The sequence below is a fragment of the Leuciscus leuciscus genome, assembly GCF_965113295.1.
Source record: "Leuciscus leuciscus genome assembly, chromosome: 1".
Classification (NCBI taxonomy): domain Eukaryota; kingdom Metazoa; phylum Chordata; class Actinopteri; order Cypriniformes; family Leuciscidae; genus Leuciscus; species Leuciscus leuciscus.
In genome coordinates, this window is record NC_138725.1 from 36,573,203 (window position 1) to 36,645,291 (window position 72,089).

Here is a 72,089-nt window from a genome sequence, read left to right on the forward strand (position 1 = left end):
GGTTCCGGAGGTAGTCCCCGTGCAGCCCGTGGTGGTTCCGGAGGTCGTCCCCGTGCAGCCCGCTGTGGTTCCGGAGGTAGTCCCCATACAGCCCGCTGTCATCCCGGAGGCCGCGTCCCCAAGCTGCTTGCCCTGACGGCACCTCCCCAGTGCTTCGCCCTGCCGGCGCCGCTCCAGCAACTTGCCCTGCCAGCACCTCTCCAGCGCCTCGCCCTGCCGGCGCTGCCCCAGCGTCTCGCCCTGCCGGCACCGCCCCAGTGCCTCGCTCTGCCAGCGCCATCCCAGTGCTTCACCCTACCGGTTCCACCGATGCAATCTACCGATCCAGAGACTGTTCAGGTCCCGTCTGCCGATCCAGAGACTGTTCAGGTCCCTTCTCCCGATCCAGAGACTGTTCAGGTCCCGTCTGCCGATCCAGAGACTGTTCACGTCACGTCTGCCGATCCAGAGACTGTTCACTTCACGTCTGCCGAGCCTGTGTCCCCGGACAAGATGGCCGCCGCCGAGCCAGTATCTCCGAACAAGATGGCCACCGACGAGCCTGTTCCTGAGCCGGTGTCTGTGTCTGTTCCTGAGCCGATGTTTGTTTCTGAGTCGGTGTTTGTGTCTGTTCCTGAGCCAGTGTCTGGGTCTGTTCCTGAGCCGGTATCTGTTCCTGTTCCTGAGCCGGTGTCTGTTCCTGTTCCTGAGCCGGTGTCTATTCCTGAGCAGCCGGTGCCTATTCCTGAGCAGCCGGTGCCTGTTCCTGAGTGGGTGCCTGTTCCGTGGTCGCCCGAGGGGTCGTCTCCACCATGGCCACCCGAGGGGTCGTCTCCACCATGGCCGCCTGAAGGGTCGTCTCCGCCCTGGCCGCCCAATGGACTGTCTGCTCCGCCCTGGCCGCCTGAGCGGAAGTCTCCGCCATGGCCGCCCGAAGGATCGTCTCCGCCCTGGCCGCCCGATGGACTGTCTGCTCCGCCCTGGCCACCTGAGGGAAAGTCTCCGCCCTGGCTGCCTGATTGTCTGTCTGCTCCTCCCTGGCCGCCCGAAGGGTCGTCTTCGCCATGGTCGCCTGAAGGGTCATCTCCGCCCTGGCCGCCCGATGGACTGTTTGCTCTGCCCTGGCCGCCTGAGGGAAGGTCTCCACTCTGGCCGCCCGATCGACTGTCTGCTCCGCCCTGGCCGCCTGAGGGAAAGCCTCCGTCCTGGCCTCCCGATGGATCGTCTGCTTCGCCCTGGCCGCCCGATGGGTCGTCTGCTGCGCCCTGGCCGCCGGCTATGCCATCACCTCCTGTTCCTGTTCCCTTTCATGGACCTGGCCCTCCATCCCTCCCCCTGATCCTCCACCGTTCCACCTCCCTCCTGGACTCTTGTTTTGGTTGTTTTTTGTGGGTCTTGGAGCGTCTGGTAGCCGCTCCGTAGAGGGGGGGTTATGTCACAGTGTCTGGTTTGTGTTTCCCCGGGTGTCCACTAGAGGTCCTTGTCCCCCACGGTGTCATTCTCTCATGCACTACATTTCCCATCATCCTGTTCTGTCTAATCATTGATCATTGCACACAGCTGTTTCCCGTCACCTTGTTAGTATCTGTGTATAAATACCCTGTCTGTTTCAGTCCATGTCACGGAGTCGTTGTTTGATGTCACCACACTTCTGAAGTTTGTTCTTGCCTGTTCTTGTTTGTGTTTCCTGTTTTTGGATTGCTAATATGGATTTTGACCCCTGCCTGGATGACTATGAATTGGATTGCCCTTTAATAAATACTGCACTTGGATCTACCCTTTTCCTGTGTGTGTTCCGTGACAGATTTCTCCTGAGTTTTCAATTGTGGATTTAATAAGGAATGTGTTTGTACTCTACTCCTTTCGTTATGCACGTTACTACTATAGCCATTGTTTGACAGAATACCTATTAGTTTGACAGAATAATTATTAGTGGAGTACGAGTATAGAGCAATGATGAATTGGAAGAGGATGTTTCCATAGGTCCAACTAGTCAAGAGGATCCCCTGCCTCCGCCTCCACTCACTGAGCCAGTCTCTCCACCTCGGCTCGTCGACCAGTCGCCTCCACCTTGGCTCCACGGGGGACAATCGCCCTTACGGCTCCACTAGGCTCCCTCGTCCCTCCGGCTTTGCCTTGGTTGGACGTCACTCTACCTGTGCCACAGAGTAACTGGCCTTCAGCTACGCTTTGTTCCTCCACCCCTTCAGCTCCATCAGGCTCATCGGGCTCCGCCTTGGTCCTTGGTCACAACGGCTCCACCTCGGACACTCGTCTCCTAAGCCATCGGTGTAATTTGTTTCCATCTCTGTCTTTCCCTTGGGTTCCACTTCCATCAGTGGCATCTCCATCATTCGTCTCCCTGGTGTCTCTACCATGGCTCCTCCCTCCCTCGAAGTCACCATGGGCCATCGTCCTGGCTGTTCTCTGGGTCCCCGCCTGGCTACTCCTCCTTCTGTCATCTTCCCTGGTTTCCTGCCCTTCGCCTGCTCTGCATCCTCCTCCAGAGCCCCTGCCCTCCCTCCTCAATTGGACTTCTTATGGAGCGAAGTCGTAATGTAGGGGCATAATGTAACGTGTATGTTCTGTTTTAATTTTTAGTTTGATAGTGTTTTGGTTCTGTTTTCCATTTGTTCTGGTTTGCCTGTGTTCCCTAGGTAGTTTCCTTTATTGTTAATTAGTTCTACACACCTGATCCATTATTTCTTGATTACTCTCCCCATGTATTTATGTCCTGAGTTTCATCAGTTAATTTGTCCGGTATCATCTACCGGTAGTTTGTTGTGTTTGCGTTTTCTCCTGAGATCACTGTGGATTTAAAAAAGACTGTGTTTGTACTCTAGGCTACTCCTTTCGTTGTGCACATTTCTACTACAGCCATGACGTGACACATATATATTATTTTATATGAATATTGTTAAAAATGTGTTAAAGATTTTGTAATCATATTGAGTACTTGAGCTTGAAGTCAATTGTTTTATTTGTGATAATAACACAATGAAATATGCCAAATTGTGCATTTATAATAAATAAATGATTTTTACAATCTTAAGTCATAGAAGAATCCACAAAGTTCCACAAAGAGAGGAGATAAAAAAAATAACTAGCCTAGTTCTTTATTTGTAAGAATCTATAAATTAAACTATGATGAGAATCTATGATGAAACATCAAGAATCTGTTTAATCTGCAAAGTTGCCTATGATAAAAGAATAGAGTCTAGGCCTACTGTATGAATCTATATGATGGAACATCAATGAATCTATGAGGAAACATCAAGAATCTGTTTCATCTCAAAAGTTCCACAAAGTAACCTAACAACCACCTGGCATCACCTTAGCAACCACCCAGAACACCCTAGCAACAGCCTGGCATCAACCCACATCACTTCTGCAGTGAGTTTTTACATAGAAAAGCACTACATCTTCACTAAATCATAAGAGTGTAGGCTAACTGAAGTTCCACCAGCAGTAACCCTACACCATTCTAGAATGGATCCCGTATGATGATGATGATGATGATGATGATACCTCAGACTGAGCGTGCTCAGTGCGTCCTGGCTGTCTCCCCAAACAATAACGCATTTGTGCCCTGAACCACCCACCCTGGCTGATTTTCCCTTCTTACTCACTGAGCTTAAAACAAATTGTGAAACCACATGTTCAAATATACAATACATATACCCTGACTAAATATTGATGAATCCGTCTCTATCGCACGTAAAGGAACAGAAGGAGACAGTCAGTCGTTTCTAGAGCCGGACCCAAACCCCCTGGTGCTGCACGTCCCACGAAATGAGAAATGGGCTTTTCCACTTTGATTTATGCCCGTTCACACTGACCTACACGATCCCATATAGACGGGCGTCTTCACATTTGAGTAATTACGAGATCAAACCGGCCCTTTTCCCCCAGTTGTTTTGTGTGAAAATGACATTGAAGAATACGCTCCAGTATTTTGTCGTGTTACGATTTTAATAAACGACCTTCGGGAGCCAAGAAACCGCCAGGCTCCAGTAAGACTAATATTGCCGTGTAAATGACCCAGAGAAATCACAGACAACCCCTGTTGAAAAGACACCAGAGATAACAGCAGCTGGTATATAACACAGGGACCCGGGCTCACACTCCTAAAAATAATAATAATAATAACAATAGGCCCGTTTCTCCCCTCTCAGGAGAATCAAGATAAATCTGCAGAGCGCGACACATTATGAAGGGTGGTTTCTTCAGAAACACGGCTTTCAACTGCAAATATTTGGCTGGATGGATTTGTGAGTTGGAGTATCTATTGTTGCTGTGTGTGTGTGTGTGTGTGTGTGTGTGTGTGTGTGTGTGTGTGTGTGTGTGTGTGTGTGTGTGTGTGTGTGTGTGTGTGTGTGTGTGTGTGTGTGTGTGTGTGGTAAAAGAAGTGTAATGTTGGTGTTAGATGGTTTAAGCTCAACCACAACTGTTCTAATACGATTGCTGTCCACTCAATCTCTCTCACAGTGATATATCATGCATTAAAAGTCAGCTAAATCAATGGATTAAAATGGCAATGAAACAAATTAAAGTTTCCTGTGTTGGCAAACTTGTAATTTTCTAGGCCAAAGTCTGAAACAGAGATTTTGCATTTATTGCATGAGCAGATTGAAATTGTATTGGAGGAACATACGTATACACACTACCGTTCAAGATTTGGTGTCAGTAAGAAAGAGGATGCATAAAAGTAATCAAAAGTGTCAGTAAAGACAACATCAAAACATCATATTAGAATGATTTCTATTTTTATATTATATTGTAAATACTTTTTCCTGGCTTTTTCCAGACTTGAGTTGAGTTTAATCAAAAAAGAACAAATAATTTGTCCTTTTTTTAAAGTGATGTTTACTTATTTAGCCTACATTGCATTGTTTTCAAGTGTCTATCTCATTCTGTTAGTCAGCCTGAGTGTGTGTGTGTGTGTGTGTGTGTGTGTGTGTGTGTGTGTGTGTGTGTGTGTGTGTGTGTGTGTGTGTGTGTGTGTGTGTGTGATATACTGGCAGTGCTGTTTAATGACCGCAATTAAATCAATTACAAATACATTACAAATTTCCAAGAAAACCCACAATTCCCATCTAAACACCTCTTGGGAATCTGTGCTAATTTTAAATGTCAAGACAAAAAATAGAAAGTGAGACATTGGAAAATGATGGCAGTGATAGTACTTACAAACAAAAACAGGCTGAAATATTTCCGTTGTTGAATGGACAGAAATATTTTCACATGATTCAATTTCAGAGTAAACTAAAACACATTACAGACATAATCTAATAGTTCACCACCAGACATACAGAACACAATAAAAATAGGTAGGAAGTTGTTATTCACTATGTGTTCTTCACTGCAGAACCCAATAGTGCAGTGAAAGAGTTATATAATTGCCATAATGAATGATACTGCTAAGGGATTGCGATTTAAATCTTAAAACATGAAGGAACATTTAAATATGCAATTATATGCATTGTATTTTATTTTTTAACACTGAATATTTATTAGTAAAAAAATAAAAGATAATATATATATATATATATATATATATATATATATATATATATAACAATTGCCAAGATGGACTGTAGTCAATCATTTTGAATGATAAACATAATTTTTTACATTATATTAAAAAAATTACATTTAAATAACATATATTATTAGATAACATATTATTTAATAACATATTACATTATAAATAAATACATTATATACACACACACAGTATATAATAAATAATAAACTACCAAATTATTTTGATGAATAATATTAATATAATTTTGTGCAGGTCTATAAAAATAGCCTATGTTTTCAAATTTTAATAAAACATTATTTTATACATTCTTTAGTTCTTTATTTTTTATATTCTATAAATTGTTTACTTTATTAATTTATATATATATATATATATATATATATATATACATTTATGAATTAATTAATTAGAATATCATGTATTTCACTAAATGACTGTAATGCTGTTTTCATCCATCAGCATTCAGAAAATATCCATGTGATAGTCCTTTTGCTAAATGATCAATCATTAAATAATAATTTACCAAAATTCTCTTCATTCCTCAGTGTGGACAGAAGGCTTCAGCTGTTTGTTTGCTTCTTTAATTATCATGCTTTGGGTCTTAATTAGCCGTCTATGCTTCTTAGTTGAGCTACAAAACGATTATTGTGAAAATCTCCATGCAGACGTTGTTTATTTGTCTGCAGATCAGTGTGTGTAAATGATCTGAGCTTGAGTGTGATGATCTGAGATGAGTTTATAACGGATCTGAAGCCGGAACCCGATCTTCACTAAGATGCTTCATAAATAAAGGCTTAAGCTGGTCCTGAGAGGCCGGTCCTCAGGGTTTATGGGTGTAATCGTGAAGCGGTTGGTGGCGGGTCACGGTGCGTCAAGGTCCGGCGGTGGGGTTTACTAGCTAACGGACGCTTTATTGAATTCCACTTCAATTCACAGACAGCTTTACTGTTGGCTCCAACCCGAGTACACTCAATAACAAACAGCCACGTAGAGCTGTTTACAGTCTGAGCTCTTACTGCCCACCCTCATACAACAAAACCCCCATTCTCACTCTCTCAGACGCCCTTCAACAGCAAAGTTCAATACATTACACTCTTACAATAAAAGCTTCAAAGGGGTTCTATATAGAACTCTGGGGTTCCTGACTCAGCTTTAAAGAACCCTTCATGTAAAAATGATTCTATATAAGGAGAAATGTCTCAAATGATTGTATAATACTTTCATGTTTAAAGGGTTAAGTCTAGTGTGACCACGGCTTTGAACCAAAAACGACTGAACAAGTTCTGAGAAACATTTGAGCTCAAATTGAGATCTCTGCCTCTTGCCTGCACACTTTTGAGACTCTAGAGAGACACGTGAGATTATTTGAGTTATTTTTTTCCTCAGGAGAAATATCTGAGAAGCATGAGACTCAAAAGCCTCCATTTAATCTCATTGTGCTCTTGGGGAAACACTTGAGACATGAATGAGATGTGAGTGATTTTCCGGTGGGAAGTGTGTGTTACAGTAGCAGACGGCTGCGGTCAGAGCTCTATAAGTAAAAGCAGTCGTCTCGTGTTTTCTCCGGCCGCAGGACTAATGATATAATGGAGGAATGGGGTCCCAGCGGGCTCCGTCCTGCAGCGTTTAAGGGACGAGCAGCAGCGACAGAGACGTTCTACTGTAATCACTTGAAATAGCTGCAATCAGACGGCGTGCCAGCTCCTATACTTTCTGCATTATGTATTTACAGAGGAGACACAGGAGAAAATGACTCAAGTGGCAAGTCTCAAATGACAGCCTCAAAAAAAAAAAAAAGAGAGAGAAAAAAACACAATGTATTCAAATACAGACACTGAGAGAGACTCTAACGCCCCCTTCTGGAGGAAGAAGATTCTCTGTAGTTCTACTTCCTCTGCCTCCTGTTTGTTACCTCAGTTCAAATTCAGAAATTGAATTAGAATTTATAGGGTTAGTTCACCCAAAAATGAAAATTCAGTAATTAATTACTCACCCTCATCTCGTTCCAAACCCGTAAGCCCTTCGTTCATCTTTGGAAATACAAATTAAGATATTTTTGATGAAATCTGAGAGCCTGACCCCCACCTACAGCATACATTACCACTTTCTTTCAAGGCCCAGAAAGGTAGTAAAGACATTGTTAAAATAGTCCATGTGACTACAGTGGCTCAACCCTAATGTTATGAAGCGACGAGAATATTTTTTGTGCGCAAAAATAAATAAATAAATAAACACTTTATTCAACCATTTCTTCTCTTCCGTGTCAGTCTCTGACGCTGTTCACTTTGTAAACAGTAGCCGCCATTACCATTCCATAACCCTTCAAATTGCGCGAATGGAAATTGCGAATTGAACATACGCCCAATGGAAACACATCAATTTCGCAAAAACTCCCATTTATCGTAAAAAAAGTTACATGTTTTTCACGTAACTCGAAAAAGAAATATTTCGCAAAACTACAATGGAAACAGTTTTTGCGCATTTACAGGTCAGCTGACGTAGATGACGCGGTATGTTTGGACAGAATATGAGACAGAGTCCTTCATTAAACTCATAAAAGACTAAATAATTACAGGAATAATGGATTCTAAACCTCAAAAAAATGACACAATCAAGACCTCGAAGCAGATATGAGGGAGAAACACAGAAACACCAGCCGCTCCAAGTATAAGGGTCTTTCCTTACCATTAATGCTTGAGTAACACACATACGTCTCCTTCAAATAATAATAATGGCCAGAGCAGTGGCTGGGATATACATAAACCTATCAACATCCGTTGCCATGATTTCTGGAATGATTATCGCAAGAGGAAAAAATGACGTTTTAGTCGCATAAAATCGGTTAATGGAAACGTCGTCTTTTCGCAATAGTTTTTTGTCGACATTTAGAAAAAAAATCGCAAAGTTTTGTGCAAATCTGTAATGGAAACATGCCTAGTGAAGCACTTCAATGGTTCTAGGTCAGCAAATTTTCTTTTTTTAACAGAAATACAATTTTTGGGTGAACTAACCCTTTAAAGGCCATTCTCAATTCAATTCTGAATGGTGATTGTTTATCATATTTGATACATCATGCTTTTATGACTCATATAGTATGATAGTGAAAATATGAAGCTCGAGGAGGAAGAAACACCTACATTTTATTCAGAGGCCCAAACTGAGCAAAAATATGAAGTTGGTGTAGTTGCTGCTGATATTTATATGGGCAAAAAGTAATATGAAATTCTGATGCTTGAAATGTAAATCAATGAGTTTGCAACTGTATAGATATTACTTACATAAAATAAAATGCATTTAAATAGCCTATAATTTTTCACTCTATAGGCCTATCGCCCAATAATATGACTTAGTAAGATAATATCTAAAGGCGTATGATCAAAGCTTATGTAGTTTTAATAATAATGCAATGCAATACAATGATGATAAACCTTCCTCAAAAGCTGAAAAGAAAAATTATTACTGTAATCAAATAAAAATGCACTACTTTAAATTTAATGTTAAAATAACTTGACATAGCCTAACTCAAATATCCAAATTGTCAGTTACATTTACATTTACATTTATGCATTTGGCAGACGCTTTTATCCAAAGCGACTTACATTGCATTATCCTATACATTTATACATAGGTATGTGCAATCCCCTGGGATCGAACCCACAACCTTGCGTTGTTAACGCAATGCTCTTACCACTGAGCTACAGGAAAGCAAATTGTCAGTTAATATATCTTCACATTTAAGCTGATTAAACTTAAAATTATAAGGCAGCATGAACGCTTACTTTTTAACTTGAAACAATACATTTTTACAGTGAATAAAGCAGGATCTTCTCTGCAGAATGATGAATGAAACGCAAACAACCTCTTTAACAGAATCCACTGATCCAAATGGAACCGAAACTCAGTTCTATCATAAACAGTTATGCTGCTGAGTTGAAGAAGAACATCTCTGTATGTTCCCCACCGAATCAGCATTTTAACCCAGAAATCTTTGCCACACATTTGTCCTGCCAAGAGCAAGTCAACTATATACAGAAATTGACTGCAGAACTTCTTTTGTGTACTTTAATATTAATAATATTTGGCTAAGCACATTGCTAACTGGTTAGTATGCTTAGCTATCTATTATACTGTATACGGTTTATTAAAAGGTCAATAAGAAAAGGTTTTTGAATAGCTCGAATAAAAATACTGCAATAGATTGCAGGCTTTTTGATCAGACAACTGGTTACTCTTTGGGACAGGATTTGAGACATCACCTTTTGACTTGAGCCAACAACATAAAATACCCTAGCAACCACTTAACAACCACCCAGAACAACCTAGGAACAATTTAACATCCACCTAGAACACCCTAGCAATATAATATCCAGCTGAAAACATCCAAGCAATCAATTAACAACCACTCAGAACAACCTTGCAGTTGCTTGACGAGCACCAAAACAACATTGAAATCACATACCCAACCCAGAAAACCCTAACAACCATTAGACCTAGCAACTGCTTAACAACACCTAGACCAGTATGAACCACTCAACAACAACAACCTAGTAACCGCTTAACCACACAGAACACCTTAGCAACCACTTAACAACCACCCAGAACATCCTAGTCGCTTGACAACCACAGAACAATCTAGAAACCACCCCAAACACACTAGCTTATTAATTGATGCTGTTTTCTGTTAATGCATTAACAAAACTTAACTTAAAACAAAGTCTTAGCTTTTCAATTCTGTCGATTTTATCACGAAATTCAAATAATAAATGTCGTTTTGGCGCTCTTTTTAGTGTGGCGCGTGACCGATCGTTGCGCCTCAGTTCAAGCGGCACGTGAAATGATCATATCTTCCTCTGTAGGCTATTAAAGCACTAAATAAACATGAGGGAACATCCAAAGGTATGTTGAAAGATACAGTATAACTTACCGAAATGTATTATGCCTCAATCAGTGTTTCAGCCGCGAACAGACGTCATCAACAAACTGTCACGTGTAACGCCAACGGTAAGCCCACACATTTCCCTCAGGAAAGCCTTTCGATGTCCACAGCTGGACAGTTTGTTAGCAAGAGAAAAAAAAAAGTATTTTTGCGAAAGATATGCACTATATTGGTTACATTTTACTTAAGCTTATAGTGATGTCTTATTTAATGCATGTTTGATTAGATCCGTCACGAAAACAAGTTTATGTTTGTAGCCTACTTTGTAGCCTACATTATGTTTACATTTAAGAATATATTTAAGAAACGAATTGGAGTGGAAACATTATCATTAAAAAGTTATTATTATAAAACGGCCTTTTGTGCTAATTCAATGTTTGTATAGGGCTACAAATCGGTTTTTATTTGAGTGTTTATTATATCTAAAAATATATAATAAGCAGTTGATAGCAATGTAATAGGCTAATGAACGTAGCTTAGTCTGATCATTTTAATATTTAATATTATAGTAATGTACAAACTGACAGGGTTCCCTGAATAGAGAGCCTAAGTCCCGCCCCTCCGCTTCCGGCTCATGGGACCTTATTTCGGAAAAAATATATGGTAGTCAATGGCGAGAGACAACTTATCTTTTTATTCTGCCTGAACTGTGCCCTGAATTACACATATGATGTTTGTCAATTTAAAAGATGATTATGAAAGTCAAGAAAGTCGCAGTTTGTCATAAAACAGAAGATTAACATTTAGTTTTATGTGAAAATCGCTCAATGAACTACATCTCTCGTATGTGTGCAGTCTGGTACAAAACACAAAAAAATGACAGATGTTAGCTTCAGTAAAGTTAGCTTCATTCATTGAGAGAAAAGGTATGACGTCACATGTGTGCCCTTTGGGTTTGTAGTCTTTGTAATTACGTATTTTGACAGTCTTATACCTCAACAGTTTTACATCAAACTGCGACTTTCTTGACTTTAAAATGTATCTTTTAAATTGACAAATATCATTATGTGTAATTCAGGCCACAGTTCAAACGAGATCAAAATATTTGTTGTCTCTCGCCATTGACTACCATACAATATTTTTCCGAAATAAGGTCCCATGGTGGTCCACCGGAAGGGGAGGGACTTAGGCTCTCTATAGTTCACAGACTGAGTTTTTTTCTTCTTTTTTTTTCTTGAGATAAATTGATGTAGCTACTTACCTGATATAGCTATCCAAATTTATGGATATCGAAACGATTGAGCGATTGTGAATCAAAATCAAATCAAATCAATCAATACCCAGCCCTACACTCTACTCAGAACACCCTAGCAACCACTTAACAACCACCCAGGCCAGAGCACCTTATCAACAGAACACCCTAGCAACCACCCTGAACACCCTAGCAACCAATTTATTAATTATATTTAAGAATGTTATTAAATTATATTAACTGCAAAATTATTAACCAAATTAAGTCCAAAGACTTCAATTCCCGTGTATTTTCTTATAAATCCCTGCACAAATCCAGACGGAGACGCAAACGAATTACCTGCAGAAACACTTTGTTTGGACTCCTATAAACTGGCACCAGAGCCTGGACTCTCCTCGACGCCAGAACGGTTAAGATTTCAACAATGCAAAGCATATGCTTATGAAAATAATTACCTAACCTTGAGTTCAGGGGCTTCTTGGCTACAGATAGAGGGGCCAGACGCAGCGCCAGGTAACGTCTGCAATTATAACCGGGCTGAATAACCTCCATCAAAACTCACTTCATGCGCATTACGCGCTAGAAAAAGCCCATAAAAGCCTATTCAGGATCAAGGATGCCTGTTCCCAGAGGCCCCTCTATCTCTAATTGTAATCTATTAAGAATCACAAAAGCTGCAGACGGGAAGGTTTCCGAGCGGAGCGTCTGTTCAGACAGACAGGCACCTGGGAAATCGGAGGAGGTTTTCAGTCCAGGAGGAAAAGTGTATCGCTTTCTGAAGCTAATTAGTCCTGTACATGACCAATCAGAAGAAATACAACAGCTGGCCAAGAAATATATTTGCCTTCCATTCGTGAAAGACAGCCAGTGGAAAGAAACAGAGGAATACCTGATGTTATTCGAGAGGGCCGTTTCAGGGGACAAAATGTGGGACAAATATAGACCCTCAACAATCTCATTTTCATTGTTTCCTACAGCTTGAATGGACACGAGTGCATCGGCCAAGAGAAACATTCAGAAGGGTGAATCCCATGAAGCCTGTCAAGAACATATTTAACATCAATTATATTTTACAACCAGTAAGATTTTTTAAGAGATAAAAAAAAAAAATATCATCTAAATAGTAAAGTATTTATACATAATGCAATATTTATACTGCCTTTAGTTTGAGTAATAATGAGAATTACATGCAAACTCAAATATTAAACACTCATATACATTATGTATAACAATAAATAATAATAATACAATTTAATAATAAGTATATGTCACAAATCAGAAAAATGTATATATTTATATTTTTTATATGCAAAATATGATTTATTTTGAGTTTGGGGTGAGAGCCGCTCTTTAAGCTGGTGCCATATTTGTGCTATACAGAAACAGGATCACACTAACATTAAATATAATTATATTGTCAACTTTACAAATATACCCAACAAACCATGATGTACAGAAGGATGTTTATAACACTATAGTGTGCATGTGTGTTAAAATACTTACTAAACGTCTTGATTTAGGAGAGTTATAGGATCAAAATCAAAAGAATTCGATAAAAAAAAATGCACCATTATAAAATCTATGATATTTAAATCAGGGAATATCATTATATCAACTGTTTTAACTAACCTGTTTAGTCAGTTTAGTAAGTTTACTTTAGTCACTCTCTGAATTTAGAACCACACACTAGTGTATACTCTTACTATTTTAAATATATATATATAAAAAAAATTTTTATGGCAGAGATAGTACAAGTCGTATACTAGTATTCTGTTCTGAATATGCTTAAAGACATGCAGCCACTGACATTCCAGACTGTAATTACACTTTTGACCAGCAGGGAGAGACACAGCTCCTGCATTTAATTTAGCCTAGAAAATACTGTCCTGTACAAGTATTCATTTGTAGACTCAAATCCATGATCATGTTATATTAGAGCCCTTTTAAAGTTCCCCTGTTGTCAATCATTTCATCCATTAAAACTTATCTTTGATCACCAAAACGACATTTTTAAGCATTTTTTACCAAAAATAAATAAATACAAATTCTTCATGGCTTATAATAGCTTGAATGTAACTCTACACCCTTGCCTCATTTAGTATGCGCGGTTCTATGAATATGCAAATGAGTCCGCCTCCACTCACTCACGGCAGATAAGAGATCCACTCGTTGACAATCACACGTTGATCTGATTGGTTACAAGTAAGTTTTAAGGAGAAAATACTCAGCAATGGTGTTGACATGAATTTACACATGGTTTGTCTTAAAGCATAATAAAAATGCCACGTAGACATATAAACAACCTTAAAAGCTTGATTTTCACCACAGGGGGACTTTAAGCTCAGTTTTCATGCACAAACACAAATAAAAATTCAACAACATTGAAAGGCAAAACACCAGTTTTATTGCAATTAAATTTTGCAACAATGAACAGGCTGAGGCAGAATGCACAGATGATTTTATTTCCACTTGCAGTACTGAGAGTTTAAGAGGTAGATGTAAAAAAAAAAAACAGATCCAGAAGAAAAAAAACACACAATGAAATTACGGAGTGTCAAACAAGTCAAAGGGAATGTCAATGAAACTCTTTAATAACTTTCCTATGAATAATCTCTATTTCCTAATGGATAACAACCCACGACTGTAAACACCAGCACCAGATATTAACTTGTATTGCTGCTTTAAATTGCTCATGTGATCGGAATAATGTGTTATTATTATTTTTTCCATAAATGTACTGTGCTCAGCATTAATATGTAAACAGCAGTATTATGAATTGAGTCATAATATTTTCAGTGCAAATGCTCAGAAATATATTTTCTGTAGTAATTGTCCTTAAAGTGATTTATGCAAATTTAAAAGTATGCAATTAATTTTCCCAATATACAGACCATAAATTCTGACCATTAAAAATGTATCAACCATTAAAATTAAATCAGTGTGAACGTTATTATCTTTGTAAAGCCTCAACTGTGTTCCCGTGCTTCAAACAGCAGAGGACGCTGCTTTACTACAATCCATCATTATAATATAAATGCCTTATTCAGCACATGCAAACTTTTCTTGTTATATTTAAGTGCATGATTGTATTCAATTGCTCGGGGTGGGGAACAAAACTATGACATAACCATTATATAACTATTTAGATCACATACAGTGACCCTCGTGCTTATTTGGACACTTGAGTCCGGATGTGCATTACTGTTCAAACGTTTGGGGTCAGTGAGTTTTTTCAATGTTTCTGAAATTAGTCTCTTCTGCTCACCAAGGCTGCATTAATATGATCAAAAATACAGTAAAAACAGTAATATTGTGAAATATTATTACCATTTAAAATAACTGTTTTCTATGTGAATTTATGTTAAAGTGTAATTTATTCCTGTGATCAAAGCTGAATTTTCAGCATCATTACTCCAGTCTTCAGTGTCACATGATCCTTCAGAAATCATTCAAATATGATGATTTGATGCTCATTTATTATTGCTGCTCAATTATTAATAATGACAGTGTATATCTATTGCTTTATGATTCGAACCTAACAAACTTCTTTTTGCCAAATATCTTTCTTTACTGTAAACAACTCTTGATTTTATACTTTGTTTTCTAGCACATTTCCATGTCTTAAGTGTCCAAATTTTATATATATATATATATATATATATATATATATATATATATATATATATATATATATATATATATATATATATATTTATATTTAATTTTATAGGGTTGCTGTATAAAACCTAACAGCATTTGGATTTCAGGAAGGCTTACTGATTGATTGTGGGCATTTGATATCTAACGAAGGTTAATTAATGTTTTCATATATTCACGAATTACATAAGCGCTATGATTAATCTATATTACATTCGAAACCGATTTTATAAACTCAAATTATCCATGATTTCCTTCTAAAGTTCAACAGGAACCTGAAATCCTTTGATTCAGCTGCATTTTCTCCGATCCCCAAATAAACATCAGTAACTCTACCCACAATGCCCTGCACCCAGAATGCCCTTCTGACGTGAAACAGAACCAAAACGATGTCAGGAGAATGAGAGGACAATGTTCATGCATCACTTGTTGTTGGTGCAGTAGTTTGCGTAGTTATTGCAGGCCTTCTTCATGTCGGTGAGAAAGGCAGGGACACCCGTCTGAGGTGAAAACACACATTCATCAACACCGTTACACCAATAAATGCACATTACATGAATTAATGAATGTACAGCCGGCTCACCTTTGCTGCCCAGTTCACAAGCCACGTCGGGATCATTCCTCCGGGATTATCAAAGTAGTTCATGAACACTGGAATATGATTCAAACACACATAGTTGCAGGTGAGCAGGAGTATGTTACGTGTGTGTGTGTGTGTGTGTGTGTGTGTGTGTGTGTGTAAGTGAGTGACTGAGTGTGAGTGAGTGAGCGAGTGACTGTGTGAGTGAGTGAATGAGTGACTGAGTGTGAGAGAGTGACTGAGTGATTGAGTGAGTGAGTGTGTGTGTGTGTGAGAGTGAGTGACTGTGAGTGAGTGACTGAGTGAGTGACTGTGAGTGAATGAGTGACTGTGAGTGACTGACTGAGTGAGTGACTGTGTGTGAGTGAGTGACTGTGTGAGTGACTGACTGAGTGAGTGTGTGAGTGAGTGTGAGAGTGAGTGAGTGACTGTGAGTGACTGAGTGAGTAACTGTGTGTGACTGACTGAGTGAGTGAGTGAGTGAGTGAGTGTGTGTGTGTGTGTGTGTGTGTGTGTGTGTGTGTGTGTGTGTGTGTGTGTGTGTGTGAGAGAGAGTAAGTGAGTTACTGTGAGTGAGTGACTGACAGACTGAGTGAGTGAGTGTGTGTGTGTGTGTGTGTGTGTGTGTGTGTGTGTGTGAGAGTGAGTGAGTGACTGAGTGAGTAACTGTGTGTGAGTGTGTGTGTGTGTGTGTGTGTGTGTGTGTGTGTGTGTGTGTGTGTGTGTGTGTGTGTGTGTGTGTGTGTGTGTGTGTGTGTGTGTGTGTGTGAGAGAGAGAGAGTGAGTGAGTGAGTGAGTGAGTGAGTGAGTGAGTGAGTGAGTGAGTGAGTGAGTGAGTGAGTGAGTGAGTGAGTGAGTGAGTGAGTGTGTACCTTTGGTCCCGCCGGAACCGTCGCTCTCCATGGCCAGACTCTGTTTGTAATCTTTGACCCGGATCACGCCTCTCTTCTCTGCACACTGAGACACACACGAGCTCTTGGCTAAAACCACCCAGATCTTCCGTCCTCCCGCGTCCAGATCCCGGCGCTCACGCACATACACATACTCAAGAGGGTTAAGGGCTCACCGAGAGAGAACTGCAGATTTACTTCAATCAAATATTATCATAAACGAAGAAATATTATTTTTCTGACACTGGTCAGCATGAATCTGTACCGCACACACACACACACACACACACACACACACACACACACTGTATTTTTCCGAGCATGAAGTGTGTCTGTAGGATACATCCCTGTTGGACAGAGGTAATGGATATTTCACCTCCCAGTATATGGCTTTCTGCCCACTGTAGTCTTTCTCGTGCAGCTCTGAGGATGACACACACACACACACACACACACACACACTCAGTGTGAGTACTTGCACACTTACAGTAAGGTCTCATGTTGATGTTAACATTAGTTAACTAAATGATTTAACATTAACTAACAATGAACAATACTTCTACAGTGTTTATTAATCTTAGTAAATGTTAATGTCAAGCTGTATCCATTAATATTAGTTAATAGTTAGTTTTTCTTCTAGAAACAAACTTTGTTGCATTATTTTCCTGTTATCACTGTGAAGCTGCTTTGAAACAATCTGTATTGTAAAAAGTGCTATATAAATAAAGGTGACTAGACGTAATGTACTTGAAACTACGGAGAACAACTGCTGCATTTGTAATGTGCAGATAAAAAAGGTTGTAAATATGTGTAAACACTGTCAGCTCATGATAGCCAATGCATTAACTAATCTGAACAAATGAGACCCAGTGTTACCCAGAACCTAAACTACATACATTTACAAACAGTTCAAGAGCAAGTTATTATGAGAGGAATATGTTTCAGATGAGAAGAGTGAAAGATGAGTTATGAGACACAATCACAGAGATGGGTGATATGAACAAACTCTATCACTGTATCACATTCATTTCACATCAAGGTTTTACATCATGATATAGTTAATTTTGCAAGAAATTAAACATGAAAAATGCTTTATATATTCATTAAATAACCTATATAACATAAACAGCCTAATTTGGATTAAAACATTTTTTTTTTACAAATTAAAGCTACACTTATGCTAATCTTAATGCAACACTATTAAATGTAATTTTAGAGACACTGTGTGCTTCTGATTTAATGGCAATAGTTCAGGAGGACCGTTTTCAGTTCCAGCATGACTCAGTGACATCCATGTCTGGTGTGGAAGAACTAAAACCAGACCTGAACCTCTCCTGAACTCTAGATCTGGACACCGTATGCGAGTCTGATCCCATCATGCAACCTCACTGACGCTCTTGTGTCTTATGAGAGCAAATCCATGTCCAACATATAACATCTTCCCGGAAGACTGGAAGCGATCAGGAACGACAAGTGTTTCAGGGTTTGAATTCAAAGTCACGTAATAACAGCTTCATAGCTTTAAACAGTTGAGTTCAAAACTGACTTGTATTATAAAACGGACGTTGAAGCATGAGATCCCACCCTTCCTTCAGTGCGTCTCCAAAGCCACGCCACCTCAAAACACATGAATACACACAGCAGAGTCTGCAAAGCATTACGAGAGACTGCATTAAATGACCTTTTGTCTCAAAGCACACAACATTATATAACAACATGAACATATACTTGTAGAGCTCTAGTTTTACCACCTGACTGCTGCAGATTCATTTCAGCATTGATAGTGTTGCCATAGAAACGCAAAATATGTATGTACATGTTTTCATATTTAGACCACTTGTATTATTGATTGCTATCAGGATTTTTTTGTTTATGAAAAAATTGCCTACCGTACCTTTAATGTTAGTTAATAAAAAAATATCCATGTTTGTGTTAGTTCACAGTGCATTAACTAATGTTTACAGATAGAACTTTTGATCTTAAAAATGTATTAGTAAATGTTGACTAACTAAGATTATAAAATGCTGTAGAAATAGTTTTCATTGTTAGTTCAAATGTTAACAAATGAAACATTATTGTTTCAACTCATTTTATTTCAGCTGTTGCTTACACTTTATTTTAAGGTGGCGTAGTTATTTTGTACTTACTCTAGTCAGTACTGACTCTGAGTAATATTACTTAACTACATGTACTTGCTATAGAGTTACAGTTAGGGTTTGGTTTAGGGTAAGTTACATGTAACTGTGCATAATTTACAGTTATTACTATAGTAAGTGGATGTAGTAACGTGTAACTACGTCACCTAATGTAAAGTGTTACCCAGATAGTTGCCTGAAAGTTGAAATTTGTCATTTTCATTTGGTAGAACTTGATGTACTAAAATAACCACAACTTGAGAGAAAAAAAAAAACGACATAGACATTTAAAAAAAATTTAATAAAAACTAATAAAAATGATAAAACACAACAAATTTACTAAAACTTTAAAATTAAAATTACAACCGAAAATATAAAAATGGTTAAAAACTATGATAAAAAAGCAACAAATTTTTTTTTTTTAACAAAAAACAATCATTCTTGACTGAACACTGTTGAGCAGAAAAAGACTGACAGGCGTGTTTGTTCCAGGTCTGAACGGGTCAATCTAGCGTTTCACAGATGATGTATTCAGCGAACAAGGGTGGAGGCTTGTGATTGTAATCAGAAGCGATTCATGACTGATTTAACCCAAACCACATTTCACTGCTCTGGTGGTCCGACACAAGATTCATACTAGTGACTGAAATTACACAACGTTCAGTGAAATTATACATGTGAACAAAGACATGGTGTTCAGATAAAAGAACAAAACAAGTCCTGTAATTTGACAAACATTTATGATGCTGACACTGCAGCGTGAAACAATAAGAACTGTAAACGCTTGTCATGCAATCAAGTTTGTGCTGTTGTGTGTATACATCAGTGTTTGGATGGGCTTTCTCCAGTTATACCACAGGAAAGCACACAGGGGGACACTAGAGAACATACATCAGGATTTAAGCACAAATGCTGTCAGATGCATGAGGCTTTTCGTGAAAGATCATCTCAAACACATGCGTACAGGGTCCGTCTGGAGCCAGAGATGTGTTTCCAATAAAACAGCACTCCACCCTCACACACACACAGCTATTCACGGTCTGTTTGTGTTTGCGGGAAATACACCACCCTGCCATGTCATGTCTCAAACATGAGGAAAACCAAATGGCTTCAAAAGCTAGTTTCTTGTCAAATGCACACTCGTGCAACTACACAAGAAGTCCAGGATAAGAAAAAATAAAAAGATGTGTCAAAATGATAATGCATTATGAAATCGCCGGTGAAATCTTTTGGACAGCAAAAACAGCTTTCATGTCCTAAACTCAAGCACAAAACAAAGTGATTTTTAAAGATGGTTTAATAGTTCCCAGATCCTGAGAGAACACAACATGTGCACGTTTGTCAAATAAAACGAGCTCCGTATTGATGATTACCAATGTTAATATTGTTTAAATGGTCATTTCATTTAAAACACAATTTCCTGAGCTTTTTTCAAAATGCAATGCAATACTTCAACACAAAAGTCTTTCCCTAGATCACTTAACTATAACCTGCAAAAAGGTTATGACATCACAACTACAAGCTCATTAACATCACTCATTGACCTCCCACATTTACATTAACAACCATGTAAAACAACTTATAAATGACCATGTGAACTACAGTACGTGGGCAAAGATCATTTACAACCAGAAGTCTTAAAGGCAAAGTATCAAAAACAGTATGTTTAATTATAATGCATTTTTGACCTGGAATTGATTTCTAAAAAATGTCTAAGAAACAGTTTTTAGTATGGGAAGCAAACTTTGATGTGTCTAGACTATATAAACTGTGGCTTTAACGGTGTTGAAAATGAAGTACTTTAGTGAAATACATTTAGAATCTCACACTTTTTAGGAGTGAATTTAGTTGATAATCATGAATCTGCACACAGAAAAAAAAAAGAAAAAAGGAGACATACATAAACTACAAATAAACTTCAGCAAAAGTTCAAATAGTCGACAGTACATGTGGGAAAAGGCCACTTTCACTCTGTTGCCAACCATTGCAGCATGAGAAACTGATCATCTTTTTCATCATAAAAGTGAAAGTTTATTCAAGCAAACTGGATGTACATTTGGAAAACATTAAAGTAATGTTATTTTGATATTGGTTTGTTGGAAAACTGAAAAAGGTTTGCAATTTTTTTATGCATCATGAGTGTCAGAGAGGGAGAAAATGGTCATAAATAACTAATTTACAACTATTTTAACTTTATAACTAGTCTTCAGTGGAACACTACATGCTATAATAATGCTATAAACTGCATGTAGGCCACTTTAAACGTGACATCACACCTCCTGGTTTCCTGAGCTTATTGGTGCTTTGCCATCTCATTTTTAACTATTAACACTTTTGATTAAACAGTAAACACGTACCGGTTGAGATTTATTGTTGTTGCAAAAAAAGAGATTCAAAGTACAAACCTGCTCAATGTACAGAAATCTGATCCAGGGTCAGTTTCTGCCTTTCGCATGCTAACGGTTGAGCTTATATAGACTGAAGGATCTAATTCTGGATCAGTCCACTGAGAAACTCAATATATATAGGCCTGTTCTGTATAAGTCTCATATGGCACACTTAACTAGAAACACTTGAGGATTTTCAAAGTCGTCATCTGATTGGTTGAACTCTACAGGACTTCCGGGAGACGTGCGTGTCGCGTTCTTTAACGGCCCGCCTGAAAACAAAGCAGTTGTGAAGACTAACCCCCTCATGGAAAAAGAAAACTGTCGTGTTTACAACTGTGACAATGAGTGCTTATTAGGATCAAATAAATACAGGATTTTCAAAAGTATGTAAAGTTTGCGGCATAGGCTCTTTAAAATACGTCCAAGAGTTTTACACATCTGTTATTGTAGGGACATCGACGTTACATTTTCACGCCCCTAAACATGACACGGGACAAAACCAGCTGTGATTGGTTGCTTTACATGTCAGTCAGACGGCCTCTGGATGGTCCTTGGCCAATGAACGCTGCGATCGAGTCCAGATCTTCTGCGTACATGAGACTAGTACTGAATAAACCACATCACTATCAGACAGCACAGCACGTTCTACACACACAACAATGACAGAATAAACACTGGGTCAATCTACTGGGACACTACATGTACATGACGTACCAGTCCAGTTCCCTGCGTACGTGAACGGATCTGACCATCATCAAGAGGAGAAGCTTCAGAGTGTGGAAAAACATTAGGAAAAAAAAGTAAAAAAACAACCCATATGATGCATTTCAAGTGGTCGCCAATTTGAGCTACACAAGAGTAAGTCAACATAACTTTAAGACACTTTATAATCTGTAATTTTATCAATTTGGCTGACACTGTCAGATGAGAACAAAACGTGAGATGAATAATGAACCTAATGTCTTCTGTAGAGCTGCTTTATAGCTGAACCGAATTGGTTTCATAATTAGCTCACTTTGCAACATGGACACAGTTATTGAACTGAACTGAATAAACATTGAACTGACTTGAGCTAAACGACAGTCTTTTTAGAGCTGCTTTACAGCAGAATTTGAATTTGTGTCACATTTGATGAAGTTGCATCAATGATTCTGTAATGTTCCTGTTTATTACAGTAGAAAACTATTTGAATAAAGCTGACGTGACTTGACTAACGTAAATGGTTTTTTTTTACCCACAACAAAAGCTTGTTTGAGTTGTTCTGCTACAGAAATGGGTGTATCACCTATAATCTCTTCAATGATGATTCATTGAGCGTAGGAATGTGTCTAAACCTGCCTTACGAGTAATACTGAGAGTCAAACTATCACGACACTGAGACTGAAGGGTGAATGCTTAAGAAATAATGGTTTTCATGAAGATGTTTGATCGTGACTTCTGCAGTCCTGCTCATGATTACCTTTGGCATAGGAGTCCCAATGTCTCCTGTAGTTGAGATCCATGTAAACATCTGCGAGGAGATCTGGAGAGCAGCTGGGCAGAGAACCGAACACTTTGTACTCGTACAAACCTGTTTCCTGTTCAACACGACATTAAAGACACAAGCATCACAAACACATGCCACATCACAGCCAGAGCCTGTACTACTGAGCAAGCGTCGTGATATATGAATGACTGATGGGATGTTTTACATGTCATGCACTAGATGGGAAACTGATCCTAGTGCATGAAAACAGGATCTCTTTAATGAATCCGTCATGGTTACTTTTGCTTGTAGGTTTTGCTTATAAATCACTAAAACATCTGGATCTTTTATGGGTGATTTTGGTCATTTCATCCACACTGAGCTAAATAGTGTTATAGAACTTTTAAATACTATGTATATACAAACCCAATGCAATGGGTGTGTTTATAATACATATTGTGTTAATTATCATATAACAGAAAGGTTCAGTTGTAAATCACTGCACTGCCACTAGATTCACCCACTCAATTAGGTTTTATATTATAGCATATACTCATTTGAAATAGTCACTTTCAACTCCAGAAAACATTTATCAGGGTTGTCTTATTTTTAAAAGCCCATTTATAAGGGGCAAGTTGTCACAATGAGATGCTGCCATTAAAAAGCCTAATAAACAGAAAGACAAAATTAAGTATTTATTATTAATTAAGGATAAAAAAAACAAACATTGTTTTATTCAACTGAAATGCCTAATTAATAACAAAAATATGATGATACTGAAATGATAGTTAATTATAAAAATATATATATATTTAGGTGGATTAAATCAGCATGCACAACTGCTTTAGAAAACAAGCATGTCTGTGTTTGAACTTCCGATTCGAAATAGAACTTTTAAAATGCATGGATTGTGACAACTAGCCCCGGTCTGCTGCTTATACAGTGAGTTTGAAGCTTATATATGATTATGTTATCGTTATATCATCACGTACAGTATGTCCAATATTATACAGCACATTTACGTTTGACATTGTATTATGTTGTTGTGCCTAAAATAATATTCAAACGCAACCATTGCATTATATTATATATATACGATTCCATGTTTGCATGATGTTATAGATCAGATTGCATTGCATTGGATTGTTTTGATTGTGCACAGGGCGCGTGCGCATTGAGTCATTTATCAAATATTCACCTTGTTATAAAGTCTGTATATTTTGACGTTCATGGTCTCGGTGAAGAACTCCCAGCCTCCGTCGAGCATCGGCTGGTCCAGCTCGGTCCAGGCCTGCTGAAACTCCTCATCACTGAACAGCAGAGCCATGATGTTTCCGTGTTCAACCAGAAGAGTCAGGAGTCATGTGTGTGAACGCGGGCGCTGACGTCAGAGCGCAGCTGATCGCGCGCCACGTGCTCGCGCTCACGCATTTCGGTACACGCTTAAATGTTTTGTAGATACAAGAAAATTAAGACTAAGAGTATATAAATGTATATATAAAAAAAATGAATACATTTATTCAGCAAGGATGCATTAAATTGATCAAAAGTGACAGGAAAGACATTTATAATGTTAAAAAGATTCTATTTCAAATAAATGCTGTTCTTTTGAACTTTCTATTCATCAAAGAATCACAAAAAATTTTCAACATTGATAATAATAATTAATGTTTCTTGATCATCAAATCATCATATTGGAATGATTTCTGAAGGATCATGTGACACTAAAGACTGGAGTAATGATGATGAAAATTCAGCTTTGATCACAGGAATAAATTATATTAAAAAATATATATTCAAATAGAAAACAGTTATTTTACATTTTAATAATATTTCCCAATATTACTGTTTTTTATATTTTTTTTATAAAATAAATGCAGCCTTGGTGAGCAGAAGAGACATTAAAAATCGTACCGATCAAAAACTTTTGACTGGCAGTGTACATATTATATATATATATATATGATTTTTTTTTTTTTTTTTTTTTTGTGCCAGTCAGCCGTTCATTATCTCAAAATAAACTCCGGCCGGGTGGTCAGGAGCCTGACATGAGACGTTCGTCTGAGAGCCTCTGTTAGTAACCCAATGCTAACCTTTGTTACCAGATGATACTCTATATACCTACAGCCTGTTACAAGACAGACCAGCTCAAATATTTATACTCCACCATTCATAACAGGCCCATCAATTCATCAGAAATGGGCGGTGTGTCATAATAGTTCTGAAAATGTAATAAAATAAAGGGTTAGATCCAAGCTGATAGGACAGAACCTGTAATGAAACATCGAAAAACATATATCAACTTAACAGACAAAAAAACTTTTATGTTTAGGAGTGTTTGTATAAAATCTGTTCATTAAAGAACGGTTTGGTGAGAATTGCATTGAATGAACTCAAATGAACTCAAGCAAGATACAAAACTGGAGCCGAATGACCAAACCCTCAGTGTCTCTGCTGTCAGTCAGAGACCCGAGCGATGTCCGTCAGCGCGTGCTGCATTTGAGGAAAGATTTCCTCCGGGAAGGAAGACTGTAGACAACACCCTGTATCACATTACAAGAAAAAAAGAAGCAGAAAAACACATTTGATGCTTGAGTCACACATAAGAGCAGAAGGCAAGAGCCAATTCAAACCACAAACGCATTCACATTCACATTGACGCATATTCAAATGTACGTCCACAAACAAAATACACACTCACAGAGGTTGTGTGCAACATCAGCAAGACCGCTGTAGCTGTCATGTCAGATTCAAAGACTGAAATAAATATTGTATATGCACTGTGAGCATTTCCATATTATTGACACTTATAAATGCTAATCTTTTTTTCTTTTTAGAAAATGTTGATTTATACCTTAAATGCACTGAAAGTTGCATGGCTAACAGTGTCTTCCAAATGAAAATACATATAAATGTAAATTTGATCAGTATTCATATCTAAACAATGAAAATGTGTAAGTGTGCATAAGTGTGAAACAAATGTTTTGTAAGATGCTGCAATAAATACAACCAGAACTAAATACACACATATTATTAAGCAACTTCCTCAAGGGATGCTTTTAAAACACTACTTTTACAACAAAACAATTTACTGTTATGAAACTAATTTGAAGCATTCAAGTCTTTAAATCAAAAGTTTTTTTTTGAGAAACATTAATTCAGAATATTTAAATATTAATATTAAATGAATTTTTAGACCTATTATGTTTTTTGTTTTTTTTTAGCATTCTTCAGTGTGTGAAAAAGGTCTGCAAAGTCCATTTTTTATGCCCTTCCCTCGCTAACTTCACTCCGTCTCGTTCACTCGGATTTACGTCATTGCTTACGTTGCATGAGCGCCCACTACTGGCGGAAACCTTCGATGTGTTTAAATGGAGGGCACTAAGCCCTTGATCACTTGTGGGTAAATTCACAATCGTCACAATCGTGTTGCATTGTGGTCTATGGATCTGCCTGAAGTTTACATATTGATTAGATTTGCTCCCGGTGTCAAGTTCAAGGGGTCAAGGGTCCGTCCAAATAAACTTGCCTCATCCACTTGACACGTTGAACGCACTTCAAAATGGCGGAGAGGATTCTCCCGAGGGGAAGAGCTTAGGGAAGTTTGCGAGTGTATCTCTAAAAGTGAATTTAAACGCAGCCCATGTCCCTCCAGCGGGAGTTATTCTCTATATCAGTGTCACTGTTTCTGATCTCCCTGAAATGCCTCCATTGAGTCTTGAGTTTTCCTCTGGAAAAGAACACATCACAATATCCCTCATTTAAAGTCCCCCTGTGGTGAAAATCAAGCTTTTAATGTTGTTTATGTGTCTATGTGGTGTTTTTAATATTCTTTAAGACAAACCATGTGTGAATTCATGTCGACACCATTGCTGAGTATTTTCTCCTTAAAACTGCAGTGAACCAAAGACAGTCTCAAAAACACGCTTTGAAATCGCTGGTGTTTCTGACGTCACAAACTACCTTGCAACCAATCAGATCAACGTGTGATCGTCAACCAGTGGATCTCTGAGCTGCTGTGAGTGAGTGGAGGCGGGGCTCATTTGCATATTCATGGAACCGCGTATAATGTATGAGGCAAGGGAGCAGAGTTACATTTCAGCTATTTTAAGGTTAAAACGTTTAAATATGTAATTTTGATGATCAAAGATGAGTTTTAAGGGAAAAAATTATTGACTACAGGGGGACTTTAAATAATTCCCGCAAAATAAAGAGGTGTGGCGGCCTGGTTGAGTTAGTAGTGTGTTGAAACACGCAGTTACGGTAAGGAGCGTGACATTTCCTAAACACACACTTGAAGCACTTGACCAATCACAACACACTGATCCAGCCGACCAATCAGAGCACAGTGTGCTTATCAGAAGGAGGGGCTTCACTGAGACAGGAACTAGACAGAGTGTCACTGACAGACTGGGAAGAGAGGTGCTGCAACAATGTCAAACATGAGAAAACAATATTTTTGGAACATTCATGCGTGAAAATCGATTCCAAAAGAGCCCCAAAAAAACGAAATCAAAACTTTGTAAAAGGGCATAATATGCCATGTCATTAATTATATCCAAACACACTGGCAAAGTTATATAGTTCCTCTCAATGAACTTGATTACATGACCATCACTGCAAACCATCAGCACATATCATGCAGCAGATGACATGGTTCACAAAGCTTACGCCCCTCCCCGTGTGTTCAGACTGAAGCAGCGTTAGTTCACATGGAGGAGGAGGAACTCAGACGCACTTCAAGTGAATGAGACCTGCACACACAGTCAGTCTCCAACACGCTTCAAGAGGAGGAGATCTCTAGAAGCAGCCTGTGTTTGGACTATAACGGGACTTTAACGCCTTCGGTTTGCTGAACAGGATCTTCAGAGGGCAGGATGGAAAACACGTGTGAGGTGAATGACTTGACCCTGTCTCAGATTACCTTCATGCATGCTCCAAACTCATTATTTCACATTCATAAAATATTAGTGGATTACATTAGTGAATGTTTCGGCTGCCTTCATGCATGCAGTTTCTGATATATAGCTAGTGGAATACAAGACCTTTAATGTTGGTTTCTCAAAAACATTAAGTTTTAATGTAATTGCAATGATAATATAAAGATAATATGTTATTTTAAGTCACCAAAACAAAAGTTTTAATACATAAATAATAGCATTTTAATTCACTATAAATATAAAGCAATAAATATACTGTATTTGCCATATTAAGTGCACAAATGCACTTATTTGAAAGATTTTAATACCCTTTAAATGCTCAAAAACATGCAAGAGCATTGACGAATCATTTGATATTTTATGACTATATCTACTTTTATGACAACTGATTATAAACAAGATTTTAGCAGTTCTGAATGAAAATAATATTAACTTGGTTTAGTTTGGGCAAATGCATTTTTTAGATTGTGAATGAGTCTGCTACTTTATTTGGATTTGTTTTATTGTATTGTGTTTTTGCTATAAAGAAACAATGTTACTACCCTCCATGACAGACAACCTTTTATTACATTTTGTTAAAAAAGTGTATGGTCAGTTTAGGGTAAAAACTAAAAATGCAACAATATCCATCAGTTTATATTGATTGTAAAGAACTCCTGTAAATGTAAAAGTATTGAGGTGAATCTGAAGCACATGAGGGTTAAAATCCAGGCTAAGTTGTGCAGCTGTAATGCGTAACGGTCAGAGAGAAGTGTCACGGGCGTTTGGCAGCTCTGTTGACCCTCTTAAGAAAAAGAAAAAGCCCCTTGAGAAATGACTGTTAATTTATACGGCGCTCGTGTTTCATGGGCCGGTTTGTAATGTCATATCGTGAGCTCTCCAGGGAATGTGGCAGCTCTCTTTGCGTCATTCAGACGACGGTCAGCCTGCGTCTGTGGTCAGAAAGGGGATCTGGGGGCTCTTCCCGCTTGAAAACCAAAACAACTCTACAGACCTGCCCTGCGCTCGCATGTGTTTACTCGCTCAACCATCACTATTACTATTGCTCATACATCGAGTTAGGGCTTTGTTTAGATCATTAAGTATTGCACTTCAGTGTGTAACTCATTCTGCATCCTATAAACAAACAAACACCATTAGCAACCAACCTAGCAACACACAAAAACATTCAAAACACCCTAGCAACTACCTAGAACACCATAGCAATCACAGAGCAATGCAATGACAACCAGACCAGGGGTGCGTTTCCCGAAAGCATCGATAGCCAACTATGGTCACAAGTTCTGTCGTTATCAGCTTAGTTCAACGAGTCTGTGTTTCCCGAAAAACATCGATCTGACGAACGTACACAAACAGCATTGCAAAGTTGTGTGGTTGGAACGACAGCTCTCGACCTGTGCTTAGAAGCAGAGTTTCTTGTTTGCATGACATGTGGACTTAATAAATCCTTATCTAGAGCAAAATAAGCAAACTGACATTCAGTGCAATCTGTATCTTTTACTTATAATACATACAAATGTCATTTACGTCTTTTAGTTTGTCAAGAGATTTAAAGCGTCGTTTTTGAAGAGTGCGCATGTGTGAACGAGCTCTACTATGTAAGAACAAGCCTATGATTGAATCTGGAAATAGAGCAAAATAACTGAGAAAAATTTGAAATATTCCTCAGATGCCACGTCTGTAATTTATAGCAAAACATCTAGCATTCATTTGATCTCAAACAGATTCATTAAAAGTAGAACTTACTCCACCACGTGTGTGACATCATTAACCAACGTGGTTGAACGACCAATTTGCGACAATATGGTTTCGGGAAACACAATGGGTGCATTTTCAATTCGAATTTGAAGGGTAACGGAAACACGACTGTCGATGCAAACTTATTGTTCGGCCTCCAAACATACAGCAGTGCTCTCTTGCTTATTCTTAAAAAGGTTTTAAAACCATTTTCTCATTGTATAAAACCCTGTAAATAAATTCGCCTTGCTTTTCCTACAGGTGTGGAAACGGTGAGAACAATAGAGAGTAGAGACGGCTCAGACTGCGGCTGATGCCTCGAAACACACTGACCCTTGACCCTGCGATGCCCGCCGAGCTTGTGAAAGACACCATGACGATCCCCGGAGCTCCCGAACGAATCCTGGCCGAGAAAACCAACAACAACGAGCCACCGGCGGCCGTCACTATTCCTCTGGTCAACGAGGTGCAGTTGACGGCGGCCACCGGGGGAGCCGAGCTGTCCTGCTACCGGTGCACCGTCCCGTTCGGCGTGGTGGTCCTGATCGCCGGGATCGTGGTGACCGCCGTGGCCTACAGCTTCAACTCTCACGGCTCCACCATATCCTACTTCGGACTGGTGCTGCTCTCGGCCGGACTGGTGCTGCTCGCCTTGAGCGCCGTCTGCTGGAAGGTGCGGATGGAGAGAAAGAAGGAAAGAAGAAGAGAGAGTCAGACAGCCCTGATGGCCCATCAGAGGAGCATCTTCGCCTGATTTCGACACAAGCACGGACTCCAAAAACCTTCACGGTGAATGAGTCAAACCATCGTTACACTCACATTTTGGGACAATGTCCAGATTTTTTGCCCCCAGTTCAGACCAACCGAGTGACGGGATTTCACGAATGGGTCTCAGAATGAGCGTTCGGAGCATTTAATCGAGACAGACTTGCAGCTGCATGCGTCCAGATGTCGAGACACAGCTGCACTGCAAAAAAAAAAAAGAAACAAAATAAGCTTTTCTTACTCAGTATTTTTGTCTTGTTTCCCATTACAAATACCTTAGATCAAGGTACATTTTCTTGATCAGCAAAATTACTCAAGATATTGAGTCAAAATGATCAAAATGAAGTGAGTTTATGCTTAAAACAAGAAAAACATTTCAATGGGGGCAGAAAAATAATCTAGTTTTCCATTTACTCTTCTCCTCCAGTTGACAAATATTTGTTTTTGTGTCAAGGATAAACACTTAATTTTTGATAATTTTTTTCAGAAAACAAGACTTAGTGATTTACTAACAGTTTGCGTCAGTGCTAACCCTTTTTGGCACAAAAAAACTACTGTTAGGTTTTACTAAAGAGTAAAGACACACAGTGAAAAATTAGCACTGAAAAGGCGTGGGTAAATGGGTATTTATGCGGCTGACCTTACTGCATATGCATTTGTAGGAGTTTCCATTTCAGATGCAATATTTATGGGAAGAGAGTATATAAGGTTTGCGCTCGTCAATTTACTTGTATTTGTGCCATTATTTACCACCCAAATTATTTACCAACCAAAAAAGCATGTCTTAAACCAGACTCTAATTTGCGCTGCTCTTGGTAGATTGTAGTCTTGAGTTATCGTCCGCGAATGAACACGTCGCAATATTCCTCATTTAAATTATTCCCGCCAAAGGCATACGGTAAATAAAGAGATGATGTCTGGTTGAGTTGTTGAAACTCGCGGTTATATGGGCGTGACATTTAAGAAACGCGCACAAAGCTGTTAGCCAATCACAACACACTGGTCCAGCCGACCAATCAGAGCACATTGAGCTTTTCAGAAGGAGGGGCTTCATAGAGACAGGAACTAAACAGAGTGTTACTGAAAGACTGGGAAGAGAGGAGCTGCAACAATGGAGAATATGTAGAAAATAATGTGTTTTTTGAGCATTCAAGCATGAAAACCTGTTCTATTAGAGCCCAAAAAGGGCATAATATGCCCTTTTTAGGTCATTTTGCTTTTCAAGTAAAAGTATCTTGATTTAGGAATATTTAGATATTTGACTTAGAGAACAAGACAAATACTATGTACAGTAAGAAAATAATTTTTTGCAAGTGGGACAACGGTTACGCTCGTTTTCACGACCTCACAGCTTCTGATGGGCCACAGCGCTAGCCAACCTTTCAAGTGGTTTGTAAGCGCTTTCTTTCTTTTTGTTTTCTCCTCAGTCTCTTTTGCCTGTCAGGCAGGACCGTTCTGTTATCTGGGACTTGAGCCAAGGCAAAATTAAGACCAGTAACCGCTGTGCAAACCCAGAGACGGGAAGTGCCGTATTAATCCACGGCTGCTTCCTGTCCGGTCGGATTAATGGAAAGACGCACTTTGAGACATAAAGGAAAGGGAGGACAATGAGGAAATGAAGAACAATGATTTTTTTCTTCATTGAGAGCGTTTCTCTGACACCCAGCTACTTTATATGTCACTTTTGTGGACGTACGGTACTTATATCACTAGTGTTATGATGTATAAACAACAATGGGCTGGAAAACCAGATGCTATTATTTTCTTTTATTGAGTTTATTTTGTTTATATTCTTGTACTTCGGACTATGACGACAGACATATGACATGCTCTGACTTGAGCGGTATGTGAAGTAACTTAAAAAGACTGATAACCGCATTTAAGATGACAGTATTATGTGTATTTGAGCACTTTTGATCATTTTAACAAAATGAAAATCGTGAATCATTGATTTCAGGTGCTTATGTTTGATGGGAGAATGCCAAGAATGTGTCTTAATAACAATTCAGTTTCAAATTATTGTATGATTGTAATCGTCTTAAGTGTCGTTAGAAATGTTATATCTGTAAGCTGTTGACAGAACTATTTTTAATAAACTCCAGTGCAAACAGAATACGTTATCTTGTGGTATCATGTGGAGTGAGTGATTTAAAAATCATCTGAATATACAAATATTCTGCCATCTAATATAGTTCATTAAACTATAAACCTCATAGCAACTGTTGCATTAAAGTTGAATGTGTCAATATATTTGTGCATTTTACAGACTGCTGAAGCATCCATTTTAAAAGCCGAATGATAAAACAAACTGTTATGACTTTGAACTCTGACAGAATGAGCCGCACTGAAGTCTGCGTCTCTTTTAGAGGCGACTGGCTTTAATTATTTCTCCAGTCACTCTTGCTGTTTCTTTGAAGTCTCAGTTAAAGAGCGCTTTGTGTCGGGTCGATTGTAACGAGCTTTCTCGTGTGAGTAAAACTTTCAATAATGAATGGAAGGAAATGTTTCTTTCTTTTACAGTCCACAATGTGTTCCTGGATGATCCAGACTTCACTACACATATAGTTTATTGCTTTATTGTTTATTGATTTGAGTAGTGAATTTGAAAGGCAGATTTTTTTAGTAAGACTGTGTGGTTGTTTACAAGGTCAAGCATCACATGGTCTATGATCAAATCCAATTAACATTTTAAGTTTGTTGTTTTGCAAACTGTTTGTTTTAAAATTCACCTTAGAAACACTAAAGCAACGCCCTGGCAACAACTCTGAACACCCTAGCAACCGCATATCAATGATCTCACAACCACGCAATTCACTTTAGAAACAGTAAAGCAACGCCCTGGCAACTACCCTGAACACCCCAGCAACCGCAGAGCAACGCTCTCTCAACCCACTCAGATAACTTAGAAACATTCAAATAAACGCCCTGACAACTACCCTGAACAACCTAGCAACCCCATTGCAATGCTTTCTCAACCCACTCAAATAACTTTAGAAACATTAAAAGAAACGCCATGATAACTACCCTGAACGACCTAGCAACCGCATAGCAATATTCTAACCACTGAGAACACCATAGCAACACCTTGGAAACAACCTACAATGCAGTTTGGCAGATTTTGGCAAGCAAAATGTAAAAGAAAGACAAATACTTGCACATGTAGCTCATCAAACATAAAACACAAAGATTTTGTATTTCCGTCATGAACTGACAAACAGAAATGTTCTATTTGTGTAAAAGCACAAAACAACAGTCCATTAGAGCAGTACAGCTGTAGTCCCCAGACTCGACCAGCTCTATAGGTGATGGGTTGTGGCCTTGAACTGCTCGCTTCAACACGGCGGTTTAAAATAGCCAGACTTAAGAGACGTATTTATAGGCAGCATTTGCGTTGCTATGCGTTTCCCTGACACCAGACACTACAACTCAATGGTTTGCTTGCGTCAGAGCAGCATCCACGACACACTTCGTCAGATTCGATAGCCAGCGTCCCTCACGACCTGGTGAACACACAGAGATGGGCTGACACCCGACACATACAGTAGATCAGATGTTTGACGCCCAGGACCAGGTCTTCTTCTCTCCACGGGAAGGTCTGGAAAGACCTTTGGAGAAATAAAAATAAACGCAAATGAGACCAGTGTTGATTCATACTACTGTATTATTTATTCAAATGTTGAAGTAGCTTTTATTTTTATGTTTTCAGTTTTTATTCTAACTTGAGTTTTGGTAATTTTGTTGTACTTTTTTGTCATTTGTATTGGTTTTTAGTGTTTGGGTTTAGATTTAATTATATTTTTTTCTGTTTTAGTTTTTGTGAATTTAGGATTTCAAAGTGCTAAAGTACTCAAGTACCACTTTTAGTCAGTTAAGTTTTTAATGTAACACTCAAAAATGAATTCACTATCTTAATTAATTTAACTGAAGAACATTTATTTAATTGAGTTAATTCAATTATTTTCCAGTTTATTTGAGTCAACACAATTTAGTTGGCTTAGGTCAAATGTATTTACTCTAGTATGTTCAACTTAACATTATTACATTTGTAAACATCCAACCCTACTAGCAAACTACTTATCACCCCAAACACCCTAGCAACCACTTAACCACTTAACCACCCAGAACACCGTAGCAACCACTGAACCACCCAGAACACACTAGCACAGAACCACCCAGAACACACTAGCAACCACTGAACCACCCTGAACACCCTAACAACCATGAAACCACCACCCAGAACAACCTAACAACTGCTTAATAAACGCCCAGAAAACGTTAGCAACAGCTTAACCACCCAGAACCCTCTAGCAACCACTTAACAACCACCCAGAACACCCTAGCTAGCAACCACTTAACCACCCTGAAACCCCTAGCAACTGCTTAACAAACAGGCAGAACACTCTAGCAACCACTTAACCACCCCAAACACCTTAGCAACTGGTTAACAACAACCCAGAACACTCTAGCAACTGCTTAAACACCAGTCAAAAGACTCTAGCAACCACTTAACCACCCAGAACACCGTAGCAACCACTGAACCACCCAGAACACACTAGCACAGAACCATCCAGAACACACTAGCAACCACTGAACCACCCTGAACACCCTAACAACCATGAAACCACCACCCAGAACAACCTAACAACTGCTTAATAAACGCCCAGAACACGTTAGCAACCACTTAACCACCCAGAACCCTCTAGCAACCACTTAACAACCACCCAGAACACCCTAGCTAGCAACCACTTAACCACCCTGAAACCCCTAGCAACTGCTTAACAAACAGGCAGAACACTCTAGCAACCACTTAACCACCCCAAACACCGTAGCAACTGGTTAACAACAACCCAGAACACTCTAGCAACTGCTTAAACACCAGCCAAAAGACTCTAGCAACCACTTAACCGCAGATAACACCTTAGCAACTGCTTAACAACCAGGCAGAACACTCTAGCAACCACTTAACCACCCAAAACACCATAGCAACTGGTTAACAACAACCCAGAACACTCTAGCAAACACTTAACCACCCAGCCAGAACATTCTAGCAACCACTTAAACACCCTGAACACCCTAGAAACTGGTTAACAACAACCCAGAACACCCTAGCAACCGCTTAACAACCAGGCAGAACACTCTAGCAACCACTTTACCACCCCAAACACCCTAGCAAGCAACTGATTAACAACAACCCAGAATAGTGCAGCAGATTAATGGCATATTTCAAGAGAATCGTTCAAATTGGTATAGAAGCATGAAATTTGGCACAGATACTCTCTAAGGGTCACTTTTTGGGAAAAAGGCGTTGGCCACCGAAAAATTCAACATGGCGGCCATTTTTTCAAGATGGCCGCTATTTCTGTAAAATGCTCATTATGTCAATTGTTAAAACAGTGATGTAGGCATAACATTTTGTGAAAATACTCTCTTCAGAATGTTTTTTTGGAAAACGGTGCTTGTCCCTCAAAAATTCAAGATGGCTACCAGTTTTCAAGATGGCCGCCATTTCTCTTGAATCCTTACATCTTTTTTTCAAATGGTGCTGCTATCATGAAATTTGGTACAAATATTCTTCAAGGAACATTATCATGGAAAAAGGTGTGTGCCGCTCAAATTCAAGATGGTGACCATTTTCAAGATGGCCACCATTTCTGTCAGAGCTCAATTTAATGTGTTAAGGAAGGTTTTGTTTAATATAGTGAACGTCATTACACAACCAGGGCACACTGGTGACTTAACTGCTGTGGAACTCAGCATGGGGTTCAGTGTCAGCTGATCTAGTTTTACTTACACTGTAGTTCTTGACTAGTAGTAATAGTATAGCTAAGTTTAGTGTCCCAAATGCTGTCTACCAGCCCCTCATCAATTAGCTAGTAATAGTAGTTAGATAGCCGCACCTGAATTGACAGGTTGTGCCAGCGCGGGAGAGCCGAGCCAAGGGTAAGCGGGGCAATACATGACTTGTTCATGTATGCTTACCTGGAAGGTGTACAGATCACACGGGACTTAAATGGCACTGGATGAATGATCGGGCTAGGTGTAGGTGACCCGTACCTAGTTGTATCCCATACCTGAATGTGTACTATGTCTATGATTGAGGTGGTAAAAGGATAACCCCTCGGCCTTAATCAGACAACAAACCCCCAAAATGGCAAATGAAAATCCCATGTCAGCCAAGAGGCCAACTGATTGGAAGAAATGTTGTCTTTGTCAGACAGACACAAAGGAACCCCTCCAATCACCACCTACCCATCATGTTTCTCAACATGATGGCTATAAAATGATTGCCACCAACATTCCACTCTTACACAAGATGAACAAAATGCCAATGACCCTGGACCTGGAACGACTGGATGAAGGTGGTGGTATAGAAGCTTTGAGAAGGAACCAAGCGAAGTATCACTACAATTGTCGACTTCGGTTCAACAACACAAATTTACTTCGTGCCCAGAAGCAACAATCCGATGCTCAATGTAGTGAGATAGATGAAGGCCAAACAAAGCATCGCAGAACCATGATGCAGAAAAGTCTAGATGATCAGGTTTGCTTTCTTTGTGATAACATATCTCCTGAATCTGACCTACGTCAGGTAATGACACTGCAACTGAATGACAGACTACATGAATGTGCACAAACACTGAATGATGCTAAATTATTGTCTCAACTAAGTGGTGCTGATGCCATTGCACAGGAGCTGAAATACCATAATTTGCGTCTCATTCATCTTTACAACAGAGAGAAACCTCAGAAGGCTTGAGAAAGAGTCACAGAGTGAAACGATTCAACCAGCCATCTTTCCTATGGCTCTTTCTGAACTGGTCACCTATATTGTTGAAACCAGTCTCAATTCTGATGGTCCTTCCGCCTTCCGTCTCGCAGATACAGTGGGGAGAACAAGTATTTGATACACTGCTGATTTTGCAGGTTTTCCCACTTACAAAGCATGTAGAAGTCTGTAATTTGTATCATATGTATTCAACTGTGAGTGACGGAATCTAAAACAAAAATCCAGAAAATCACATTGTATGATTTAAGTAATTAATTTGCATTTTATTGCAAGACATAAGTATTTGATACATCAGAAAAGCAGAACTTAATATTTGGTACAGAAACCTTTGTTTGCAATTACAGAGATCATTCGTTTCCTGTAGTTCTTGACCAGGTTTGCACACGCTGCAGCAGGGATTTTGGCACACTCCTCCAGACCTTCTCCAGATCCTTCAGGTTTCGGGGCTGTCGCTAGGCAATACAGAATTTCAGCTCCCTCCAAAGATATTGGGTTCAGGTCTGGAGACTGGCTAGGCCACTCCAGGACCTTGAGATGCTTCTTACAGAGGCACTCCTTAGTTGCCTTGGCTGTGTGTTTCAGGTCGTTGTCATGCTGGAAGACCCAGCCACAACCTATCTTCAATGCTCTTACTGAGGGAAGGAGGTTGTTGGCCAAGATCTCGCGATACATGGCCCCATCCATCCTCCCCTCAATACGGTGCAGTCGTCCTGTCCCCTTTGCAGAAAAGTATCCCCAAAGAATGATGTTTCCACCTCCATGCTTCACGGTTGGGATGGTGTTCTTGGGGTTGTACTCATCCTCCTTCTTCCTCCAAACACGGCAAGTGGAGTTTAGACCAAAAAGCTCTATTTTTGTCTCATCAGACCACATGACCTTCTCCCATTCCTCCTCTGGATCATCCAGATGGTCATTGGCAAACTTCAGATGGGCCTGGACATGCACTGGCTTGAGCAGGGGGACCTTGTGTGCGCTGTAGGATTTTAATCCATGATGGCGTAGTGTGTTACTAATGGTTTTCTTAGAGACTGTGGTCCCAGCTCTCTTCAGGTCATTGACCTGCCGTGTAGTTCTGGGCTGATCCCTCACCTTCCTCATGATCATTGATGCCCCACGAGGTGAGATCTTGCATGGTGCCCCAGACCGAGGGAGATTGACCGTCATCTTGAACTTCTTCCATTTTCTAATAATTGTGCCAACAGTTGTTGCCTTCTCACCAAGCTGCTTGCCTATTGTCCTGTAGCCCATTACACAGCTCTCTGGTCTTGGCCATTGTGGAGAGGTTGGAGTCTGTTTGATTGAGTGTGTGGACAGGTGTCTTTTATACAGGTAACAAGTTCAAACAGGTGCAGTTAATACAGGTAATGAGTGGAGAACAGGAGGGCTTCTTAAAGAAAAACTAACAGGTCTGTGAGAGCCGGAATTCTTACTGGTTGGTAGGTGATCAAATACTTATGTCATGCAATAAAATGCAAATTAATTATTTAAAAATCATACAATGTGATTTTCTGGATTTAGATTCCGTCTCTCACAGTTTCAGTGTACCTATGATAAAAATTACAGACCTCTACATGCTTTGTAAGTAGGAAAACCTTCAAAATCAGCAGTGTATCAAATACTTGTTCTCCCCACTGTATGTGCAACCTGTACCAGCAGCGTATCCTTTTTCTAACAGTGGCACTTCCTCTCTGTGGACTACACCTTGCCGTGGTGGAGAGGCTTGTGTACTCCAATGAACCTGAGACCTATGCCGGTGGGGATTTTATATCCCTGGCAAGTTTAACTAAGCTGGACAGGTCAAAGGAGAGGAGGCAGACAAAGCAGACATTATGACTATTTGACAGAAATGGTGGCCATCTTGAAAATGGTGTCCATCCTGAATTTTTGAGTGGCACATACCTTTTTCCAAAAGAGTGTTCCTTGAAGAGTATTTCTGCCTAATTTTATGCTTGCATCACCATTTGAACACTTGAAATAATTAATATTCGACAGGAACGGTGGCCATCTTTAAAAATGGCGGCCATCTTGAATTTTTGAGGGACAAGCATCTTTTTCTATTAACATGTCCTTTAGAGAGTTTTTGTATAAAATGTTATGCTTGGATCACTGTTTGAATAATTGATATAATAAGCATTGAATAGCAATGGCGGCCATTTTGAAAAATGGCCGCCATATTGAATTTTTGAGTGGCCAACGCCTTTTTCCAAAATAGTGGCCCTTAGAGAGTATCTGTGCCAAATTTCATGCTTCTATACCAAAGTGAACGATTTTTTTACTAATCTGCTGCACTAGAACACTCTAGCAACCACTTAACCACCCAGCCAGAACCTTCTAGCAACCACTTAAACACCCTGAACACCCTAGCAACCGCTTAAAAACCACACAGAACACTCTAGCACCCACTTAACCACCCTGAACACTCTAGCAACAGCTTAAAGGAACACACCGACTTTTTGGGACTTTATCTTATTCACCATATCCCTAAGAGTTAGATAAATCCATATATACCCTTTTCATATCTGTGCGTGCCGTAACTCTGTCTGACGCACCCACCGCTAGCCTAGCTTAGCACAAAGACTGGAGGTAAATGGCTCCAGCTAGCATACTGCTCCCAATAAGTGACAAAATAACGCCAACATTTTCCTATTTACATGTTGTGATTTGTATAGTCACAGCGTGTACAAATAACAAGGTCACATGAGACACAGCCATCTTCTAACTGTATACATACCAGGAACTATCTCAGAAGGCGAAGCCTGAACACCCTGAACACTCTAGCAACCACTTAACCACCCAGGAAGAACAAAACAAGAAGAACTGGCAAACTTGTCAGACTGAACTATTCAAGCTAAATATTTGTGAATTAAATAATATTACATTTGTGACGTTTCATTCCTCATGCTGTGTAGCCAAACCCTCAAGACATTTAATAAGCAAAAGGCTAAGGGAAACATGTGGTTTAACTCTAGCATCTCTCTGTTTTTGAGTTTCATTTGATTAAATGGACTCATGCAACTTATAGAAGCACCAGGGGGTTCCTGAACACAACCCAATATCTCTGTCTGTTGAAAGATCACTGCTGTGGCCCCGGGGACAGAGAAACAGCTTAGGTCTCACAGTGAGGGGTAGCTCAGCGTTTGGGCCTCAGCACGACATCACTTCCTCCAGCCGTTTCTTCACCTGACTTTGAGAAATCCGAAGGTCGAACGAGCTCATCTGGTCCTGCCAGCAAACAATAAACCACAGCAATTTACTTTGGAACAAAATAACCCAGGGCTACATTAACCCAGGGTTAAATGCTCAGTACTATGTCAACGACCACAACTGTGCAAAGAATCCACTGTTTTCCTCCTCTGAGCTCCATCAGCTTTTATTCGTCTCTGCTTTGGGCTCTTGTCTGACCTTTGACATCCTCTAAATAAGAGCAGAGTGAACTAGAGTAAATGGTTTCTGTGTTAATGCAGTGAGAAAGACCTTTAAAAGGACTGTTTCTATTCATGAATGAAATACACTGTGCTTCACCTCCTACAGCGGCTCCGCTCTTTAAACACGAGAATGAGAAGTTGTTCCTTGCAGGAATTATTTTGCTTTGCCCATAAAAGTTGACGAAACACTAAAAAGTTATCTGTCATCCTGCAGTATTGTGTTTCTAACAGAGCGAAGCATCACTCCTGCTGTTCTGAGCTTCAATTCAACACATTGCAAGCAAAAAAAAAAAAAACAGCCTGAACTGAGGAGTTTATAAAGCTATAGATCTGCTTAAGTGTCTCGTAGAGAGACAGGACGGCCAATTAATGCTCTGAAAACTCTGTCATGGTTTCAGGGATGGAAGATCTCAGCGTGGGATCACTGCACTTCCCGTGCCAGACAGTTCCTGGCAGAGACATGACTTTGAACCGGCATGCATTCAGGAGGAAGACTGAATAAAACACATCTGATCTCACCGATCATCTGAGCGATTCATCTCAGTAAAAAACAAAAGTTACTGTCATCCATTTCACTTTATTCACTTTGACAGGGTGACTCCCTAGTTCTCTTCCTTTATTTGATTGTGAATAAAAGCCAAAGAACAGGAAGGAAGGAATAAGAGAATGTGAGGTTTTCATTATAGCCTTGAAAATAAACTCAAGGCCTTTGACTTTGCAGCGTTTTGAACTCTGAAATGCACTGACGGTGTTGCAACAGAGATCTTCATTTCAAAAGAAAGAGCTGGCAGACCTTTTTGTCTCTGGTTGAAAGTTGAGAAATCGAGTGAAACTCAAGGGAAATAAATATGACCAAAATATCTATTTAATGTCTCAAAATTGTATTGCCATGAGGCTAAATGCATCCTGCTTCTCAGGTGCTTCTCCTGGGTAAAAAGTCCCCAATCTCACATGCATCCTGTCAAAACAGATCTCAAAACAGTCTCAAACTGCTCAGATTTGCCAAGAAACCAAAGACAATGATCTCAATATTAAGTCAAGCATTTCAAATAATCTGAACTGCTCTTCGCATAACTTGTATGCAGTATCTGTCAATACTCTTTATGTTTTAGGAGGAATGTCGGCAACAGCATTGATACTTAATATGTAACTGAGAAGAACATAGAAGGAGGCATGTTTGTGCTAAACAGAACAATTACTAATTTAAATGACAAAAAGATACCAAAGAGAAAAAAAATTGCACTTAAATACAAAAAAATTGGCACAACTGTTCAGTGAAATTCACAATGTCATAATGTGATTTCTCAACTTTCATCAAGAAAATTTCTTTGGAAGCAAAGTTCACAAAGGAAGATTGTTTTGCTCAAATGTTGCTCTATGTTAACTAGGCTCATTATAGATGTGTTTTGTTCATTAAAAAAAAAAAAAACAGTTCTATTTGCCTGGTCCAACTAACACTAGCATTCCTTTCCGTGTCAGGGCCGGGTGAGGTTTCCCATGTTGACTCAAATTAAGCCGCAGGTTCCACTCCTGGTGGTGCCTTCCCATCAAATCCTTTAAGATTCAGCTTTGCAACCCCCAGGAACCCAAAGACTTGTGGTTTCCTGCACACTGCCTGGTGGGTCATGGCAATAACGGCCCCCCTCTGACCCACTCGGGCATCCCAGGGAGTCCGAAATTCTCGTCCAAAATTTCCGCACGTTAAAAAATAAATACGATCTCACGTTGTGTCAATCACATTAACCAATTAAGCCTCCGAAACCTTCATCCGTCATAAAAAAATTTGGATCGGGTTCGAATTTCGTTGTTTTTGCATCCGTAGCAAGCATTTTGAGAGGTGTTTTGACAACTCAAAGCCATCAAAATGATGAATACGGGAAAAAAACGTACATTTCGGACTCACTGTACAGGGACCTTGAGTCTGGTTCTCAGACGGTTGTGTGATGGACTGTACTCAGGTTTTGAACCATTTCAAACACAGACCTCCAGAGAAGCAAACCAGTGCATAGTTTGCTGCTGGAAGCCCAGAGAAGTGCACCTTAGCAGGCTTGAATGTAGGAATTGATGGCCGGCTGAAGAACAAAGTGTGGGCTCGGGGGAGACTTCAACCCCCTCTGACCCGCTCGGGCATCCCAGGGAGGGAGCACCGTCATGGGCGTAGATTACGCGGGGGACGTGTCCCCCCCACTTTTTATAAAATGTAAATTCGTCCCCCGCACTTTTTCATAGGGCAAGTGTGTCCACGACAAGCTGAGGTTTTCGCGGGTGTGTATAGCCTACATCGAGATTTAAAATCCAAAGAGTCAAGTCTATCTACAAAGTGCACCAGATTAATGAATTTATCTTTAAAATGTACAAATTTTCTTCCAGGGGGGCATGCCCCCCGACCCCCCTAAGGGTACCGAGCTCCACACACAAACACAGTAGGCTATATGATGGTCTATGAAAAATACAAATTTCATTATCTTATTATTAAAATGCATGGTCAGGATTTTACCACTTCCGCCTAGTTTTGAGCCAGGAAAAACCCTGCATGTGCAATATAAAGTAATGAACATCTTTCTTTCTTTCTGTTTTATTGCTTTAAAAATAAATAGCATATTAAGCCAATTAAGCAAAAACCTGTCAACAAAAGTCTGAAAAAAACTGGTATTACACTTGACATTCTGTCCCCCTCACTTTTGAAATGATGGCTACGCCCCTGAGCACCGTCCTGGGCACGATTCAGTGTCAGAAATTCCTTCACAGAAAATGTGTCAAGCGCAGGCTTGGCCTAAACATCCAGCCTCTCTGACCTACCCTGGCCAGTTGGAGCAGAGGCTGTCTGAGGGAACGGTTTATTCCGGGTGGATGATGGAATCTATGGGTGTATTTTGTTTACTCTTTTTGACACTTTTGATCAGTTTAATGGATCCTTGCTGAATAAAAGTATTTCTTTTCTTTTCTTTTTTAAACTTACTGACTCCAAATTTCAGAACTAGTGAGCCTTTAGAACAACATTTTTCAATGTATAGGTAAATTACTAAACGCAACATACCTCAAACATGAATTTTGACTTTGTAGTTTGAAATGTAAGTTGCTAAACAAGAAATTTCCGCACATTAAAAAATAAATACGACCTCATGTTGTGTCAATCACGTTTACACACTGCCTCCGAAACCTTCGTCCGTCATAAAAAAATCCGGATTGGGTTTGATTTTCTGCTTTTTCGCATTTTGAGAGGTGTTTTGAAAATTCAGAGCCATCGAAAAAACGAATACAAAAATTTTGCATACGAAAAGGCGGTTGTGTGATGGACTGTACTCAGGTTTTGAACCATTTCAGACACAGACCTCCAGAGAAGTAAACCAGGGGGGGTGAGAGTGGCGGGTGCATAGTTTGCTGCTGGCAGCCCAGAGAAGTGCACTTAGCAGGCTTGACTGTAGAAATTGATGGTCGGATGAAAAACAAAGTGTGGCCTCGGGGCAAACTTCAACCCCCTCTGACCCGCTCGGCATCCCAGGGAGGGTGCACCGTCCTGGGCACGATTCAGTGTCAGACACCCTGGAGGAATTCCTTCCCAGGAAATATGTCCAGTGCAGGCTTGGCCTAAACATCCAGCCTCTCTGACCTACTGGCCAGCCCAGGGAGGGTGACTCGGTTCTGGGCGCAGTCAAATTCGCCCGTCACGCTGGAAAGCGGCGGTTGGAGCAGAGGCTGTCCGTTCACCTCCTCTGGCTCGATTGCTGGAATCGATGGGTGTAACTTTTGGGTGTCACTTTAATTGAATGCATCCTTGCTGAAAAACTTGCTTTTGTTAAACTTACTGACTCCAAACTTCAGAATTATTGAGTATTTAGAACAACAGTTTTCAATTTATATGTAAATTACTTCACTCAACATACCTCAAATTTCCATCTACAACACAGATTGCACACATTCATACCTCAAACATGAATTTTGACTTTGTAATTTGCTAAACAAGAACCACAAATATGGTATTTAGACAAATCGGACAACCACTGTAGTCTAATAGCAACTTTCAGTATTATACATTTACCTGTTCTGCATAATTCCTTTAATGAATTTAAAGGTACAGTCTGTAAGATTGACAGCTAGTGGTTGAAATAGGTACTGCAGTCCAAATAAAAATATTGGAGAGAGTTGTTTCCCCCGGCCCCTCCTCCTCAGACTCGACGCTCACACGGGTTGCCAGTTTGAGGACACACAATAGGAACGAGCGCAATTGACAATGAAAGTAGAGGAGACTTACTTGATGAGTTGATTTATTGATTCATGATGAGCTGATATCGCGTTTTATTATGCTCCCATTCATAGAGACTTTAGATGAGTGCGGAGACATTTTTAGGTTGGGTAGAATCTGCCAGCCCGTTCTCATCCCAAGGCGTCATATACTGACGCTTTTGACATTTCGTCTACATCGAACGCACATGGCACCCTTTAGCGTCAATATGAGACGCAGATAGATATGGGCCAGAAGGCGCCTCCTAGCGGTCTAACCCTAACCCTACCCCAGACCTAAACCTATCCATAACCGAACAAAGCTCTGTGCGTGTCATATTGACGCTAAAGGGTGCCATGTGCGTTCGATGTAGACGAAATGTCAAAAGCGTCAGTATATGACGCCCTAGGATGAGAATGCGTTGAATCTGCAGTCTGCGTTCGCTGGTTTCCATTGCTGCAATACACTGTGTTTTTCGGCAACTGGCAACCTGTGGTGTCGAAATAATATTGGGTAAATTTCCAACGTGCGATATCCCACAGACCAAAACAAAAACAGACATTCTGACACGAAACGCATATTTCAAAGTAAAATAACTGGCTGTAGAAGTGTTTTTCAGAAAACGAGTATGTGAACTCAGCATGTTTCCTAAATATCTGCAAACTTAACATATTATGGTATTTTTATGCTTTAATACAGTCAAAAACTTACATACAGCACCTTTAAGTGCCTAAACATCAAAAATAAAGCATGCACAATTCATTCTTAGTCAATTTCCCTGTGTGTGTTTTATGGAGACGGATAAGCATTATAGAGCCATTGTGTGCTGGGCTGGAAGGTGGTAAAGCTTTTATGAAACAATGGCTTTTTGTTTTTGAATGATTTCCATCAATTCTGCCTCCGCGTTGACCAGCACTATTCCCGCGAGGCAAAACAATCGTCTGAATGGAGCGGTGCGTGAGTGATGATAACCACAGACTGTTGTCCTCTGTGACGCAAAACTCTGGCTCGCACTGATCGATCGGCGTGTACTCTTTTCCCCACTGTTGCTGCAATAGTCCCACCCTGCTCCTTACACACACACACACACACTTCCTAATTAAACCCAGGAGTGCGGTGCTCAGGCCGGTCAGCCTTTGTTCAACTTTCCCTCATCAAGAGCTCTTGCAGATATCATGCAGAGCTGCGTCCATCGGCCTCAGACAGACGTATCCCACAATGCCCCAAAGAAGGAAAGACGTCAAGCCTCCCACACGGGAAACCGCAGAGCAATGTTTGATAGAAATCTGTTTGAGAAACCATTATCCTCTGTGAGTAATTCATTCACTCTAAAGCTACACTACCGTTCAAAGGTTTTCACCAAGGATGCATTAAACTGATCAAAAGTGACAGTAAAGGCATTTATAATGTTAGAAAATATTAATGTATCAAATAAATGCTTTCCTTTTGAACTTTCTATTCATCTAAGGATCCTGTGGAAAAAATGCATCACATTGCATTTGTTTTGAACATTGATAATAATTAGAAATGTTTCTCGAGCATCAAATCAGCATATTAGAATGATTTCTGAAGGATCATGTCATTTTTAATGACTATTTACCACACTTGCACTGTTTATCATTCTCAGTGTGTAAATAAACTCTGTGATTAGAGTTCTGTTACTGCCTCAGTATTCATTAGTAAACATTGTCTGTTTTATTACTGTGTACTAATGCGCTGTATACTGTGTGTTTCATGCAGTAGTAGAAAGTTTTGTGACAACAGTTAGATGAAATCTCAAAGGAAGCGGCCCAATGTCGCTGTCAATTTTGTGTTGTTTCTTGACGTGTGAGATCGGTTGACCTTTGAACAACCTCTTTAGACAATGATCTCAGAGCTGGGATTCAGGAAAACACTATGACATCAGCACTAGTATCAATGAGTCTCAGGACACACACACACACACGGAAACACAAACACACACACACATCTAATCTGCTCATATAAATTTTAATGGGGGAAAAAGAGAACAATCCAAGCTTGTCATAGTTACTCACAATGCTGCAATGTGAATGTGTGTAGTTCACATTAGCACTTTCTACCACAAGGGCCAATTTCTGAAGAAAAGGTAGTTCTAGGCAAGAAATATTATGGCCCTTGAGGGAAAAATCCAGTCAACAGCAATTGTTGCAAAATGTTGATTGAACCACACACACACACACACACACACACACACACACACACACACACACACACAAAATCTCAACTCATTTTTTAACTAAGAAAAATCTAAATGGAAGTATTGTGTCAGCATCCACATGGTTTGAAATGTATCCTATTTTCTAAATGCATGTTATTGATCTCACTGTGAACGATTTATTCATGAAATGGCGGCTCGTCCGAATTTTCACCTAAATTTTGAAGGTCAGCTTAATGTCAATAAAATTACATGATGTTAGTTTGAACTGCTACCGCTGATAATGCACCAAATACCTTAATAAAGGAGAGCAGAGATACTGGATATTTGATTAGCCAACAAATTTACCAAGCCACCGTTCCAACAGAAGCTACGAGTTAAAGATGAAGGAAGACCTGATGTTGGATATAGCAATCAGCTTCACTATACGGATGAATGTGCTCTTTTAACACAGACATTTAAAGGGACAGAAGGATGGATTTTTGCTTCAAGTGATTTAGGTTTGTGAAATTATATTATAGATGAGTTTTGAACAACTTCTTGAAACTGTGGGAGCATCTCTAACAATAAGAGGAAGTGCATTCCATAACCTGGGCGAAGGAACAGAGAAAGCTCTCTCCCCCATAGATGTTAATCTACAGAGAGGCTGCTGAAGAGTAAGAGAATCAGTAGACCGAAGGGAACGGGAAGACGTGTACAGGCTGACTAAGTCACAGATATAAGAAGGGGCTATTCCATACATAGCTTTGTATGATACTGTGAGAGTTTTAAAAGCAATATGCCACTGAACAGGAAGCCATATGCATCCCTAATATATGCACAGCAAACGTTTATGTTCTTCCCAATGTATGCCACACTGTAACAGCAAAATATCCAGCAAACATCTACTTGAGTTATAAGCAGTATTTCTGAATAAATCATCTATCATATCCACTCACAATGCATCAGTGTTGGGACGCACTATTAAAACCAAATCAAAGGTAATTTTATTAGGCTTTTGTGCGTCTACGAAACAACATGGGGTTTTTGTGGGCTGGCACCGAGGCGTTTTTCCCAGGATAACTGAAGTGAATTGTTGAGACGCTGAGTGCAGGAAGCATGAGGGTGTGTGTCGCACAGCAGCTGTGGAGGTCGGGAAGCGTTTAACGCTGATGTCATGAGAGGTACGGTCTTCACACCGCAAACTTTCCTTTTATCTCACCTCGGCCCTGCTGTGAGAAAAGCTCACAGTTCATCCGTCATCCTCCAGAGACGCATTAAAGCGCCGTGACACGAGGGCTGCGGGTTTAGTCACAGGAACGCACATCTAACAGATCATTTTCTTCAGGCTGGTGTGCTTGAAGTTGATTAGTTAATTGAACATATTGAAGTTGATTAAAAAATAAAATAATTTAAAACATTTAACAGCATTTTGAACGACCACATCACAATTTTGTCCCCAGGCCTGTGTCGCCCATTTTCATGATAAATACAACACTTAATATACATGATGTTTTTCCAACTTGTTTACATTCTTGGGTATATCAGTAATGATTCTCTCTAATGTATATATATTTTTTCAATTATCCCTCAACTAAGGGTCCACCCTGTTATTTTGATTGTCCACCCATATTATCCACCCTACTTTCCCTTTAAATGAAAGTTGGAAACATTAAATGACATCATATTATAAAGCAGTTTTTTTAAGAGTTAATCTCTTTTAAACTCCATGACTTCTCCGTTTGGGGTCTCAGAGACTTTTTTTATGGCAAGTGTCAAAGATTACTGTTGGCCACTGCAGGAGTGAGTGTTTATGAGATCGCAGGGCGTTATTATTATCTGTGAAGTGTGAACATTCCTGCCTCCTCCTCCGCCGAGGGACGAGCATGAAAAGGGTTTTTCGTGGAGCTTTTTAAGAGAGGCCGAATCCGGGGCAAAGTGTGTGACCCACCGAGGGGAAACTAAAATACACAGATGACGCCTTTAGAAAACTGCAGATTTGTTTTACGCCAGATAAACCACTCATATAAATCTCAATTGTTTTTAGATGAAATGGAAATAGCTCTTTTTGCTGAAGTCTCCAGTTGTTCCCTAGTAAAAACCCAGGAATCTTACATGTGTCTCCTCTAGAGATCTCAACAACATCCATTTAGCTTTATGGCTCTAGACTCTTAATGGATGACAACTATTAAATAATTTCTATTCATATTTTTGTATTGATTAGAACATATGAACAGCACAGATGGGTCATTTATGGTATTCTGTGCCTTTTGATCATCATAAAATGTAGGAAATCAAACTCAGTTTTTAATAAATTAAAAAAATATTTGTGTAGTCGTGATAGAGTGATGTAAAACACTTAAAAATATATATTCTGGTCAAGCTCGGGTAAATAAATGTAACCACTTATTTAACAAAATAAATGAAATGGAATAAAAAATGTCCACAGGGAAAGGTACAAATGCCTGAAAGGCATTTTGGTTTACTTTTTAAAGTACTACAGTATTGATACTATAGTAAATTTTCATTGTCACTGTATTATAAGTGTTTTTTGTGTGTGCTGATTTTATGAAATTTTTGTTAAAAAAAAAAAAGCAGGATGGACAAACTGATATCAGGGTGGACAAATTAATAACAAGTGATGGACAAAAGGATGGATGGATGGATGATTTCCTATCGCTCACAAACAACCAATTACAATTTTACTTTATTTTAAACTGGATTTAGATGGGAAACAATATCTAAAACATTTCAAACAGACTTTAAATGCCCAACTTCTTCAACTTTAAACATAAATTACTTTTACAATAACTATGCTCACTCTCGGTGTCCACTCTGTTAGCTCTTCAGATATAACAGGGTGGACATTCTGACCTAAAATCAGCCAATGAGCAAAAACAAGCTAACATAGAAGGTTTATCAAATAAAGAATTGCATGGCCTTTAAAAACTGTCATTTTAAAAATATGATTTTTCTAGTAACTTTTTTCATATTTCCCTTAACAGGGTGGACGTAACTAATTTAAAGAGAAAGTAGTCAAGATAACAGGGTGGACAATAAATTGAGGGAAAAGCAAAAAAAAAATTATCATAATTGTTCAAATAAATGTAATAATTGAAAACAAATATATATATATGTTTGTACATTAGAGAGAATCATTAATGATATACCCAACAATGTAAAAAAAGTTGGGAAAAATCATGTAGGCTATAGGCCTAAGTGTTATTTATCATGAAAATGGGCGACACACCTGTGGACAAAATCTTGATGTGGTCGTTCAAAATACTGTAAATTGTTATTTTTTAATCAATTTCAATTCAAATGGTGTAAATGGTTTAAATTTGATATTGTTCAACATTTTCCCAGGAATGACCCAGATCAGAAAACTATAACTTAGGACTTACCTGCAAACAAAGTATTCTGTCTAAATGAAATGTTATGTGAACATATGGTTAGCCTACGTATTTCTTCTGTATGATGTGTAATGTGTATGTTGTTCTTACACATGCGCGTTGAATAACGGCTCAGATCGGCCTGGGCTTCGCCGCTCAGTCCTTGACTAGAGGAAATGTGGAGTCCAGGGAGGAGTCGGTTCCCACACCCAGAAGAAGGGCTTTCGGCTGGTCTAACACAAACACTGCAGCCCTCAGGAAGGAAAGGGTTCCCAGACACCCCACAGACTGACCCAACGCCAGCCGAGGCGCAATCGATGATCTGAGTCGAGTGACTCGCTCACTAACGCAGGTTTGCGTTGGCCTAACGTTACACGCACAACGCGAGAAGAAATACGCTCGTTTACAGTTCCGTGGAGTTTTTTTCAAGTCAGATATAGCTTATAATTAATATATAAAATAAAATAAAAACAGGTTGCTTCCTGTCTCCCATTGTGTTTTATCCGAGGAACTGTTTTGGTTCGCGAGTCGTTCAGACCGATTTGGCTGAATCACTTAAATGAATAACTAGAATGATTGAACGATTCTTTTGCGATTCACGAAACGTTTAGTTCAGACCGCTTTGTGAACCGAACCGACCGATTCATGAATTTACTGAGGAATCCCGTTACTTTTCGCGAAACGACTAGTTCGGGCCAAATGTGTGAACCGAACCGATTCATTAAAATGAATTTACTAGTAGGATCCCGTTACTTTTCGCGAAACGAGTATACTGTGTGAACCAAACCGATTCTTTAAAATGAATTTACTAGAATGATCCCGTAACGATTCGCGAAAGGAGTCGTTTGGGCCACTTTGCAAAGCGATCTGACCAGAGCCATAGAGAGAAAGAGTTGCGACACTCCTATAGACCTCCGTTGTAAAAAATGGCGGCGCTATTACCGCCTACTTCCGGGATTTGAAGATCGGATTAGTTCCAAACACTGTCATTTGGGCGTTGGACACCATTCACTTACATTGCTGCGCGTCAAGTTGTTTCAGAGGTAAGTTGCTGAAATATCGACCTCTTTTGAATTGTCAACTGTCTATATTGTATCAGAGGCCCTTTGCGATGCTTATACTGGTCTTCATTTGTACATTCACAGCGTAATTATTTATATTTTATGTTGGTTGTTTCAACCAATTTTCAAGCACTGCCTGCTAGCTAGCGCGACTTCGTCAGCTGTGACAGTAAGAGTAATGAATCGCTACCACCTTTATAGCAACTTTTATTTAATAATTTTTTTGGGGATATACTAACTTTTTATTATGTTTTGTTGTCTTGAGTGAAGCGGCTTGTGAGAACAATGCTGGACCTTGATTGTTATGGCCATCACCAGTCCTGTCTGTTTCATGGATCACCTGCCCCTGGCTTTTGTTTTTCTTGTTCACACACACTCACACAAGCACACATTTTGTTGTCTGCCATTGTTTAATAACAAATATTTTATTTGAAAATCTTCATTTGTCTTCAAGTGTTTTGTTAGTTAATTGCTTAAGTTACTTGCTACCCTTACTCTTAGCCTACTCTGTACACTAACCCAGAGCCATAGAGAAAAATCTTCACTCTGCACTATATACCCAAACATAAAAGCGTAAATTCGTTTTTAATCTGTTATAGTTTTGATAATGTGTATGGCTTAATCTTAAAATTATATTCTTAGTCTTAACATGATCATGTTTCACGTTGTGGTCCTGGGGGTGGCCACTTTCATCAGAAGAAGTGCTAGCTTCTAAGCGAATTCTGAACGGACCGCCATGGCAGACCTCTTTGCGTGATCACGAAGGTAGGCTAATGGCTGAATCAGAATTTATAAGCAAAATCACTGGAATCAATAGCCTAATACAGCCCAGTTGTGCTAAAATAAATATCATGAGACGTCCATCATCAGATGAATGATATGGAAAAGTTAAGTTAGAGCCGCTAAAGCCAGTGCTACTACCCATGCGAACATGAACACTAAGCATTTCCCTCCAAAAATATAGCCTAAAACTTATCTCCAAATGCAAAACTGGCATTGACAAAATGCAATAACAGCTGAAAAAGTACTTGGGTGTGTGTTTTATTTTATATTTACCGTTCAATAATGCAATCGCTGCTGTCTGTCCCATAGAAGAACATGACAGCCAGCGTGTTTTGGAACTATTGGGATTACATGAACCACGTGACAGCCATAGCGGCGACATCAGAGAGTGTCGCAACTCTTTCTCTCTATGGCTCTGGATCTGACCTAATCATTAAAATTAATCGACTAAAATAACCGGTTCTTTTGCCGGCGATGAACGATAGTTTGGCAAATCGCAAAAGAATCGTTCATTCTAGTATATTTTTTTTCAGCAGGGAAATCCCAAAGAACAAAGAGCTCTGCATTCTTGAAAGATTATGAAAGACTATGAAAGATTATTTTACAATATGCGAAACTATCTTTCAGACGGCTTAGTAAACCCATTTTACACATTTAATAAAACCAAATGATTCATCGATGAATCAGAAATCACTATTAGTTTAATGCACCTGTGTAATATTTGTTTGGTTTTTAGTCATATAATGAAATTGTCTATCTGAATAAAGTTGTTTTCTCTGCAAAGTGTAGGCAAAGTAAAAATAAAATTCAACAAAAACATTTATTCTTGTAGAAATATCATTTTTGGTGAATTGTCCCTGTAAGTACTAGGGCTGTACCCGAATAATCGAATATTCGAATATTCGTTCTGTGGGTTGGTATTCGATTTGAAAATTTGACATTCGAATATTCTTTATTTTATTTATTTTTTAATTTTTTCACACCTGGGATCCCCCGCGAAACAGTTCTCATTTGCGCTTGAATAAGGCCGGCGACACACTAGCTGAGCGTCTGCGCGTGTCCGTTTTTTTTTTCGGCTCCCATGTTAACAGGTTGGAGTTTGCATGCATTCTAGAAATAGAACCGACGTCTATTGGCGCTTTTCCACTGCATGGTACGGCTCGGTTCGGCTCGGTACGGTTCGACTCGGCACGGAACGGTTCGGCTCGCTTCGCTTTTCCACTGCGTGGTACGACTCGGCTCGGTACGGCACGGTTCGGTTCGCTTTAGCTCGGTTGCTTTTCCACTGCAGTTAGTACCGCTTCAAAGTGGGTGGGACTGATCGTTATAGTTGCCGTCTCTACTGCCATGACATCATCATATTAAATACGAATTTTTCATTCCGTGTTTCCCCATCCGCTCCTCGGCAACCAACGAGAGGAACGTCTGCACCTCGTCCACTGACCACGATTCAGCCATTTCTTTTTTTTTTAAAGCATTTTTGAAGCAAATACTTTTAAAACAGGCGCAGTGTTGGCTGTTGTCTACTGGCTATTTAAATCTAGCGGGTTTAGTGTCTCGTGTTGTAAATACAATGACGCTGGTAGTGATGATTCTGTCTGACCAATCAGTGATCTGCAGTGTTTGCACGTCACATTTTAGTATCGGTACGGTCAGAGCCATAGAGAGAGAGAGAGTTGCGACACTCTTTGATGTCGCCGCTATGGCTGTCACGTGGTTCATGTAAGCCCCAATAGTTCCAAAACGTACGCTGGCTGTCATGTTCTTCTATGGGACAGACAGCAGCGATTGCATTATTGAACGGTAAATATAAAATAAAACACACACCCAAGTACTTTTTCAGCTGTTATTGCATTATTGCATTTTGTTAATGTCAGTTTTGCATTTGGAGATAAGTTTTAAGCTATATTTTTGGAGGGAAAAGCTTAGTGTTCATGTTCGCATGGGTAGTAGCACTGGCTTTAGCGGCTCTAACTTAACTTTTCCATATCATTCATCTGATGATGGACGTCTCATGATATTTATTTTAGCACAACTGGGCTGTATTAGGCTATTGATTCCCGTGATTTTGCTTATAAATTTAGATTCAGCCATTAGCCTACCTTTGTGATCACGCAAAGAGGTCTGCCGTGGCGGTCCGTTCAGAATTCGCTTAGAAGCTAGCTCACTTCTTCTGATGAAAGTGGCCACCCCCCAGGACCACAACGTGAAACATGATCATGTTAAGACTAAGAATATTATTTTAAGATTAAGCCATACACATTATCAAAACTATAACAGATTAAAAACGAATTTAAGCATGGCTGATACAAATGAAGGTTTTCAAATAAAATATTTTTTATTAAACAATAACAGACAACAAAAATGTGTGCTTGTGTGTGTGAACAAGAAAAACAAAAACCAGGGGCAGGTGATCCATGAAACAGACAGGACTGGTGATGGCCATAACAATCCTAAAGGTCCAGCATTGTTCTCACAAGCCGCTTCACTCAAGACAATAATAACATAATGAAAAGTTAGTATATCCCAAAAAATTAAATAAAATAAAAGTTGCTATAAAGGTGGTAGCGATTCATTACCGAACTCTTAGCTGACGAAGTCGCGCTAGCTAACTAACGTTAGCTAGCAGGCAGTGCTTGAAAATTGGTTGAAACAACCAACATAAAATATAAATAATTACGCTGTGCATGTGCAAATGAAGACCAGTATAAGCATCGCAAAGGGCCTCTGATACAATATAGACAGTTGACAATTCAAAAGAGGTCGACATTTCGGCAACTTAACTCTGGAACAACTCGACGCGCAGCAATGTAAGTGAATGGTGTCCAACGCCCAAATGACAGTGTTTGGAACTATTCCGATCTTCATATCCCGGAAGTAGGCGGTTAAAAGCGCCGCCATTATTTACAACGGAGGTCTATGGGAGTGTCGCAACTCTCTCTCTCTATGACTCTGGGTACGGTACGCTTGGAACCTCAACAGAGGTGGTACCATTTAAAGCGAGCCGTACCGTACCGTACCATGCAGTGGAAATGCGCCATAAGTGAGCCGTACCGTACCATGCAGTGGAAAAGCGCCAAAGCGTGCCGTACCGAACCGAGCCGTACCGTACCATGCAGTGGAAAAGCGCCATATGTTCCAGCAACGGGAGTGTTCTCTGGCTAGAGCGCAGAACAGCGGCATACGTTTGTATGGACCGAAGTTAATGCCTGAGCTTGTGTTTTGGGTTAAGCTGCGTTGCTTTGACATTGTGGAAAATAGAATAGGCTAATATAAACAAAAAGTATTAGCCTTTTTACCCGTTATTATCAATCTAAATTAATCTCGTTTTTAATTTAACTTAATTTCGTTTTTCTTTATTTAAATTTCGTTTTTTCTTTATTTAAATTTCGTTTTTCTTTATTTAAATTACGTTTTACTTTATTTAAAATTCGTTTTTCTTTATTTAAAATTCGTTTTTTCTTTATTTAAATTTCGTTTTTTCTTTATTTAAATTTAGTTTTTTCTTTATTTAAATTTAGTTTTTCTTTATTTAAATTTAGTTTTTCTTTATTTCAATCTACCCTTTACTGTGTCAGTAATTTGTTAGTCAGAAAAATGTTAGATTACCTTAAAAGTATTTCTTAATTTAACAGACCTGTGTGTGTGCCTTTTATATCACTAGTATAGTGTCCGTTCTCGGAGCATATAAGCCCTGCCCGCGCCGCTTCCCGCTCGCTGTAGTTTACTAAAAGTTTATTATTCTGAATGTGTTGCGTGTCACGTCTCGCGTGTCCATCCGCGTGTTGCACCAAATGAGACACTGCACTCCCTTGTGAAGTCGATTGGATGAACGGTTCTCGAAATAATCAAAATGCAAACGGACATACAGACACATCGAGATTCCTGCCTTTATTAGAGAGAAGAATATTTTCAGCACCCTCTCTCCGAAGCTTCGAATATTCGATGTTCATTACTACCGAAGCTTCGAAGCTCAAAAAATGGTATTCAGACCAGCCCTAGTAAGTACAGTATTAAGTAATTTCTGATTAAGACAAAACAGAGATTTGGATATGAGCTTATAGGCTTGCAATTGGTCTCATAAAACAAAAACAAACAAAAAACTATTGCATTTGTGTTGCAAAACACTCAATCAAATATACCCTGTTCATTCATAAACACACACTCATGTACTGGCAGGGGCGTGAAGTTCATTCTCCATATGTGTGTGAGTGTCTCTCTCTGTCATAATCAAATTAGTTTTGCTGTCCATGTCTAATGGACCTCCGCAGTTCAGGATAAATAGGCTCAGTCTCAGAGCAGTTCACACACACACACACACACACACACACACACACACACACACACACACACACACACACACACACACACACACACACACACACACACACACAACATCTTCTGTCTTACAGCCATGCCTCACAGCGCAGGAAACACACACAGGTCATTTCAACATGAGATTCAGTATGAGAGTTCACGCAGCATAAAGTTCATTTGGAAATCTCTGCCAGTTCACGTGTGTCTTTAAACTGAACAGAACTTTACAAGTAAATTAGTATACGCTTGTGTTAATTCTTCCAACAAGGCTTCCAAATGTTAGTTTTTATTAGTGTGAAATTGGATTAAACTATAGAATTTCTGTCTGGCAAACCCTTGATATGAATGATTATTCTTGGTTTAACGTTCCAATTAAAGAATCCTCCAGCGCAAAACCTCAGCACTGCTTCCAAAGACATCGAGAAAGTCTGTCTCTGAACTCCGCTGGTTGTTCAGGGAAATAAAATGCTGTCTATGGTTCTCAAGACTCTTTGTCGATGTTCCCCACTCATTAAACTCCAGGGAGAAAAAAGCATCAAGCTAGAGCTTTAACCGGCGCCACATGCATTGCATGTCAAATGTTGCAATGAATCACAATTTCAATTTTGCCCCCATTTGCAGCGAGCCCCTCTGAGCACAGCCTATTGTTTTTTGCATGGGAAATGTCATCATATTATACATATTTAATGCAAATGAATAATTGTAAACTAGTATGAAAATTATTTGGGGGAATCACATATTTGGGGAATCACATTCCGATCTGATTTAACTGATTAATTGAAAAGAAAATAGACAAAAAATGTATGATTCTTTTGAGATTCACAAAGCAATCATTCAAATCGCTTTGCAATCCGGTTTAAAACTGATTTATTGAAAAGAACTAATAGCATGAACAATTCTTTTGGTATTCACAAAACAATCATTCAGACTGCTTTGAGATCTGATTTAAATGATTCATTGAAAATAATTGACTAAAATGAATGATTCTTTTTGGATTCACAAAGCAATCATTCAAAACTCTTTGCGATCTGATTTAACTGATTCATTGAAAATAATGGAGTGAAATTAAAGATTCTTTTGGGATTCACAAGGCAACAATTCAAACCGCTTTGCAAACCGATTTAACCAATTCATTGCAAAGAATTGACTTGGATGAACTTGGCCTATTTAGTTGCGATTCACAAAACAATCATTCAGACCATTTTGCGATCCAATTTGACGGATTCATTGAAAAGAACTGACTAGAATGAACTATTCACAAATTCACAAATTGCTTTGCAAAACTATTCTACAATTACAATTACAATTTTTGAAATTGCCACACTGCAAATAACTCGGTAAAAAAATCTTTAATGAGTACAATTCTGGGAATGGCAAGAGAGAAAAAAATGTATTTGCATCTAGTGTAAACGCAACAGTGACACATGGATGCAGGAACAGGAAAAAACGCGATAACTTTGTTTATGAACGTCAGTCAAACATTCTGACGTTATCAAACATGATCCTGGAACCGGGAGGTAAAATGTTTGGCGTCTCTCTCTCTCTGGCACCACTTCTATATTCACACACCCAGACAGGACAGACTCCACCCGCACCTCTCAATACACACACTGATAATGCAGAAAACATTTCATTCCTGCTTATTCATTATATAAAAGTCTGACTGGCTGAAAAACAGCTTGCGCTTTTAAAAGTCCTGCACAGATGTTGTGGTGCCGCTTTATCTCCGAGTTTTTCACTTATCAGTTTCATAATGTCAGCAGAATGAATGATGCCAACAATCTGTTCCTCAAGCTGAGAGAGATCAGGGCTTCTCTAATTATTGGCATTTTATTTTTTTAATCACTCACTATTAAATGTATTTTTCTTTTTTTCTAAACTGATTAAACCTTTATCACTAAGTATTAAAGTTCAGCATGTGTGTCATCCAGCTGTGTTTGAATAATTCCTCTAATCATGTTACATTTAATAACTCTCTCTCTGTGCGGTTACTTTACTAAGCAGTTAAAAATGTCATGTGGATTTTGCATCCAAAAATCTGAATGTGTTCATTTCATAAATGCAGTTTTCATTGCAGCAACATGAATAATATAAAAGCATTATTCTATTCAGATTCAGGTGAGTCAAAGTTCACGCGTTCTTCAAGAATGAGGCCTGTTTTCCGTCCTGAGCACTTCTGCCCTCTGCTGTCTAGAAGAGACACTGCACTGAATAATACTGAACAGCTGCCCTGCTGTCACGGTGAAAGATCCGCTTTAGGAATGACTCGGAGGAATTATGCCTTGCATACATACTTTATGGGTACATTCTGATAGAAAGTTGATCTGTATATTCATGTTTCTCTCTTGCTTTCTGTCAGATTTGATTTCAGATTCGGTCTGCTAAAAGGCTTGATTTGCACCATTTGCTTTCCCCTGAGGTAATTACCAATGACTGACAGAATACTGAACTTTGAAATGATTCTCAAATAGGCCTACGTGTTAACTATATATACAGGGCTGGACTGGGACAAAAAAATCGGCCCGGGCATTTTGGCCCAGACTGGCCCACTATATGATCATAAACACCACCCATCTTTGCACGCCCTTAAATATATGCATCTCCTATTCCTTAAAACCACTAATGCCATGTAATGAGTGAGTATAGCAACAAGTGAGAGTTAACAGATGAAATAAGTAAAAATTTGACATTTATTAATACAGTTGAATACTCTACAGTGATGAATCCTAAAACAAGCTATAACTACATTGGCATAGCAATACCAGTGTTTCTTACAGGATTTTTGGTAAAACTGTGGTGGGTGGACCTCGGTCCTTCTAGGGGGGTTTGGGGGCATGGTTTGCAAACGCCTCTCATTAAATTTCTAGTGAATTGCGGTAATCGTCAACTATGCAGATGTGGAAATAATCTGTAACTGGGTTATGGATTCCTACACTCATGACATGGCCTAAGTGTTTTGAAAGTAGTTCAGCTTACCGGTCCGCAGGCTCTACACTTTCTCATCTCTCTCCTGATCCTCCTCACTATCATCTGCCACAGGAGCTGATGAAGGTCAGAAAACATATATTTTGACACAGTTTACAGTGTCTGCTTTAAGGGCCTGTTTCTATTTTTTCACACTATTTCTCTGCACATTCCTTGCGTTTCTTCTCCATCTCGCTGACTATTTTGACAGATACACACTGACACTGCTGCACGCTCGCTCACTCGTTTAAAGTTGTGATTGGGCCAGCCCAGTGTCAATCAAGAAAAGAACCAATGGGCGGCCGCTGATCTACGTGTTTCATGGGCTGGTCTGTCAGAAAAAAAAAAAAAACTAACGCTGTCTTTTTTTTTTTTGGACCAATGCATTACACCGGCACAAACCCAGCGCCGCCAATTAAGCAAAACAAAACGAATGGGCCGCCGATTTATACATTTTATGGGCCGTTAAAAAAAAAAGAAAAAATAATAATAATAAAAATGATGTATGAGTATGAGATGTATCGACCCAAAAAGCACGTCGGCCCACCGGGAAAGTGCCCGGTATGCCCGATGGCCAGTCCAGCCCTGTATACAAAGTTACATATAAAGTATAAAGTTGTAGCCTACCATTGTAACTTTTTTGTTATAAGTTAACAAAATTAAAATTATGAGTCGATATTGTCAATCCTTCTTCCAAAACGTATTTTTGTCTTCCATCGATTAAAAGTGTTTATATTTTTGACCTGACAGGATGGCTTTCGCGGGAAATTGCAAATATGCATGTCAGTTGCTCCGCCTACTTTTCCATGTGTCTGGTGTGGAAGTGGCAGAGGTAAGTTGTGTGTGTGTGTGTGTGTGTGTGTGTGTGTGTGTGTGTGTGTGTGTGTGTGTGTGTGTGTGTGTGTGTGTGTGTGTGTGTTGTGAGAGTGGGAATCTGCTCTTGAGAATCACCCGTTTTAAACAAATGCCGAACAGAGGAGAGTCTGATAGAGCTCATAATAAAACAAGAATCAACATCGGCTTGGCTTCTCAGAGATGGAGAACTGAGGGATTTGAAATGTTGTAAAAGCGATACGCAGATGGTGTTTTTTAGTTTCTCATTTCAATAATAATTTTCATTTATTCTTTTGTGTGCATTTTGGAGCCTTTAGTTGCATTTTAGTTTATAGGCTCAGTTTTTCCATTTCTATCTTATTGAATTTTTTATATTTTTCATTAAGGATAACATTGACTTGTCTCAGTGTTGTGTGTCTCTGTCTCACATAATGTGATAGATTATAGTGAACGCTGCTAAAACAGATGGTTCAATCCCTCCTCACAATCAAGATTAGGATTACACTGGAGCCCTGCGCCGTACACACACACACACACACACACAATCACAATCAGTGTCTTAATGAAATGAAACACAAAGAACAATACAGACAAATACAATAACTTCATTCTAGATTTCAAACTGCAGTAATGTATGGAGTCACCACCAGTCAGTGATAGAAAAACAATGATTTCATTCATGTATCTATGCATGCACTCTTAAAAATAAAGGATCCAATATGGGTTTTTGTAGTGATGTCATAGAGGAACCGTTTTTGGCTTTTTATGCATTTTAGTTTTTTAAAACTATACCGTTATATCATCTCTGTGTAAACTCATAGACAGTATAAGAAGTGGACAGAGTCATCTCATTGGAACTCAATTGAGACAAGTGAAGCCCGTTTTCAGCGATTTCTTAGGACTTCCGTTCCTGACGCGCAGACTCAAACCGAGCTTGACTACGTAGATGTGACGTGAGCAACCCGTCTGTCCTCTAGTAGCTGTGCCGATAGAAATCTGAATCATTCCCTTCCGAATCTTGCAGAGACGGAGAGTGTGAGTAGGAGCTGTCCATGAGCTATAGGAGCAGGAGAAACTTTTGCTAGGTATTCTGATTAATTATTTTGTAATTTGCCTCCACGTCTTCCCGATTGCCCGCGAGCTTCTCCTCCCGTCAATACGGTAATCTCTCTACTGTGCGACAGAGAGTCGTGTGGTTATGACGCAATCGTTAGCCTACTTTTACAAAAACTGCTTCTACGGGGCCATAACGTAAGATACAAGGTAATGGAGCATTTTATACATTGTCGTGTTTCTTTAGAAATAAATAATGGACAAATGGAGTCTTCAAACGCCTCAGATGTAAAGTTATTCGCTGTCAAAGTGACGCCAAAATGAATGGGAGTCAATGGGATGCTAACAGCAGGTGAAGTTCTGCTACAAGATGGTGGCACGCGGCCGGCTTCAACTTCCGGACGACTTCCTTCCCGCTTGTGTAAACTACACGGTGCCGTCATGTGCATGAGTATTACGTATTACAAAATGACATCGCCATCTACTGGCCTGGCAAGAAATAATACAGCGTTTTTTGTTTTCGCGGATCCGTGTGAACGGGGATCGTTTGGACAACGTTATCATCTGTACGTGAAAAACGCAAAGGGATTTCTTTTCGTTTTGTCTTGTGTAAATGAGCCTTTAGTGCACATATGAAGTCAGTTCTCTTCAAGCTCACACACAGGAACCAAAGGTGTTCAACATTAACTAATTAATTAACATGAACACATTTGACAAATATTTTTGACTTAATTTTTTTGCACTATATCTATTGTTTTAGCATATCCTGACAAACTTATCAGATATTTTTCCTGAACATTTCGCTTTAATATTTTATCTAATCAATGCAATAACATTCAGACATTTTAAGTGTGATTTACACAACCATTCAAAACTTTGGGGTCAGTACGTTTTTTTGAAAGAAATGAACACTTTTATTCAGCAAGGATGCATTAAATGGGTGAAAAGTGCGCGGCAGTAAATACATTTATAATGTTGCAAAAGATTCCCACAAAAATCTGAATCAACACAACTGTTTTCAACTCAAGTGAGTAATAATATTTCATAATATTACTGTTTTTACTGTATTTCTGATCAAATAAATGCAGATTTGGTTAGCAGAAGAGACTTCTTTCAAAAACACTAAAACATCTTACTGACTTGTACACAATGTTTTATTTTGTCCTTGCAAACTCATCTGCAAATGCTTTGGCAGTACAAATGTGTTTGTGATGCCAACAAAATGCATTAAAACTGAGTGATTGACAGACAGAGGCTATAAGCCGTAAATGCTCCGGCAATACAGATGTACAATTATTAGTCATGCCAATAAAGCACATTAGACTGAAACTGAGAGACAGACAGTGTAGGTGTGTGAGTGAGTGAGTGAGAGAGAGAGAGTGTGTGTGTTTAGGGATAGAGGATAGATATACAGTTTTTACAATATAAAATCATTGTGGAAAGTCCCCATAAAACATGAAAACACAACATGTGTGTGAGTGTGTGTGTGTGTGTGAGTGCGAGAGAGATAGACAGGCAGAATGAGAGAGGGATTTGTGTGTACTAATCCCTCTCAGGTCTCTATGTCCTGAGACGGCGCTCAGGGACCTACTCAGTCCTTTAGGTTCTCAGTCCTCCACCACCGTCACCATGAGCTTCATCGCAGACGATGTGGAGATCGACCCGGTCACCCTCAACCTCATCATACTGATCGCCAGCTATGTCATCCTCCTCCTCGTCTTCCTCATCTCCTGCATCCTCTACGACTGCCAGGGCAAAGACCCCACCAAGGAGTACGCGCCCGACCCCTTGCCCAACGCCAACGCCGCTCCCATCCGGCTGATGGTCATGCAGAGCTCGCCCGCCAACGCCCGGTGGGACCAGAACAAGATGGTGACCACCTACGAACCGCCGGCCACCGAGAAAAAGAGTACTTTGGTCTGAGACGGACTGATAACAGCTCAATTTATAACAGCACATTATCTTTTTTTTATCTACTGTACATAACTATGCAAGGACTGTATCTCTCGTTTGATGTTTTGTGTAAAGCGTCTTTTTTTAAACAATTCAGAACTTCTGTGCCGAGATTGAATCATGTCCGGATTGGATTATCTGAAGAAACGGTGAGTAAAAAAAAAAAAAAACACAAATGACACTTTAATGGCTTAGTTGTTTCTTAGAATTTAAATGGAGAACGAATGGTGATTTGTTGTGGTTCTCTGGAAAAAAAGGTCTAAAAATAATGTATCCAAAAGGGGGTTTCCATTGAAGAAACATTTTTGGTTCCCCAAAGAACCTTTCAGTGATCAGTTCTTAAAATAACTTTTTTTTTCTTATGAAGAACATTTTAAAGATGTTTAAATAATAATTTAAAGAACCTTTTTCCACTATAAAGAACCTTTTGTGGAATGGAAAGATTCTATGGATGTTAAAGGTTCTCCATGGAACCATCGATTCCAATAAAAGAACCTTTATTTTTTCAGAACAGATCTCAGTCATGTCTCAAACTGCTCAGAATTTCAAAACAGTTTGTAATTAAGTCTCAGTGTAAACTCAAGTGATTCTTCCAAGATTGAATGATTTGATGAATGAACATTCAATTTATACACAGTACATTTTTTTTTTTAAATCTGTGAATTTTATGTGAAAACCGGCAGCTGTGGTTGCCAGAACTTTATTGCAAAAAATGTGGTAGCAACATTTTAGGTTTTAAGAGGCTGAACTTAAATTTACTACAAAAAACCCCATAGGCTTTGTTTTATTAACTGATATAATGCTAATAATAGTTCTTATTACTCTGTTTTGTTTTGTTTTGTTTTGTTTAAATTATTGATATATAGGCACAAATTATGCAGGCAGTTAAAAAAAAAAAAAAATCATGATCAATTAATAAATAGCTTTTCCACAACCTACATATTGTAAAATACAGATTGTCATGCATGATTGTGTATCATGCACACAAATACCAAACACCATCATGGTAACACACATGACACTGGAATAATGCAGTAAACATTAATTAAACAACACAGTATGTGACACAAAACCCAAATGTACGTACTTTATAACAAAACTATCAAGAAACATTATTGTTTAAACATAATCATACGTAAAGTCTCACAGGCAATTGTAGGAATATCAGATTAGAGTTTTTTACTGTAAATCTTTCAAAGTCTGAACATTTAACAGTATATTACTGTAAAATTGTTTAAACTGTCCTGGTAGATCTATTGCATTTTTTTTTATATTAACTAATTAAGATTTTTACCGTAATTTTTACTGTAAAAATGCTACAGTAAAAATCTGTTAATTGGTTAACAGTAAGTTATCTTATTATATACAGGGGGGAAATAGATCTAATCTTATATGTCATGTAATTTTACAGTAAAATACTATTAAAATACTATTAAACATTTTGGAAGTAAAAATTAACAAATCATCTTATAATTTACTGTGAAAAGCCTCTGTCATTACCAGAGTTCCCTGTGTGACACTTCACGTGTTAATAATTAAGTTTCTTCTTATTTTTTTATTTTTTTGTATCAGTTAGGGTGTTACACCTTAAATTAACGTTTAGCATTATTTTAGTGTCGTGTGTGTTACCATGATGTTTTTTTTTTGTTTTTTTTTTATTTATTTTTTTATGTCATTCCAAATGGCAGAGTTGTTTCTCCTGGACAGAATTAAAATGGAGAACAAATGGTGATTTGTTGTGGTTCTCTGGAAAAAAGGTCTAACAATCTAAAAAATAATGGTTCCAAAAGGGGGTTTTCATTGCCATAAAAGAACCATTTTTGGTTCCCCAAAGAACCCTTCAGTGAACAGGTCTTAAAAGAAGATTTGTATTCCTTAGTGTGAAGAACATTTTAACAATCTAAAGAACCTTTTTCCACTATAAAGAACCTTTTGTGGAATTGAAAGATTATATGTAGGTCAAAAACCATTGATGCCAATAATCATGAATATTGTGAGTGGAAGAGAGCACTGTTTATTCACTCCCCCACCGGTACTGAGAATCAAACCTTCAATCTTTGGATTACCAGTCTGACTCTCTAACCACTAGGCCAATTTGAACTGTATATTTACAAGGTTGTACTGGCAACCACATTTTTTTTTTTTTTTTTTTTTTTTTTACAGCGTTCTTGTAGAAACATCTGAGACGTGTAGAGCTGATACTTAAATGTGACATAACTGGCAACGGCATTAATTCTCCGGAGCTGTAGAAGAATAACTCCTGAGCAACACAGCTTTTCCTTGGAGTCTTTTTCTGGACCCTGTTTGATCCATGAATCAGGCAAATGGAGCTCAGGAGCTTCCGGGAAGTTTCTGCGGTGCCGGTGATTGGTTTAAAAACGATTGTCTATGACAACATACTGCATCTATTCTGAGTTGACGGGTTACACGCATTAATCTCATTGGCTTGTGAATTATATTACCCATAAGCTGAAGTTGTTTAGAGGATAATGTGACTTTACATAAAATGCATCAATGTTTTTGTTTGTGTTTGTGAGGGTTTGAATCGCTTGCATAGAGCTGTTTTGAGCCCATTAGCCGCTAAGCTCTACGTCATGCTACTTCTTACTTAGGCTATTTTTACACTTCAGTTTCTCAGAGCGAGAACAGTATATTTTTGTGCATACTATGGCTACCATTAAGACTATAGACAGACAGAAACGTGTGAACTGCAGTGGCCAGAAAGCCATTTAAAGTTCCTGCACTGAATTTGTTCAGTTTGCACATTTGTATTGTACACTCATTACTTTCTTCCAATGAATAATGCATAATTTATACAAATAAAGCATCATAAAAAGGATTGACAGCTCACTGCGGTGGTGATTAGATATGATAATTTGACACAATAATATCTGTGGAAGAAGTTTATCGTTCTCGGACCAGCGTTTCAAAGGTTGAGTGACTCGTAGCACAGAGTAAATATTTAACGTAAAGATAACAGAAGATAGTGCTGTGTCACAGTAAAATGCGTATGAAGAGCACTTATTCAAAAGTAGACACATATACTTTTGGTTTCAGTTCCATCATTAAAACAAACTCTGGCTTTTTTAGCATTAGCATTAGCTTTTTGCTTGGTGTTGTTGTTTAAAGTCCCCCTGCATGTAGTCCCTTAAAACTCATCGTTAATAACCAAAATTACAAAAAATTATTCATGCCTTAAAATAGCTTGAATGTAACTCTACACCCTTGCCTCATTTAGTAGCCTATACGCGGTTCTATGAATATGCAAATGAGCCCCGCCTCCACTCACTCACTCAGCTCAGAGATCCACTGGTTGATGATCACACGTTGATCTGATTGGTTACAAGGTAGTTTGTGACGTCAGAAACACCAGCGATTTCAAACCGTGTTTTTGAGACTGTCTTTGATTCACTGCAGTTTCAAGGAGAAAATACTATTAAAGCATATTAAAAACAACACATAGACATATAAACAACATTAAAAGCTGGATTTTAACCACAGGGGGACTTTAATGCAAAAGAAAAACATAACTGGCGTCTTGACAAGGATAAATGCATCTGGGGTAGCCAGAGAGGATTGTGGGAGCTCAGCGATGTGTTCGGTCTGGCAGCGCATTTGTACTGGGATATTATTTCAGCTTTCTCCTCTCAGGTGGCCCATTTTGTTATGTCACTGTGGTTCCTACTCTTACAGTCTATGAAAGAGTAATGAGAGGTCTTTTCCTAAAGGCAACACGCTCTGCACAAGAACTATCTGGGTGTATTTTCATAGAGTCCCTCCGGACCTTTAGGAGACAAGGTGAAGAATGTTTTTCGTTTAGTGACCTCGATCTATTTATCTAGACTAGATATTTCTTTTAGAAGATCTGACAGCATATGCATATATATAAAACATAAGTAAAGCTGAGGTGAACTGTGAACACCTCATATATATATATGAGGTGTTCACAGTTCACCTCAGCTTTACTTATGTTTTTTTTTTCTTTGAATTATAGTACAGGCTACAGTAAATATGGTGATCATACAATTGTCACGTAACGGTGATTGTAAAGAGTGGACAACGATAAAGAATCAAACAAATACTCTTTTTTAGATCCACAAGAAAAATCAGGAGATAAATGTAGAAAACACAACTACTAAAAAGACGAGATCGGACAAAGAACTTGAAAACACAGGCTATAACCAGACTAAGTGGCTGTTTACACGACACCGTTTTCAACTAAAAACGTATAACTTTGTATGCGTTTTGGCCGTTCATTTACACAACAACAGCGTTTTGGGTGCCTGAAAACGCAAACTTTTGAAAACAGTTTTCAAAGTGAACGTTTAAAAAATATAAATAAAATGCGTATTACGTGTTCAGTTTATAGTGTTTCATCGCCATCTAATGGTCTGGCAACTGAATATAGCGTTTTTAGTCGTTTTCGCGGATCCATGTGAATGGGGATCGTTTTGACAATGTTGTCGTCTGTACGCGGAAAAGGAAAAACTTCTCAATTTTTAAGCCTATCGTTGTCGTGTAAACGTACCCTAAATGAGGGATCTAATAAGTTAATTAATTAAAAAACAGGCCAACAAATTATGTTAATCCAGGAACACGTCCTATTTGGCTAATCCACATTGTGTGTGCAATCGTGGTACTGACATTTCTCTTTTTCTAAGGATCTAGACAACCTTAAATCCTTCTGGACCAACGTCAGACCAAGCCAAGCCACCAAAAGATCCATTAGGCATTACAGGTCACTTGTGATTGTGAAAGGAGTAACAAAACCACTAAACCACTAATCAACTAATCGGTGCCAAACACTAATCAAATTAACTTGAATGTTGGTCTGTAGATAAACTGAAAAGGTGAGGTGTGATAAATCTAGCTGACCTTAATTTCGATTGGCAGGAATATGCGGTTTCTGGCAGATGAACACATCCAAAACTTGATAAAGATTGATAAAGCTGCTCCTTAAACATTATCAACCTCATATGGATATCTAATATCCACTATTAAATATAAGATAAAAGTAAATGACATAATTCAGAAAGGTGTTTTGGGGTGTGTTCCAATCAGTATTCCGATGTAGAGTTCCGAGTTCCATAGTGAACATTTGAAATTGATGTTCTATCGCTGATGCATTTATTTTAAGTGTGGTCTAGAATGTTTTGTTTTTTTAAACATTCCATTTGCAGATCCAAATAGAGTTGTCTTGAGCACCACATCACGATGTACGGCATACATTAATGTTAACAGATAGGATCAGAAGATTTGATTGTAGAGAACTACGTCATGAAAGATTATAAGGAGGAAGGGAAGGATCAGCTTTCCTGTTAGTGTCTTAGTGTAAATCCCCCGGTTAATTTAGTCGTCTCTACTTCCTCTACCAGCTGAACTGGACTGTTTCTATAGCATTAAGAGCCGGTGCAAAGGCTTCAAATGATTGAAATTTCAATGAATGCATGTGGTTATAAAGACCTCTGCCGCTGTTTCTTGGTATGTGTTACGGAAGAAGTTCATCTGAAGAAGTAGGGATTTATCTTGAGAGATTAAAGGGTTAGTTCACCCAAAAATGAAAATTCTGTCAGTAATTACTCGCCCTCATGTTGTTCCAACCCCGTAAGGCTTTCGCTCATCTTCGAAACACAAATTAAGAGAGCTGTCTCACTCCTACATAGGCTGCTAGGTAATCGATATCTGCCGGCCCAGAAAAGTTAGTAAAGACATCGTTAAAATAGTACAATACACTACAGTGGCTCAACCTGAAGTTTATCAAGCGACGAGAATACTTTTTGTGCGCAAAAACCCCCCAAAATAACGACTTTATTCAACTATTCATTTTCTTCTGTGTGGGCCTCTGAGTGAGTTCACGTAGTGTAACAGCGCAGCGCTTCTGGGTTGTACATCAGAACGCAAGCTCACTATTGGCCAGCATCACACACATGACCAGCGTCGGCCAATAGTGAGCCTACATTCTGACGTACAACCCAGAACAGATTTACACTACGTCAACAGCTTAGGAGAATGACATGGAAGAGAAGAGATGGTTGAATAAAGTAGTTTTTTTTGCGCACAAAAAGTATTCTCATCGCTTGATAAACTTAAGGTTGAGCCACTGGAGTCACTTGGACTATTGTAACGATATCTTTACTAACTTTTCTGGGCTGGCAGATATTGTCCAAACGCATGCTCTCACATTTACTAGTGGTTAAGTTTGTTCAGTTTAAACTTCTTACACTGCAAATAAAAATCACAGGTATTTCGGGGTGCTGTTCAATACATCAAATTAATATCAAAATGTCGTCTAATACCATGACTGTTCCACTTTTTTTTGTAACATGCTGAAATACATGCAGCTTTTAGTCTCGCTATCATCCAATTATGAGCTCTGTGCATAATCTGATGACCTGGCAAACATTTAGAGTCTGAGACGATGAGACCTGCAGTCAGACAGATAAATCCTGTCTGTATCCAGTACCAAAAGTACAGTCAAAACAGTAATATGTGCTACAATTTAAAATAACTGTTTTCTATCTGAATATATTTTAAACTGTAATTTATTCCTGAGATCAAAGCTGAATATTCAGCATCATTACTCAAGTCAGTGTCACATGATCAAGAGTTTTTGATTAAATAAATGCAGCCTTGGTGAGCATGAAGTATGTTTAGATGTTTTTCCTGGAAAACACGAATAGCATGACTCTGACTTCTTAATTCAGTTAACAGCCTTACATAAATGTTCAGTGACATCTAATGCCGTTGCTGCTGGTTTATGTAATGTTGCTTCTGGTCACAGAATCTCTTAGCCACGGCTGCTCTTCACCCAAACACACTGTTTCACATTGATATTGTGCAAGTTCGCCTTCAGCATTAGTTGCAACATGTGGGTAAGGATGCATTTTATGCGTGTGTGTTCATGAACAAAATGAACTGTTTCACCCCCAAGGGGAAATTCAGCTACAAAACAGGAGCATAAGTGCCTAAGTGCACAATTGCAAAACTTCACTCTTAAAAATAAAGGTTACCAAAGGGGGTTTTCACAGAAATAGAATAGAAGAACCATCAGTGAACAGTCCCCAAAAAATAACCTTTTAACCTTTTTTTTCCACTATAAAGAACCTTTTGTGCATTGAAAAGTTTTCATGAATGTTAAAAGTTCTTCAAGGAAACAGAGACGCCGATATATAACCTTTATTTTTTATACAAACACACAATGCAATCAAACTGAGAGAAAAACACGGAATGGCACTTTGATCATGTGTTTTTAATGAAATGTCATTAATAAAATAGCAGGCTTACGCTTTTAATAAGGAAGTTGCTACCGTGGTTTTCAAGTATGTGGTAACACCACATACTTTGGAACTGAACTGAAGTTGGCCTTTTGTCTACTAAAATGGTAATTTGATAACACTTTGCATGCATACCATAGTCTACTTATTTATACTACTCAATATTTTAAAGTCCCCCTGTGATGAAAATCAAGCTTTTAATGTTGTAAATGTCTATGTGGTGTTTTTAATACCTAAGCAAATTCATAAGTCGACACCATTGCTGAGTATTTTCTCCTTAAAGGGGTCATATAATGCCATTTTTGTACAAGCTAATATGATTCTTTAGGGTCTAAATTAAAAGTTTGTAATATACTTTAATTAAAAATTCTCATTAGTATTGTAAGAAAACACTAATTTTACCTGGTCAAAAACAGCTCTGTTTTCAGCACGCCGTTTAAGTGCATGTGTCTTTAAATGATAATGAGCTTTGCTCACCCCGCCCCTCTGTTCTGTGCGTAAAGTTACACCGTTTGTAATAATAACACAATAACCATAACGCGTTGTTCATTATAAACGTGGGATTATGAATTATATTGAGAACGTCGTACATAGAAAACATGCCGTAATGTACCTGAGTGTAAAAATAGCTGCATTCATCGTGAAGCGTGCAAGCGATTTGCAAAGATTAATATAAAGGTTAATAAAACATTACACTCACTTCAGTTCTCCTGGAGCAGGAGGAACACGAATAGTTGGTAACGATCCTTTTTTCAGGAGCAGCTTCTTAGCAAAAACAGCTTTATACTGACCTTGTTTGTAAAGCAGTCTGGTGTGTGAAATTATTCGTGCAAACATGAAAGCATTGACGTTGATCGTGGGGAATATTCCCTTCGAAAACAAACTCAGCCAGTCTTCAGCTGTACGGATTTAGGAACATCAATATGACTGCTGTGTTCGTTATTACACCCAAGAACAGAACACCACAATCACTTAGACGCCATTCTGCTCATATACAGTGCTCCAGCTATCAACAATGACGCGCCGGTCCGCGCGGACTATGATTGACAGCTCGCTCACGAGCGAGGGCGGGGCTGTGTTGAAACGCTGCTGTCAATCAACAATCGTGGGAGGGGCGTCGATTTTGTGACATCACAAAATCGAACAGCTTGATTTGAGATGGGGAAACATAAAAGAAGATTTTAAAAAAACCACTAGATGGATTTTTATCATTTTATGATGGTTGTGTACAGGCACTGCCAACACACATTTCAGTACAATCAACTTGTAAAAGTGCATGTACCATTATATGACCCCTTTAAAACTGCAGTGAACCAAAGACAGTCTCAAAAACACGGTTTGAAATCGCTGGTGTTTCTGACGTCACAAACTACCTTGTAACCAATCAGATCAACGTGTGATCGTCAACGAGTGGATCTCTGAGCTGGTGTGAGTGAGTGGAGGCGGGGCTCATTTGCATATTCATAGAACCGTGCATACTAAATGAGGCAAGGGTGTAGAGTTACATTCAAGCTATTTTAAGGCATGATTTTTTTCAAGGAAAAAAACTTTTAAATAGGCTATGTCATTTTGGTGATCAAAGATTCGTTTAAAGGGATACAATTATTGACTACGGTGGACTTTAAAGAAGGGGCTTGCATGTCCAAAAACATGGT

At 39.0% G+C, this 72,089-nt stretch overlaps 3 protein-coding genes across 3 annotated transcripts; 2 read left to right on the top strand and 1 right to left on the bottom strand.

Annotated features, from left to right (window-relative positions):
- Window positions 1-14,036: 14,036 nt before the first annotated feature.
- pctp (phosphatidylcholine transfer protein) lies at window positions 14,037-24,142 on the bottom strand. The gene is made up of 6 exons (XM_082164983.1): window positions 23,971-24,142; window positions 22,767-22,884; window positions 17,126-17,205; window positions 16,765-16,936; window positions 15,896-15,963; window positions 14,037-15,812 (listed from the first exon to the last, which is right to left on the bottom strand). Exons 1-6 carry the CDS (start codon window positions 24,097-24,099, stop codon window positions 15,735-15,737), a joined length of 645 nt encoding a protein of 214 aa, XP_082021109.1. The 5' UTR covers window positions 24,100-24,142; the 3' UTR covers window positions 14,037-15,734.
- A 3,365-nt stretch (window positions 24,143-27,507) lies between these two features.
- tmem100a (transmembrane protein 100a) lies at window positions 27,508-32,327 on the top strand. Its single transcript, XM_082165006.1, has 2 exons — window positions 27,508-27,667; window positions 29,711-32,327. Exon 2 carries the CDS (start codon window positions 29,763-29,765, stop codon window positions 30,201-30,203), a length of 441 nt encoding a protein of 146 aa, XP_082021132.1. The 5' UTR covers window positions 27,508-27,667; window positions 29,711-29,762; the 3' UTR covers window positions 30,204-32,327.
- A 30,375-nt stretch (window positions 32,328-62,702) lies between these two features.
- Window positions 62,703-63,130, top strand: LOC309474690 (small integral membrane protein 36-like; the record flags this gene model as incomplete). Its single annotated transcript, XM_082137264.1, has 1 exon — window positions 62,703-63,130. Exon 1 carries the CDS (start codon window positions 62,837-62,839, stop codon window positions 63,128-63,130), a length of 294 nt encoding a protein of 97 aa, XP_081993390.1. The 5' UTR covers window positions 62,703-62,836.
- Between the last annotated feature and the right edge of the window lie 8,959 nt (window positions 63,131-72,089).

Coding starts and splice junctions, on each gene's coding strand:
- tmem100a (XM_082165006.1), top strand. CDS start 29,763: ATGCCTCGAAACACACTGACCCTTGACCCTGCGATGCCCGCCGAGCTT.
- pctp (XM_082164983.1), bottom strand. CDS start 24,099: ATGGCTCTGCTGTTCAGTGATGAGGAGTTTCAGCAGGCCTGGACCGAG. Junction 17,206..22,766: donor TTGGGACTCCTATGCCAAAG/GTAATCATGAGC, acceptor TGTCATCCTCAG/AGCTGCACGAGAAAGACTAC. Junction 15,813..15,895: donor TTGTGAACTGGGCAGCAAAG/GTGAGCCGGCTG, acceptor TTTTCACCTCAG/ACGGGTGTCCCTGCCTTTCT.